The 60,948-nt window shown below is 59.0% G+C and overlaps 6 protein-coding genes across 17 annotated transcripts; 3 read left to right on the top strand and 3 right to left on the bottom strand.

The window, feature by feature from the left end:
- The first annotated feature begins 6,191 nt into the window (after positions 1-6,191).
- TPST2 (tyrosylprotein sulfotransferase 2) lies at positions 6,192-17,570 on the top strand. Of its 4 annotated transcripts, XM_088135047.1 has the most exons (8): positions 8,250-8,740; positions 13,196-13,277; positions 13,397-13,480; positions 14,143-15,049; positions 15,819-16,017; positions 16,265-16,315; positions 16,857-16,905; positions 17,101-17,570. In XM_088135047.1, the coding sequence occupies exons 4-7, from the start codon at positions 14,211-14,213 to the stop codon at positions 16,884-16,886; spliced, it is 1,119 nt and encodes a 372-aa protein (XP_087991173.1). In that variant the 5' UTR covers positions 8,250-8,740; positions 13,196-13,277; positions 13,397-13,480; positions 14,143-14,210; the 3' UTR covers positions 16,887-16,905; positions 17,101-17,570. The 4 variants fall into 4 exon arrangements, with proteins under 4 accessions (XP_087991175.1, XP_087991173.1, XP_087991171.1 ...); XM_088135049.1 differs by lacking the exons at positions 8,250-8,740; positions 13,196-13,277 and adding an exon at positions 6,192-8,208; XM_088135045.1 differs by lacking the exon at positions 13,196-13,277.
- A 1,775-nt stretch (positions 17,571-19,345) lies between these two features.
- On the top strand, positions 19,346-25,555 carry TFIP11 (tuftelin interacting protein 11). The gene is made up of 12 exons (XM_088135035.1): positions 19,346-19,823; positions 19,932-20,103; positions 20,197-20,353; positions 21,004-21,131; positions 21,513-21,665; positions 21,939-22,457; positions 22,797-22,903; positions 23,255-23,423; positions 23,554-23,797; positions 24,304-24,446; positions 24,698-24,863; positions 25,034-25,555. The coding sequence occupies exons 1-12, from the start codon at positions 19,615-19,617 to the stop codon at positions 25,387-25,389; spliced, it is 2,523 nt and encodes an 840-aa protein (XP_087991161.1). The 5' UTR covers positions 19,346-19,614; the 3' UTR covers positions 25,390-25,555.
- Positions 25,556-25,901: 346 nt separating this feature from the next.
- Positions 25,902-28,593, bottom strand: SRRD (SRR1 domain containing). 4 transcript variants are annotated; one of them, XM_088135044.1, is made up of 7 exons: positions 28,136-28,593; positions 27,969-28,009; positions 27,560-27,762; positions 27,344-27,442; positions 27,096-27,247; positions 26,682-26,727; positions 25,902-26,369 (listed from the first exon to the last, which is right to left on the bottom strand). In XM_088135044.1, the coding sequence occupies exons 1-7, from the start codon at positions 28,591-28,593 to the stop codon at positions 26,178-26,180; spliced, it is 1,191 nt and encodes a 396-aa protein (XP_087991170.1). In that variant the 3' UTR covers positions 25,902-26,177. The 4 variants fall into 4 exon arrangements, with proteins under 4 accessions (XP_087991170.1, XP_087991169.1, XP_087991168.1 ...); XM_088135043.1 differs by having other exon boundaries at positions 27,096-27,442; XM_088135042.1 differs by having other exon boundaries at positions 27,344-27,762.
- HPS4 (HPS4 biogenesis of lysosomal organelles complex 3 subunit 2) lies at positions 28,578-34,377 on the top strand. Of its 4 annotated transcripts, none has more exons than XM_088135036.1 (13): positions 28,578-28,716; positions 28,784-28,874; positions 29,096-29,239; positions 29,322-29,429; positions 30,211-30,327; positions 30,480-30,574; positions 30,811-30,940; positions 31,524-31,560; positions 31,688-31,808; positions 32,102-32,282; positions 32,635-32,767; positions 32,895-33,003; positions 33,352-34,377. In XM_088135036.1, exons 1-13 carry the CDS (start codon positions 28,700-28,702, stop codon positions 33,521-33,523), a joined length of 1,455 nt encoding a protein of 484 aa, XP_087991162.1. In that variant the 5' UTR covers positions 28,578-28,699; the 3' UTR covers positions 33,524-34,377. The 4 variants fall into 4 exon arrangements, with proteins under 4 accessions (XP_087991162.1, XP_087991163.1, XP_087991165.1 ...); XM_088135037.1 differs by having other exon boundaries at positions 31,730-31,808; XM_088135039.1 differs by having other exon boundaries at positions 30,868-30,940.
- Positions 34,378-35,303: 926 nt separating this feature from the next.
- On the bottom strand, positions 35,304-40,927 carry ASPHD2 (aspartate beta-hydroxylase domain containing 2). 3 transcript variants are annotated; one of them, XM_088135050.1, is made up of 4 exons: positions 40,556-40,927; positions 37,498-38,691; positions 36,548-36,661; positions 35,304-36,314 (listed from the first exon to the last, which is right to left on the bottom strand). In XM_088135050.1, exons 2-4 carry the CDS (start codon positions 38,309-38,311, stop codon positions 36,205-36,207), a joined length of 1,038 nt encoding a protein of 345 aa, XP_087991176.1. In that variant the 5' UTR covers positions 38,312-38,691; positions 40,556-40,927; the 3' UTR covers positions 35,304-36,204. The 3 variants fall into 3 exon arrangements, with proteins under 3 accessions (XP_087991176.1, XP_087991177.1, XP_007432195.1); XM_088135051.1 differs by lacking the exon at positions 40,556-40,927 and adding an exon at positions 39,333-40,511; XM_007432133.3 differs by lacking the exon at positions 40,556-40,927 and having other exon boundaries at positions 37,498-39,310.
- Positions 40,928-44,563: 3,636 nt separating this feature from the next.
- SEZ6L (seizure related 6 homolog like) lies at positions 44,564-60,145 on the bottom strand. Its single transcript, XM_007432137.3, has 16 exons — positions 59,280-60,145; positions 58,836-58,969; positions 57,514-57,703; positions 56,410-56,595; positions 56,158-56,323; positions 54,512-54,678; positions 52,662-52,856; positions 52,433-52,571; positions 49,861-50,057; positions 49,166-49,360; positions 48,405-48,596; positions 48,011-48,205; positions 47,719-47,751; positions 47,517-47,631; positions 47,007-47,109; positions 44,564-46,284 (listed from the first exon to the last, which is right to left on the bottom strand). Exons 1-16 carry the CDS (start codon positions 60,130-60,132, stop codon positions 46,255-46,257), a joined length of 3,090 nt encoding a protein of 1,029 aa, XP_007432199.2. The 5' UTR covers positions 60,133-60,145; the 3' UTR covers positions 44,564-46,254.
- Between the last annotated feature and the right edge of the window lie 803 nt (positions 60,146-60,948).

Genomic DNA, 60,948 nt, shown 5'->3' on the forward strand with positions numbered 1-60,948 from the left:
ACATAACCGAGGACTCGCTAGGGGATTGGGCATGATAAGAGATTGCAAAAAACCTTAGTGGCATAACGGTGGCGGGACCATTAGAGAATTATGCTGAACATTAACAAGGAAGCCTCAGAGATCCTGCTCCCCGGGAGGCCCAGGAGGGGACGAGGGAGGGCCGAGGGGCAGCAGAAAGCTGCCAGGCACTTCCCTCTGGAGACCTGGAAGGACTTTCTGCAGCTCAGTGGCGGTTTGGGGAGGGCAGGCAACGGTCCCGTGACCAGGAGGGCCCAGCAGCCCGCTCAGCTGTTTCAGGAGGTGCACGGCCCAGAGCGGCTTACACGAATCTGTGTCCTGCAGCCTTGTTAGAGCTGAAATTAAAATGTCACACAGATTCCAAAGCTGGTAATTGAAAAAAGACACAATGCGTCCAGGATGTATGAAATGTACTACTTTCCGTGCTTTATTTACCTTCTGTTATTGGGCTCCCTTGAAAGAATCCTGAAGACGGTCTTGCTGATAACAATTGTGAGCGGCACTTGTTATTCAGAAATTAAATGCGTACAGAAGTCAGAAAACAGGTCTCACTACAAAAAACATGTTTCTTGGGGGGAAAAGTGGGGGAACCCTTTGCTAGCCTTTGTGCAGAACACACATTTCGCATCTACAACCACGAGCATGGTGGAGCCCAGCCCCAGGTATCATTTTTGCTTGCACAACTGTGGGCACATGTATGCTTCGGCACTTCCAAGCCATGCTCCGCCACAACTGTGCAGTTCAACAGATTCCATCTCTGAGCATCGCAGCCAGTGACTTCCTCCCTTCCTTGCCAGGCCACATCAATGTCTGGGCAGAGCAAGCCTGCTGCCTGCTCTTCCGCCAGTGACGCTGAAACTTCTAGAAGGCAGCTTGGGAGAAGGGCAGCCTGCACGGCCTTGTGCTCCTGCAGGGCTGAGGTGTCGCTGCCCTCCCAGAGACACTGCAGCAGCAAGCCTCTCCTCCGGGGGGGGCCCTTGCTCTGGAACGCACTGAGGGGAAGCGCCCCTCCAGCTTCTGCGCTCGCAAGCAGAGAGAGCTCCTTACTCCGCTGGGCAGCCGCGGCGAGTCAGCCCAGGTCTGCCCAGCGGCCTGTTGATTCTGCAGAGGGACCCAGAGGTCTGTCCCCAAGTTCTGCTCTGCACATCCTTGCCTCAGGTGGAGCCACAGCACCTCTTCCTTGGGGAGGGGCCATAGTCAGGGGGGCATCATCATCACCAGCACCACCACCTTGCCCCTAGCAGCGCGAGAGGGCAGGTGGGTGTTCCTGCTCCACAGGTGGGCGCACATTGCCCACCTTTCTTGGCCCTGCCCGGACCTTCCTCTCTGGCTAGAGAGAGGAGCTGCGCAGGCCTGATCCGGCTGGGCCTTAAGTGATGCTTAACTACTCATTCTGTGATATATCGTCTGCAGTTCAGATCTCTCCTCCTAATTTATGACTTTTCTGTCACTCTGAGCAGCTCCCAAACAGCATTATTTAACTTTATTTGCATTTAATAATAATTCACTTTTTCTCGGCGCATTGCAAATTATCATAATCAGGCTGGAGGTGAGATTGAATTTCATCAACAGTTGAAGGGCTTCTCCCCTCCCTCCTCCCTCGGCACAGATGAGAGGATTGTCCGCATAAAAATAGCCTCTGTGCCCACACAGGATTAGATGTGGCTTCTCCCGGCAGGGGGCACTGCTGCCCCCTTGCACCGAGGCTGCCTCCTGTGGGAAGGGGCCAGGCAGCGGACTGGGGAGGGTCCTAGGCCCAAAGAAGGGCTTGGGAGGGGCTTGAGCCCAGCACCAGCCCAGCACCCCCCCTCCGGGGGCCTATGAAGAATTCCACATCTTATGAAGAGTTCCACATCTGCCACAGGCACACGTTGCCCCCTTTTGCTGAGCAAATGAGGAAGATTCCTTACCTCCCTATACCTGTAGGCTTAAACAAACCCAGAACAGGTCTCCTTTTTTGTAGGAAAAAAAATCAACCTTGTTCAACAATGCTGTAAGCTACCTGTTTGTCCCTCTAAATTTATTATCTGGGGAGAAAAAGCAAACAAACCAAAAGGAATAAAAAATAATTTTCTGCACTGCCTATTTTTGCTTGGAAAAAACATGGCTGGGAAGAATGCCAAGGGTCTCCCTTTTTCCCCCTGGAAGATCAAAATGTCATGCCGTTTACTTCTTCCCATCTCCACTGAAGAGGCTCCAGAGTCCTCTTGAGTTAAATGAAACTTTAAAAAGTCTTGTTCTTAAGAATGGCCAGAGACTTGGAGAGCAGCTGGAAAAAAGCTGCGGAAGAAATACAGCTAGCCTGGTGCAAAACCCTAATGAGAAAAAGAACAAGTTGAGATGGAAGCTTAACGAGAAACACTGGACAAGAAAAACTACACGCCGCTCTGGAGAGAGGCTGCCAGCCTCCCCGCGGCCGGCAGGGTGTATTGATCAGGGCCAAAGAAATAAGAGGAGAGGCTGGAAGAGAGATAAACGGCGCGAGATACCGCGCGCTGGGCCTGATGAAAACAAGAGGGGGGTGAGATGCTACTTAAATCAAAGAGCAAATCCAACAAAGAGATGCGATAAAAGGATTTGTGTTTGGGTGCAAAAGGAGGACAAGGAGGAGGAGGAGGGGGCTGGAGGCTGGGCTATCTCTTTTGGGCCCAGGGGCTGGGTGGACAGGGGAGGGGAGGGGGCAGCAGGAAAACAGCCAAGTCCTGGGAAAGCAAGCAGATGCTGGAGGAGCCCACCCCCCAGGCCTTGTGCTGAACATCACTTCCCAGCCTAGGACACGAAAGCAGAAATGCACCTAGTGAATACATTTAAATACATTCCCTTATGTAGAACATCAGCAATCATTGTAAAAATGGGCATTGATAGGACTGGGCTGAGCTTTAATTCAGAGATTCAATTTGAAGCCAATTCGATCAAATCTCTGAATTGAGTCAAATTGTTAAATCGAATCAAATCACATGCACAAAAGCCTCTTTTTTCCCCCCTGCATCGAGTTGGAAAATCGAATCAAAACAATTTTCTGGATCAATTTGAAGTGTCAAAATAGATCAAATCAGTGATTTGATTTGAAGCAGGTCACAGCCAATCTGCGTCCCGCTCATAAATGATAGCTGAGCTTTAGGATCACAGCGGCCCTTCCAAGAAGGCCAGAGACCATCGTGACAAGCTTCGGGGTTAGCCCAGCTCCACGGGCTCTTGAACGACGATGCCCGCAAGTTTCAAATCTCCTTTTATTCTTGAGGCTGAGGGCAGAGCCTGGCCCAGCATCATCAATAAAATTATATTTAAAGAAGAGAGGCAGGAGGGATGGGCAGCAAATGTCACACCGGTAGAGTTTTCCACCCTAAGGGCAAGCAGGAAGGGCTTTAATATAGTGCTCGGAAAAGGCTCTTTGAAATGTTTCCGTTCAATGACCACCGGTGAAACTGAGCAAGGGAAATCCCTGAAACAGAAGGGGGGGGGGCGTTACATAAAAGGGGCCCCTAACCGATGGACTCTGACCCTCCCAGAGAGTTCTTACATCATGCCCATCTGGAAGATCCAGAAAATACGAGCCCACTCTGGAGAATTTGGCCTTGCAGCACAGTCTGCCAGGGCCAAAAGCTGCTCTTCCTGCCCAGAAAAAGTTGGGCACAGAAGTTGCCAGGTGTTTTGTACTCCAGCCGGAGAGTCCTTCCGGTCACGAAGGACTCGGGACAAGAACGCCTGAGCAGCAGCGGTCCCAGAGGAAGATCTGCTGCCTCCAAGGGAGCGGGCTGGCCGGCCAGCGGTCTTCTCTGACTCAGAGCTGCCATCTCGCTGCGGCTGCTTGCAAGGAGCCCCTCCAGAGAAAAAGGCTGAGGTTTGGTTAACGGGGGCCCCCAGAGACCTCAGCAGTTTCAAGGAGGGCTGATGCCCCATGCACAAAAGGGCCTGATCCAACCTTTGTGGTGGAGTCAGTGTAATGCTGGCAATCAGGGAGGAAGCTGGGCCTGTGGTGGAGCATGGATACCTAGCAGAATGACACCTCCACCACTCGATTTGCTAATGAACAGCCATGAATATGAATGAGGGGTGATTTTTACTGCTGAGGAAAGGGCAGCCAGCAAACCATAAAGCTGGCTTTAAGCTTGCTGTTATTAAAGCTCTTTTATTGGTAATGGCTCCTGTGTGAGGAGGACCCAGCCTCTGCAAGTCTGGAGACCCCACGTCTTCTTCCTCCTGCCAGAGGTAGACAAAGCACCCACCCGTCCTTTGGTTCCGGGGCACCAGCAGGCTGCCAAGAGTGCCTGGAGCAAGGGCTGAGGGGGCTGTGCTTGCTTGTCATATGGGAAGTCTGAGTTACCCGTAACGGAGGCATAACTTTCAAAACATTATGTGGCCATCATTCTGGATGGCCACACATAAATACATTTCTACTGATGTGGGAGGGGGCATTAGAATCCAGTAAGCCTCATCTTTTCTTTTCCTTAAGAAAACCAGTGGCACCAGACAACTGTCACATGTAGGGGAACTTCCTTGCTGGCGTGTAGACATTCTGGAGCTGCTGAGCACCCAGCTGTTTAAAACAGTGGTCTGAATGACCCCGCTTCTGGGACGTGTCCTTCTTGCTCAGATGGCCTGTGCTGGCTATCTGGGACACTCCGTGGCTTTAGGCAGGCACTTTTGGGGCCCCTTCTGAAAGTGCTGAACCTAGGACCTCCTCTCCACAAAGCACGCCCTCTACCTGCTGACCAGGGAGCCTTTGGCAAGAGAGGAGAATCTGGGAACGTCCCAAGTTGCCCAGGATTTGCTGCTGCCTCTCAGCAACGGCAGAAAGATGCAGAGCATGTTAACAGATATTAACCTCCAAATGAAAATACTCCAGTTGGATTCCACCTTCAGAATCAGGCCCCGCTCCTTTCTCAGCCCGACTTGTCCACTCAGCAGAGTGTCCTGCAAAGCCTTTTCAAATTGAAATGGTGATTGGCTGGCCAAGGTTAATAGGAGTGTTGGAAAATAAATAGGTTATTGATTGATAATAACAATACGCTGACTGCAGCCTTACCTTCCTGGCCTTCTCTGACCCAATATTACAGAAAATCCAGTTAGCATCTCATTATGACCAGCTGGCTTGGGGGAGGGGGGATTAATGAGCAGATGATGAGGGGCAAGGAGGAGGAGGAGGAGGAGGAGGAGACGGGCGTAGGCTGGGGGTTTGGGGCTGGGCTCACCCCGGTTATGGTGGCTGAACTGCAGCTCAGGCAACCCTCTCCAATCTGGCCAAAGGATGAGCTTGGGGAGTGTGCCCCTGGGCACTGCATTGGCATGTATTCGTGGCCTCCGTTTCTTAGGCTTCCTTAAACGGGTGCTTTAGGCAGCCAGCAGTGGCAGTCCCCCTCGCCTCTCCCCAGCCAGACGTTTCGGATCCGGGTCCCCTCCCTCAGTGGCTGCAGGCCGGTTGGCATTCAGCGAGCTCTGCTCTAGGCAGACATAGGCGCCTGGCAGGGGAGAGGGGAATCCGGAGGTCCAGCAGGAGCTGCCTCCCCTTCCTCAACTCCAGCCGCAACCGGTCTAGCAGCCAGAATCCTCCGAAAATGATGCCCCAAGAAACAGAGGGAAGGTGGCATAAGCGTCCTTGGAGCAGGGGAAGATGCGCCCCCAAACTCTCCCTGCCACCCACCTGCCCGGATAGGTAGGTGAAGCCCTGCTGCGCCAGAAGAGGCTGTCTGGCAAGGGCGCTGCCTCCCAGCCTAGCCTAGCCTAGCCTACCTCCCAAGAGCGCTGTTCCCATAAGACGGGATCGTCCCTCCCTTGGGACCCCCCTGCCAAGTAGGTATGAGGCGGGCGACCCATTGGCAGGAAGGGGAAGCAGGAAAAAAATCGGGCGGGGGTTCCGTGTCCAGTTCTTGGGGGGCCTAAATGAACAAGGCAAAACGAAGCGGGCAACGCGTTCGCTGGGCAGAGACCGTCCTGCCCACGCCCTTGGGCCAAGGGCCTCCCGCAGCAGCCCAGCAGGGAGGAGGACGCGGGTCCTCAGATGGGCCGGGCGAGGGCGAGCGGTTTCCTTGCTTAAGTCGCCACCTGCTGCCCGAAGGGCCTGCGCGGCGCCTCTCTCCTTCCTGCAACCCGCCCCCTCCTTGCTCGGCGCTCTGAGAAAGGGCCCCCCCCCCGGTTGGAGCCAGGCGCCCGCCGCGAGGGAAAGGGGATCCTGCGCCGGAGCCCCGGAGCGGCGAGCGTCCGCTGGGGCTGCCCTTCATTCGACGCGCCGAGCGCTCAGCCGGGGAGACGCCTCGGCCCGGACTGGCTGGGATGGTTCGGCTTCCCCGGGGGTCCGCGAGGTGCAAAACCGGCCCGGGCGGTGCGCGGAGGGTTCGGGGCGTTACGCCAGCCCGCGAACGGGCTCATTCGGGACGCGATGAAAAGCAGCTGTCTGAACGCCGGCCGGCCGGCCGTGTTGGTTGTTCCTCGCGGAGCGGGAGGGAAGAAGCGGCGGCTAGGCTGGCCGAGGGAAGGGAGAGCCGCCCCCCGCCTTGCCTCCAGCCCCCCAAACTCTTCGCTCAGGGCGGGGGAGAGGAGAGGACCGAGACGCAGCGCGGACTGCAGCTGCTCGCGGCGGGGAGGGCGGGCGCCGGGGTCCCCCAGGGGTGGCCCCCCGAGAGGATCTTGTGTGCCGCGGGGGGGTCGCTGTCCTCACCCCCTCGTGGCTTCCAGCGAGGAAGCGCGGAGTTGGACTTCAACTCCCAGGATGCTTTGGCGGCCGTGCGCGCGGGGAGGGATGGGAAGTCCCAGTCTAACGACTCTCCAACAGACCCACCTACCCCCCGCCGCTCTTAAAATAGCGCAGCGCGGGGGCACGAGCGTGTCTTTCGGGCGTCGAAAGGGGCGTCTCGACAGCCGTGGCGGTACCGCTGATTTGCGCCGTGGCGGTGTGCGCGTCCCCCTCACGCTTTCTCGGCAGCTCAAGTGTTAAGCTCCCGGGCATTCTGGGAGATGTAGTTCCTTCGCGAGGGGCTTTCCACTTGCCTCTGGAAACTACATTCCCCAGAATCGACCAGCTGCGTTCCGCGAAGGGCGCGCGAATGGGGCGGCTCTGCGGGCGGCTTCAGCCTTGGCGTGCGGGACCGATTCTGGGAGTCCGTCTGTCTGCCAGCGGGGGCGCCTCATCGCCTGCGGGCAGGGCACGTTCTCGGGGGCGGCCACGCGATGGAGCTGCAGCCCCTTCCCTAAGCCGGCGTCTTCCCGGGCAGGGCTTGGACGTCAGCTCCCGCCATTCTCGGCCCTCCTGCAGCCCGGAAGAAGACCGGCCGGCGCGAGCGCGTGGAGGTGAACGCCCGCCCGGCTTCTCGTTCCGAATTGGGAGCGGAGCGATGCTGGGCGACGGATCGTCTCTGCCGGAGGCGAGGTCGAAGGCCCCCGCCCCGCCGCAGAAAGCGAGCCAGCTGCTCCGGGAAGGAAGCTCGGGGGTGTCCCCGAAGCCTCGACGCTTACTGGGTGGCGCCCGCTGGCTTGCCCGCCAGGCCCAGCAGAGCGCCCCGTTTCTATAAGGGGCAGGGTTCAGCCCCGCCGTGGCTGCCCTCCGCCGCCCCTGCACGAGAGGGACGCATCCACCGAGGGGCAGCCCTGAGCGGGGCAGCCCGAAGACAGGGACGGGCGGGGGCCGTGAGAGGTCTCCGAAGGATCTGAAAGCAGAGCCTGGTCCGGAGGCGGCGGCGCGGCCCCCGTGCCTTCTTCCCTTGCGGGGCTCGCTGGTTCAGTTCTGGCCCGAAGGGGCCCCAGTGCTTGGCGATCTCGAAGGGAAGACGCTTGCCAAGGTCTTCCCGCTTCACGAAGGCCGCCTTCGCAGGGAGGCCTCCAAACGCCTCCAGCTCCCCTCGTCCTGGTCCTCGGCTGGCGCCCGCAGGGTTTGCAGCGGAACCATAAAAAAACGGGGCAACTCCAGAGTTCCGCGACTCTTTCGGGTGCCGGAAGAGTCTCTCTTCTTGGGGATGGGCGCTCTGGCCACGCGCTCGTAGGTGTAGCGGCTACAGTGAAACCAGCCTCCCCTTCTGCCCGTTCTAAGGAAGAGTCAGTGAGCCAGGCACATCAGGCCGAACAGCTGGCAACGCCAGGCTGCCCTCCGCAGTCCATCCTCCAGCGCCGCTTTGATCCGAGGGAGCGCGACCCCATCTCCCTCCCGGCAGGCCGGGGCCCAGAAAGAGACGCCTCTTCCCAGCTGCTGAGCTTCGAAAAGTAGGGATGGCCCCCTCCCTCCCTCCAGAAAGGAGCTGCGGCTCCCCTCGCCCCGCTCACCCCTCTGTGCTGTAAGCGGGCTCCCCTTGTCCTTCCTTGGTTCATGTTACCATGAAGAAGTGAGCCACGCACCCAGGCCGGCGGAATCGCCGGGCCGGGCGGCCCCGAGAGCCTCCCGGCGGCCAGGCGGACTCAGCCTGCCTACGGGGGCCCGGCGAGGGAGCCTGCCGGCCGGCGCCGCTGAGAGCTGCTGCCGGGGGTAAGGCTGTCCCACCGCCCCGGCTCCATCCCCAACAGAAGTGCCAGCTCAGCGCCGCCCGCGCCTTGCCGGGAGCGGCACTCTGCTGCTCCTCAGAGGGCCCGCCGCGGGGCGGGGCGGGGCGGGGCGGTGCCTTCCTCCTCCTCCTCCTCCTCCTCCGTGCGCGTGACGTCTCTCGGCGCCGGCCGGGGAGCGGGAGGAGCGAAGCCGCCCGGGAGCTGCCTTGCGCTCTCAGTGGCCGAAGGAGACTCCGCCGCCGGCGCGGTTCGAGCGGTGAGTACCTCCGCCGCTTCGCAGCCCGCCCCGCGCCCCCCTCTCGCTCGGAGCCCCCGGGCCGGGCGCTGCCTTCCGCCGACGCGCTCCTCCTCCGCGGCAGGCGAGGGTCCCCCGCGCCTGGGGCTGCCGGCGCCCTGCCAGCCTGGCGCCCTCCGGGAGCCCCGCTCCTCCCCCCGGGCTCCGGCGAAAGCCTTTCTCCTGGCACCGCGACTGACCCGCTTTGCTCGCCAGGGTGCTCTCGGCCTGTTTGCCGTTGGGCCTTGGTGCCCGCGACACGGCTGGGTTCCCACGCCGCGCGGACCCTGCGCTCTGAGCCCCCACAATGGCCGGTTGGGCAGCGCCTGTGCGAACCGCCTGCAGCTTCTCTGCACTTTGTAGCCTCTGATGCCCCCCACGTCTTTGTTTCTTCTTCCCCTCAAGAAAAGCGAGCTGCCAGCATTCGAAGCCCTCTGTCTGGAAGGAGCCCCAGGTCCAGGGGTACAGTGCTCCTGACCCTGGAGGCTTCCTACTGGTAGTCTGTGATGGAACCTCCTTCCCCGCAGGACAAATACCGCCCCCCCCCCATCAGTTAGGATACAGTTTGCCAAAAGGAGAGGATGGGGTCCAGGAATTGCTTTTGGACATCGGAACGGAGCTGGTCCTTCCACTGAAAACTCCATTCTGGATCCCCCGCCCCAGCTGCCTTGAGGCAAGGAGGCAGCTGGGAGATCTGGCCTTGGCCGGCTGGGGCCGCTGGGGGTCAGGCATCCCTGCTCTTCTTCTCCGATGCCACCCTCTGGTCAGGATAGCAAATCCCAGGGGTTGATTTGCCTTTTGGGCCACAGGAGGGGTCCCCGGGTTCTCTCGCAGCCCCTGGGCCTCTACTGGCACCATTGCCCGCCCACCCGGTGCTGTTTTCAGTCTTTTTTTCCCATGGCTGAAAAGCGTCACTTGCATCAGCTGGGCATGCAATCTGTCCAGTCTGAGGGCCTCCTCCTTCCTCAGTGGGAAGCCGCCGCCTCTCTTTCCTCTGTGTGCGTGTGTGTGTGTGTGTTTGCGCGTGCATGTAGATGTGCGTAAGCTGCTTTTAACAACCTACATAATACCAGCATGGCAAATGGTTCATCCCTGCAACGCTCTGCTGAAGATAGAAGAAAAGATGACATGCAACCTTGAAGGAAAAATATTGTGTTTGGGGCCTAGAAGCAGTTTTGTCCTTTATAACGGGTCAGAAGGTTATCTGAATTCTTCCTATCATCAACAGACCTCATTTGTTTGTTTGCTTGTTTTTACTGAAAAACACAGTGCTCCTAGTCCTCATGGATCTTTAGTTCTGTGAGTAGCTCTGACTGGCAGATGGTTCAAAGACTGTGTTGCTGGTTGGGAGGAAGAGAGGCGATTCAATGGAGTGCTGAGAAGCTGAAAGGCGTCCTGCCCTCGGGAGCAGGCAGGCCACAGCTGCCTCCCCAGAGCCCAAGGAACATTGCCCCCCCCCCCCCGTGCTCTGTGGCAAGGTGGCATTGCTGAAAGGCTCCTGAAAGACCCCAGTCTGAAATCTTGTGCCCCAACTGGTTTGTCTGGCCGATCTTGTGGTGGGAAGGCCCCGCAAGGGTCTGGTGGGTTGTGTCTGGAAGAACAGATCCTCGGAGCCTTCAGCAGGTCCTCAGGGCCTCCCTTGACACTGTGGACAGCATTCATTGTGGGACTGCCATTTATTATTTCCATTTTATGGCGGGGGGGAGCTGAGGCAAACCAAAAGTTTGCCCAAGCCTTGCAGTTGATCCATGCTAGAGATGGGCTGGGGCCCAAGTCTCCAAGGGGGCTTGAGCCTTTAAGGAGAAGGCGCGATCCTTGTGCTCTGGTGCACCGTTAGCATGGGTGCTAAGTATCGATGCTAAGATGCGGAAGCGGCTCCCAGGTTTACAGTTCCCTTTTGGACCTCTTGAAGAACCTGTGAGCTACACTGGAAGGCCATTTGCAGGAGAGGCCTCTGTTTTAGAGAAAGCTGAGTCAAACTGAAGACCAGAGCCCACAAGTGTGATTTTGCAAGTGGCACAGGAAACTAATTTTATCTCCTTCCTCAGCTGCTCCAGGCATGCAGCTCTTGACTTCCTCTCACAAGCCTGGAGAGAGACTGAACTCGTTTTCAAGACCGCCTCTCTTCCACCTCTTCTCTTGCATCTGGAGGCATTCCAGGGCTGTGTTTGGGCCTCATTCCTATTACCTTTCCATTCCTCGGCTGCTTGTTCAAAAGGAAAAAGCCTAGTCTGGAGGCCAGTGCCCCCTTGCAGAGCAGAGTCTGTTTGTTTGCCTCTCTGAGCTGTCCCTCCCTCCCTCTGGACTGGAAACTCTCCATTTAAATAGCTGCTCTTCAGCTGAGTGGACAGCCCTTCTAGGTCTCCATTTAAGTGCGGGGGGGGGGCACTCTCACTGCTGAACGGCTGAATAAATGCTGCTGAACTTGGAACCTGCTGGGGCAGGACATTTCCAGTGCAGTCCTGTAATGGTTTTGCAAGGCTTGGAAACAGAGAGGCCTGACCCCCCAGCCTCCCTGGGACAGGAGTTGGGGGTCTCCCTCCTGGTTTGGATAGGGGGAAGGTGTGACCTGGAGCCTACATTTCAAAATATTTTCTCCCTGATCTGCACCAAGCCTTTCCCATCCAAAGGCTCCTTCCAGTGCTTAAGGTGTCCCAGGACTCCTTCCAGTTTCCTGGGCTGATGGGAAGAGGAGCTGACGTGGTCTGCCAGCACCAAACCCCCGAGACTGTTTCACCATTCTTCCCTCCCTTCTTCCACATCATCTCTCCTGCAACAGGAGTCCTGTTCTTGCCGCTGCATCATGATTTCCAGAATGTCTTGGCCCAGATGCAGATCTGGAAATGCCCTTCTCGAGAGGCACAAGAGCTCCCTGAGGCATCCAGGAACCTTCTGCCACGTCAGTCCGGTGGTCGTATTTCACCCCGCCAAAGCAGCGCCCCGCTGGGCTTTTCTCAGGCGTGGATGGCTGAGCAGCCGCAGTCAGCCCTGAATCACAGTGGGGCAGCCGGCTGTGTGGCTCACAGCCCCTTAGCAACCAGCCTGACAGTTCTAGAATCCTGATCCATTTCCGGCCGGTTGCAAATCCACGGGGCCCCTCCTTTTGCTCAAACCAGGGGCTGGGAGTATCCTGGCTGGCTTCGCTGCAGGGGGGAACTAGTCATGGAGATGAGCTCAGCCACCAGGACCCCCTCTCGTGGGAAGACATCCCTGAGCCTTCTCCCCGAGTAGCCTCAGGAAAGCAGCCCGCGAGAGGCCAAAGCTGGGGGCCTTTGCAGAGGGATCCCCCGCTCCCTCCTGGCTTCTTCTGTCAAAGGCGTTGGGGACGGGGCTCAGGGAATGGCCCCATCCTGATAGGAGGCAGTTCTGAAAGCATCCCGCCGTCTTTCCGGAGAGACTCAGAGTGTCCCCTCGAGCTTCACTCAAGAAACCACAGGGCCTCTTCCCAGAAGATCTTTCTGCTGCTGTGGTGGTGGGAGAATGCTTGGCAGATGAACAGCCCGCTGGGTTTTGTTTTCTGGGTGGAGGTCCTGCCCGGCCTCTGTAGAAGGTACTTGTTCTGCAGGGCCTTAGGGAAATTGGGGCCGCACTTCAGGGGCACCACCGAGGTGCTCAGTTGCAAGCCTGACCCCGATCCTTCCCACCTGATTCCGGTTGCCTTCCCTGGACAGCCTCTATGGAGGTGGGCACCGTATTCTGGGAGCTTCTCCACTGCAGAGCTGGGCTCAGCTTTGGCATCCGAGCACAAGCCGGTCTTTCAGCCGGTGGGACTAAGGATCAGAAGCGGCCACAAGGGACCATCCAAGGAGCCAAACAACCGTCGTGTGCAGTTGTTTGGTGTTAGAGTTAGACCAATAAACGCATTTCTGCCCACCCTTTTACTTTTTAAATATATTTCCACTTCAAAAGCTGGATTTTTTACCACTGGGGGAACATAGCCTCAGCTTGACATTCTGGTGCATTGCACTGATTCCTTAAACGTCGCAAAGGAATGTTAACATTTTGAGGGTGGCACGTAACCTAGAAGGCCCTTTTCTTCTGATTGCGGCATGTTCTTCCCACCGCTTAGCCAACCTAAGAAACCCTTTCCCACTTCAAAAAGCCCCCCATGATGGTGCAGCTGGTACCTTTGGGCTCTTCTGAAGATGCAGCTGAACAGAAGAGAGGAAGTCCCTTGGATGTTGCAGAACAGAAATTTCCTGTTTACATAATGCAGTGAATTACCGAGAAACCTCCTTCCGTAGGAACTTCTTCTCGAAGGTGCAGCCTTTTATCTGGGCCGCCCTGCGGGTGTGTGTGCATTGTGTGCGTTGCGTGCTGGCCTTGATAAGAGGGGAGGTGTCTCTGTGGGGCTCCCCGAGCTGCTGTGTGGCCTGGTGGAGCACGGCTGCCTGTCTGTTGTCGTGGCAACAGGCTCAGTCTTTGTCCCCGAAACAGGCCGCGGAGATGTTCTTCCCGCACCCTCTGGAATGCAGCTTCAAGCCGAGCTGATCGCCCGGGGGGCCACTGCCAGCGTCAGGTGGGCCTTCTGCACAGACAGGAGGCTGTCCGGGGCCGTTACGAGAGCAGGGAGCTCCGCGGCAAGATGCTCCCCGTCTGTGAAGCGTCCAGCTGACTTTGTGCTTTTCCTTCCCCCAGAGCTGGATTTTCCTGATTTCGGGGTTTGCCGTTGGGCTGAGAGGGAGCAACGAATGAGCAGGAAAATGAACTCTGCCAGTCGAGGTGAGCACTTTGTCACCGTAATAGTCTCCCAACGTTTGTCGGCAGCGGGTGGATGGACGTTGGACTTGCACTTCCACTCCCCCACCCTGCCCCGTACTCGAGGCCATTAATATTTGATCAGATTCAAAAGCTTCAAGGACCTCGTAAAAGGCGGGTGGCTTTTTGGCATGAAAGCCCCACAGACCTGAAGGGGGGGGCAGATGGAGGTTGAGGAGAATTGCGCGGGGGTCCTCCTGGGATTGGAGGCTGCCAACCCTAACCCCAGCAAAAAGGTAAATGCTGCTTTTTTGGCGTTCCCCACCGGCCTCTTCCTCATGCACCCAGAAGGTCGTTGCTGAGAAAGCCAGTCCCAAATTCCTTCAGCCCAAGGCTAGGATCTGGCCTCCCCACCCCAGCAATTTGAGTACCCCCAGATTCTGGCAAGGGAGACCCTTTTCGAGGGAGCCACTTAAGCCCTGCTAAGCAGCAGCACGGAGGCCTTGGGGCAAGAGAGAGCTGAGATGCCCCACGCTCTCCCGTCTCCCTCCCTGGAAGCGGATGGCGGTGCCTCCACCCTGGGTCGGCCCCCCTCTGCCAAGAGAAGCGAATGATGAAGGATCCCCTGCGGGCGAGGGCTAAGGGATCTTCCCGCTGGCGGTGGTGGGTCGTTGTTGTCTTCGCAGGGCCTGGCCTTTGGGTGCCCAGATGGTGAAGGTGGCGCAATCCCTGGTCCCATGCGGAGGGGGCGAGGATGCGGCTGACCGTGAGACGAGTGCTAATGGTGGCGGGCTTCGCCGTGGCCCTGATGGTTTCCGTCCACCTGGGCCAGCAGGTGCTACAGTGCCAGCAGATCCTGGGCCAGGGCCTCAGCCGGGGACTGATGCGCCCTGAAAGTGAAGAGCTGGTGATGCTCGACTCCAACCGGGTTGAATATCGCTACAGTAAGGAGATGCCGCTGATCTTCATCGGTGGCGTCCCTCGGAGCGGGACCACCCTGATGCGAGCCATGCTGGACGCGCATCCGGAGGTGCGCTGTGGGGAAGAGACACGCATCATCCCGCGGGTGCTAGCCATGCGCCAAGCCTGGTCCAAATCTGGGCGGGAAAAGATGCGCCTGGACGAAGCCGGGGTGACAGACCAGGTCTTGGACGCGGCCATGCAGGCCTTCATCCTGGAGGTGATTGCCAAGCACGGGGAGCCAGCCCGGTACCTCTGCAACAAGGACCCTTTCACGCTCAAGTCCTCCATTTACCTCTCCCACCTCTTCCCCAACTCCAAATTCCTCCTGATGGTTCGCGATGGACGGGCTTCCGTCCACTCCATGATCACCAGGAAGGTCACCATTGCCGGCTTCGACCTTCGCAGCTACCGGGATTGCTTGACTAAGTGGAACAAAGCGATTGAGGTGATGTACTCCCAGTGCCTGGCGATCGGCCGGCTGCGGTGCCTCCCCGTCTACTACGAGCAGCTGGTTCTGCACCCCCAGAAATCCATGCGGGCCATCATGGACTTCCTGGACATCGCCTGGAGCGATGCGGTCCTGCACCACGAGGAGCTGATCGGGAAGCCAGGCGGGGTCTCCCTGTCCAAGTGAGTGGCCGGTGGGGCTCACCCCGTGGCCCGTCTGAGGTGGGGTCAGCACTAGCGGGGAGGCTAGAGCTTCCTCGGAAAGCCCAGGGCAGGGTCCCCAAAGTCTCCAGGCCAGACAGTCCAATCTCCCAAGTTCTTTCACACTGAGCTTGTGAGCCATCAAGTTGGCCTTGATCCAGCACGGCGGGCAGAGTCATTTTAAATGGGAGCAAGGAGCTTTTACACATACATTAGTAGCTTCCCCCTTTTTATCTTCTCGCTCCCCATCATTTTGATAGCCTAATTACTCCGCTCCACAGGAATGGCAGCGTACGGAGCCTTTAATCCTTGGCCTCCTCGTGTCACTGTACTGATTATAACACAACAGTAGGATCCTGTTTTAAATCCCGTCTGTGCATTCCAGACAAGTTTTGCTGGCTTGGTAGCAACTACGCTTTTCAGATTGTCGGTGGTGCTGATACGAACTCTAGTGTTCCGAAGGAACAACACAGGAGAAAGTCACAACAACTACAGCAGCCATAGCCCCTACCCGGCAACTGTTCCTGTTGTCTTGGAAAACCCCCTGGGCTAAGATGGAGCCTTTGGGCCGGCAGCCCTTTGGTCTGTAAACAGGCTTTCATCCTGGTTGCTCAGGGACTCGCCACAGTGAGGAGAAAAAAGCAGGGTCTTTGGAGAAACTATGACCTTTGGGGAGGCTGCAGCTAGGAAGGAAAGCAAGTGGAAGCCCCCCCCCACATCTATTGTCCTTCTGCACCTTGTCTCTACACAGGATCGAGCGATCCACGGACCAGGTGATCAAGCCTGTGAACATGGAGGCCTTGACGAAGTGGCTGGGACACATTCCGGCAGACGTTGTGCAGGACATGGCCCACATTGCCCCCATGCTGGCCAGGCTGGGCTATGACCCCTATGCAAACCCTCCCAACTATGGCAGCCCAGACCCCATGGTGATCAACAACACCCACCGGGTGAGTGCCGCAGGAGTCTTTCTCTCAGGGCAGGTCCTCGTGTGCTGGTTGGGGTCTTCTTCCCATCTGCAAACTGGATTTTTATAAGCCCCTCCAACCCTCCTTGCTCAGAGCAAGAGAAGCAGGCTTTGTGCTTGCTAAAGGTGGCCCAGTAAGCCCACCTTTTCAACTGGGAGATGCTGACCGCATCGCCGAGCAGAGGGGTGAAGGGCACATTCCTGGCTGACTCTGTGCTCCTTTGTGCCAGGTTCTGAACGGGGACTTTAAAACACCTGCCAATTTGAAAGGACACCTTCAGGTAAGTTTCTTCGCCTCTGTCCATGCTTTTATTTATTTTATTTATTTGTCATATTTGTATTTATATTTTCTCTTCCCCTGCAGAAATGCTCCTAATTTCTGTAAGCCTACCAGCCCCCCCCCCCAAAAGTCTTTTAGTTCTGGTGCTGGATAGTTTTCAAGGGCAGGGGCAAAAAGGATCCTGAAATAAGAATGTTCCCATCTTTGAAATGCTGCCCCATTGAGAGGATCCTGTTAGGCAGTGCTGTTTTCTCTTGGTGGTGGCTTTTCCCTGCATTCTTCTCTGACAGTTGCAAGAGCACCTCCTCAGATGCATAATTGCCTATAGTTTAAATCAGTTTGGGATTTTTCTGATTGGGATATTGTTCCTGCAGTCAGGAATAGTTAATCTAGTAGTATGTGTCACTTAAATCTTAAAATAGTGTGACTAATTTTGTTCCTATCTGGACATGTTTGGGAAGTTAGAAGCCCCAGATCACCCACCAAATGAAGCTTTCCATCTCAGAAGCTGTGTGACCTTTCTCTGTGTTTGACTTTTGCAGGGGACTCTGAATACTACTGCTTTTCATTGACCAACCTAATGATTTCCAGGTACGTCTCGGGGCGCCCCAGCAGACCTAGTCTCCCGCGTGGGTGGGGTTCCTGATGCTGGGAGAGTAGACTCTCCAGAGTCATCCTCTCAGCCCTGAATTTGCACAAAACGAGGACACCGTGGCTTGCCTCACTGAAACACTATGCTGACACATTCCAGGAGTAATTCTGCTTTTTCCCGCTGGTCTCCTTTAGGTGCAAATTGCTTCCCGTTGTTCTGAAAAGAAGAAAATTTGCAAACAGTGACAGTGGAAATCCATTATCCAAGCATATTGCTTGCTATTGATGTTGCCAAATCAAGTGCTGTCTGCAAAACACTTTTCATTTTGCCATTAATTTGTCAAGTCTGGACTTTCCAATTCCTGGAAAGAAATCGCGTTCCAAGTTTGGACACTGCTCTGCAGTGATACATGTGGAAATTAAAAGGGAACCATAAAGTATATTGGAGAAGATTTTATACTTGTCTGGAGAAGAAGTTTTTAAGGCTCTGCGTAAAACCATCTTGTAATTTTTGTTCTCTAATTTGCAGACCTCAACTAGCTATGTTCCTATAACCTCCTTAGAACGCTTTTGGTCTTACCGGCACTTGTCTCCTTTAATTCTCTCTTCTCAGTAATTTACAAAATTAAAGAGATTTATTTATTAATTCTGAAATATATATGAGGTTGTCTCCTTCAGCTTCTGTTCTTGTGACTGAGTTAAAAAAGGGTTTTAAAATATCAGTCATAACTATCCGTTAGTCCCTAGATTGGGAATGTTCCTGTTGTTTTCGTGGCATATTTCTTTCTGCAGTTATAGAACAGGAAATCTGGTCGTCTCTTGGGGTGGGATTGCAGAGCCCAGAACCCCAGCCAGCAAACTGCCTTGTTCAATCATGCTTAGAACAGGTCGCTCTAATGATCAGGTGTGTAACCGATGAAGCTGTAGAGTCAGCACCAACCTTCGTGGGCCTCCAAGTGACTCCAGGTGGGCAGCACAGGGTTGGCCTGGTGGATGACCACAGGACGATGCAAGGCTGCAGCTGGCCTTCATAGATGCTCTCGTATCAGCTTGTGGTTGTCCAGTTTAGGAGAAAGGGAGCTGTGTTTCCTTGAAATGCAAGGTCAGCTGTGGTTGTTACAGCTATAACATATTTTGCTGGCTGATTTGTGTAGGAATTGTCTTCTCCAAGTACAGAAAAGCACATAGAAAACTAGTTGACCTGCGCCATCCCATGGAGGAGAAACAAATTAGGGCAGGGGGCTGGCTGCCTTCTTGGCAATTGCAAGACTCTTCCACGGATCGGCTTAAAGCTCTTGGTTCTGTCCTCCCCATCCCTAAATTTGTCTTTTCTGGTGGGTTCTTCAGAGCCACTGTGAGAGAAACGAACTCGATCAAGGTGAGGACCTCATCACCGTAACAGACTCTCCTGGCATCTGTCGGCAGCGGGTGGATGGATGGATGCTCGGCCGCCCTGCCTCGCACGCCCACTCCCCGCCCCCACCCCGTGTTTTGTGCCATTAATATTTGATCGTGTCCAAAAGTTGCAAGGGGCTCGTAAAAGCAAAAGCCGGGCGGCTTACGAAGTGAAAGCCCTGCAGAAAAGAAGGGGGGCAGGCGGAGGTTTAGGAGAAACTGGGCAGGGGGTTCTCCTGGGGCCGGAGGCAGCCGTTGGGCGAAACGGGGGCCCCTCCGCGGCTCTCTGACATTCCCCGCCGGCCTCTTTGGGTATGCCAGTCCCCGGTCCGGGAAGGCCCGGGCCGCTTTCCCACCAGAGCTGCTGCCCCCTCCCGCCGCCGCCGCCGCCGCCGCCGCCTGCGATCCCCGCTCGCTCTGCGGTCTCGCCGCGGCCAGGCTCGCCGTCCCCAGCGGCGTCGGCTGGCAGCCAACCACCAACGAAAGCGGCTCCGGCAACCCTCCGGCGGTTTCATCCCGGCGGGCTTGTCCGTTCCTCGGCCCGAAGTAGCAAGGCCGGGGGCGACCCAGTTACCCCAAGCCCAAGCCCGTGGCCGCCGCGGACTGCGCTTCCTGCCCTGCTGCTCCCGGCGCCCCCGGGCGCTTGATGCCGCCGGCCTCTCGCCGACCCAGCCTCTCTTCCGCCCGGCCACCGCGAACGCCAGATCCGCCCTCCAGCCGGCTCCGGCGGGCTTTGCGAGTAAGTGTCCCAGAGCCGCAACGCGAGCGCGGTCTGCTGCGGCGAAACCCTCCGTGGGAAGCGCAGGACCCCCGGCGGCGGCGGCGGCCGCCCCCTCCGCTCGTCCTGCCTGGAGCCTTCTGGCCTCGGCCAGGAGGGGGAGGGGGAGGGGGAGGGGGAGGGGGGCCGCCGGGCTCGGCTCAGCCCTTGGAAGGAGAGGTGGGCTCGGGGCTCCCTCCCCTCTCTGAGGGGCTGGGGGCTCCTGCTTCCGAGGGAGGGAGGGAGGGAGGGAGGGAGCTCTGCAGGCAGACGGCCGGGTGAGAGCTTTCGCAAACCCGCCGTGCCCCGCCTTGCTCGATCTGCACGCGCTCCTCCCCCGGGAACAAGAGCGCATCTGCCCCGAGCCCGCCCGGCCTCCTCGCTCCCCCTCCTCTCGCTCCGCCGCGCCACCGAGACGGCGAGAGAGAGCGGCCGCCCCCGCGCAGGCGCAGGCGCAGCGGCGGCCGGCGCGCCGGAAGCCGCCGGCGCGCGGAAGCGGAAGCGGAAGCAGCGGAGGTCTGCGGCGGCCCGGCGCGTTTCCGCTGCCCGCCGGCGTCATGTCGCTCTCGCACTTGTACGGCCGCGGCGAGGCGGGCGCGGAGGACGGTGGCGTGGAGATGGAGAGCTTCGAGGTCAGCGAGTGGGACCTGCAGAACGAGTTCAACCCCAACCGGCAGCGGCACCGGCAGACCAAGGAGGAGGCCATCTACGGCATGTGGGCCGAGCGCGACTCGGACGAGGAGCGGCCCAGCTTCGGCGGCAAGCGGTGCGCGGGGCGGGGAGCGGGGGACGGGAGCGGGGCGGGGAGCGGGGGGCGGCGGCAGGGCGGGGGCGCCTCCAGGCCCCCCGCCCTAAAAGCCGCGTGCTCGCGCAGGTCCCGGGACTACTCCGCCCCGGTGAGCTTCATCAGCGCCGGGCTGAAGAAGGGGGCGGCGGCGCCGGCGGAGGACTCGGAGGAGGGCCCCGACGAGGACTCGGAGGAGGAGGAGGGCGGGGCGCGGGCGGAGGAGCCCCCCAAGGAGCTGGTGCCGAAGAAGCTGAAGACGGTGAGTCGCGGCCCGCGGAGGGGGCGCCCGCCCCGCCCCGCCCCCTCGGAGGGGATGCTCACCCTCCTTCCCCCCGCTCTCCCCCAAACGCAGGGCGGCAACTTTAAGCCCAGCCAGAAGGGCTTCGTCGGCGGGACCAAGTCCTTCACGGATTTCGGCAGCTGGGAGAGGCACACCAAGGGCATCGGGCAGAAGCTTCTTCAGAAAATGGGCTACGTGCCCGGCAGAGGCCTGGGGAAGAACGCCCAAGGTAGGGCCGGCGCTTCCTGCGCAGAGTGTCTCTGCCTTCCTCCCGTTCCTGCACCGCAGAAACTTCCCTGAGAAGCTGTAGCAGAGCCGGCTTGGTCTTGTGGCGGAGGCCCCGGGCTGGAAAGCAGGAGACGGGGGGTTCTGGGCCCGCCTTAGACAGGAAAGCCGGCTGGGGGACTTCGGGCCACTCCCTCTCCCTCGGCCCGACTCGGCTCCCAGGTGGTGGTTGTGGGGAAAACGGGAGGAGGAAGGAGCATTAGGTACATTTACCGCCTTGAGTTACAGCAGGATAAAAAAACCTTTAAAAAAACACGTTCTTATCCATTATCATCCCAAATTAGTAATTTATAAAATTCAGGGGATGTTGGTGGCATAACCTGTGAGTTTAGTTTTGATTTATTGTTAAAATTGAAACCGTCATTGATGGCAGCTGCATCCACCTGCAAGAAGTTTAGCGCGGCGGGCCATGTCTAGAATTCTGGTTGGCTGTTTCCGTGATGAAGAGTCCCTGTGGATCTTCAGCCCAGGTGGCCACAGGGCGGGTTGCGTGTCTGGCCCAAGGGAGCAGCTGCTGGGGTGCCTGCCCAGGCTGGGCTATTCCATCGCTGTCTCTGGGGGGCGCTCTGTTCTGACCCTCAAGAACTTTCCTAGGTATCATCAACCCCATTGAGGCCAAGCAGAGAAAAGGCAAGGCGGCTATTGGGGCATATGGCTCGGAGCGAACCACGCAGTCCCTGCAAGACTTCCCCATTGTTGACTCTGATGAAGAAGAAGAGGAGGTACAACCCCATGTTCTCCTTTGCCACATTACAGCTGGCGTGGGAGAAGGCTTTCTGTCTCTGCTCTACAGTAAAACAAGGATGGCTCGCTAAAGTCTTCCTATGTTTCTGTATGGTTTTTCCCATACCCGAATGGCTCATGCCAGAAATTTTGGAACTGGGGCGGGGTTGGGAGGGCTTGCGTTACAGTCAGGCAGCAGGCCTGGGAGCTGAAATTTATCTCCTGCAAAATACCTGGCTGCTGGGAACGCCTTCTGTGGCTGCCTGCCTCTTTGGGGGAACAGCACCCCCACCCAACGCAATCCCCTAGTTGATCTCATTACAGAATGGGGGCCTTGTGGATCAAACCCTGCCTGTGACTTTCTTCTCCTCTGCCCCCAGGAATTTCAAAAGGAACTTAGCCAGTGGCGGAAAGACCCCAGCGGGGGCAAGAAAAAACCAAAGTATACATACAAGACAGTGGAGGAGCTGAAGGCCAAGGGCAGGGCGGGCAAGCAATTGTCTGCCCCACAGAAGGAGCTGGCGCAGGTCAAGGTGAGATAGATGGCTGTAGAGGGATGGGCTGGGGGAAGAGGGATGAAGGGGGCAAAGCAATCCTGCTCCAGCCAGGAAATGCAGCAGTAAGCATTTTTCCACGGTCTGAGCTTGCAGGCTTTAATCACCAGCTGCCTTCTTGGTGCTTTGGGCGTGGAATGGGCACCACCACCAACATCAGTAGCCTAACTTGGCTGTCCCCCTGCTCCGTGTGCCCTCTTGGGGCCTGTAATGCCCCCCACTCCCCACCGTGTTCTGCTTCTCTTTTGGAAGGTGATTGACATGACAGGCCGGGAGCAGAAGGTTTACTACAGCTACAGCCAGATCAGCCAGAAGCACAACGTCCCGGAGGACGGTCCCCAGCAGCAGCTGCCTCCGTCGGGCAAGGATGCCAGGATGCAGACGTTCTCCCTGCCAGAGCTGGAGCACAATCTGCAGCTGCTCATTGACCTGACGGAGCAGGAGATCATCCAGAACGACCGGCAGCTGCAGTACGAGCGGGATATGGTGGTCAACCTGACCCACGAGATTGAGAAGACGGCCAAGGTCCTCTCGCGGGAGGAAGCAGACATCCGCAACCTCAGCGAGGTGCTAGAGCTCGTGGAGGAGTGTGAGAGGCGGATGCAGCCCAACTGCGAAGACCCCCTGACTCTGCCTGAGTGCGTCAAGATATTTGAGACCCTCCAGGATAAGTACTATGAAGAATACCAGATGTCAGACCGCGTGGACCTGGCTGTGGCCATCGTCTTCCCTCTGGTCAAGGACTACTTCAAGAACTGGGATCCTCTCAAGGTGGGGCTTCTGTGGTAATTTGTATGCAGCTCCAAAGGGGCTTCTGAGGGCTTGGAGGGAAAACGTCTCGCCAGTTTGCTGATGCGAGCAAGATCGCAAAACATGCCTCCTCCCTGGCCTGTCCCAAGCTGGGGGGCGCAGGGAGCAAAGGTGGCCCTCCGTGCTGAAAACGTTTTGCAAGCTTCACATTCGGATGGATGTCTCTGTGCTCTTACCTGGCTCTTTCAAATGGCTGTATCACCAAATCTCCCAAATGCACGAAACGTTAGAAGAACCTCGTCTCCTTAAGCTTGTGGTTTAGTGCATATCTCACCCAAACTTTCTTTCCTTCCTCTGCAGGACTGCACATCCGGCACAGAGATCCTGGCTAAATGGAAAACCTTGCTGGAGAATGATCAGCTGCTGTCCCACAGTGCACAGGACCTCAGCTCAGATGCTTTTCACAGGTGAGCCTCCAGCAGGAAAGGAGAGAGGGGTTCTTCCCAAGAAGAAACAGTCCCAAATCTTCATTTACACCCCTTCCTTGGGTGGGATTACTGCTTGGGGTCTTTGTGGCAAGGCAGATTAGAAATCCCAGCACAGGTGGCCCCAGAGAAAACAGGATGCTTATCCCACAGCTTGGAGCATCTTGCTCTACTCAGCTTTCTCTCAAGGCCTGAGCAAGGAAGATGCAGGCTTCTTCTAAGTCCATGAGATAAAGCTGGGAAAAGAAGTTGCTGGGAGTGTGGTCTCTTAAAATTCTCCCAGGAGCAAACTGGGTAGATTTAGGCCCTGAACCGCTCACTTGGGATCCTCAGATTGATGTGGGAAACTTGGATGCCGTATGTGCGAAACATCGTGGCACAGTGGCAGCCCCGGAACTGCATCCCGATCGTGGACTTCCTTGACAGCTGGAGGCACATCATTCCTGTGTGGATCCTGGATAACATTCTGGACCAGCTGATCTTCCCCAAGCTGCAGAAGGAGGTGTGGTGGGGGTACTTCAGGCTGCTGTGAGAAACCCAGAGGGAGAACCTGGGAAGAGGAGGGAGCTCTCCTTTCAGCAGCACCAGCCTCCCAACTCCTCCCCTGCGCTTCTTCCCACTCTTGCTTCAAGGTGGAGAACTGGAACCCCCTAACCGACACCGTCCCCATCCACTCGTGGATACACCCCTGGCTTCCCCTGATGCGGGCCCGGCTCGAGCCCCTCTACTCTCCCATTCGCAACAAGCTGTCCAACGCCCTCCAAAAATGGCACCCCAGCGACTCCTCAGCCAAGTTGATTCTGCAGCCCTGGAAGGAGGTTTTCACCCCGGGCTCCTGGGAGGCCTTCATGGTCAAGAACATTGTGCCCAAACTGGGTGAGTCCTGTCCTCTGAGACTCCAGCAGTGCCCAGGCGGCGCCTTCTTTCAGTAACATGCATGGGCCGGACGGGCGGGGGTGGACTGTCCGCCTCTGGAGTGCTGAGATTCTGGCTGGCGAGCACCCCAGAGCTCCCCTTCCTGCCAGTCTGTCTGGCCTTGGCAAAAAAAGGCTGTTGCTTGGCAGCTGCCACCCCAGGAAGCTCCCCCTGCTCACTTTCCTCATCAGCCAGGACGGGGAGGGGGCCAGTCTGACTAGAAGGATCTGGGCTCCAGACCAAGGCCAGCTTTGCTGTGATCCCCACGTGGAGATTCAGAGGCGAGGCAGGGATCATCCTCATGGGAGGGAGAAGGGAACTGCGAGCTCTTGCTCTTGCTTTCCTCCCCAGCCCAGTTTTGGAGACCCCCCCCATTGCAGCTCCCCAAAAGAGTGATGGGGGGCAGCAAGTTGCTGCCCAAGTTAACGGGTGGCTGCCTTTCTTGCTGACTCTTCTCCCTCCCGCAGGTCTGTGTCTCAACGAGCTGATCATCAACCCCCACCAGCAGCACATGGATGCCTTTTTCTGGGTGATGGACTGGGAAGGGGTGGTCTCTGTCTCCAGCTTGGTGGGGCTCCTGGAGAAGCACTTCTTCCCCAAGTGGCTGCAGGTGGGTTGCCCTCAGGAGCCGGCTGGGCTTAAGAGCCACCACACCCAACCCTGCCAGAGCCCTAAGAGCAACCGAGCATCTTGGCTCCCTTCCCTTCTCTTGCTCACAAGCACATCCTCGATCTGCGGCTCCCAAACAGGCTTGGCTTTGAGCCCTTAGGGTGCCAGTGATGCCAGCGGGAGGGGCACCAAGAGCCAGCACAGCTTGTGATGGGCTGTTGTGGCAGCGCCCTCTCTCTTCTCCCCCCACAGGTGCTGTGCTCTTGGCTCAGCAACAACCCCAACTATGAAGAGATCACCAAGTGGTACCTGGGCTGGAAGTCTATGTTTTCTGACCAGGTGCTGGCCCACCCCTCCATCAAGGAGAAGTTCAATGAAGCCCTGGACATCATGAACAGAGCAGTCTCCTCCAGTGTCGGTGTGTGTGCAGTGCGGGCGGGGGCTGTTCTCCCAGTCATCTGAAATGCTTCAAGGGCTGGATACCTGGCCAGGCTTTGGCTGATTATAGAAAGGGGGGCGGTGCAAATGAGAGGCTACAGCTTCAGCCCCTAGGCTCTTTCCTTACCCTTTCCCATGTTCTCTTGCCAGGGGGCTACATGCAGCCCGGTGCACGGGAGAACATTGCCTACCTCACGCACACGGAACGCCGGAAGGACTTCCAGTATGAAGCCATGCAGGAGCGCCGAGAAGCTGAGAATATGGCGCAGCGTGGGATCGGCATGGCTGCCAGTTCTGTGCCCATGAACTTTAAGGACCTCATCCAGACCAAAGCAGAGGAGCACAACATTGTCTTCATGCCCGTCATCGGGAAGCGGCACGAAGGAAAACAGCTGTACACTTTTGGGCGCATTGTCATCTATATTGACCGGGGGGTAGTCTTTGTGCAGGGCGAGAAGACCTGGGTCCCTACCTCCCTGCAGAGCCTCATCGACATGGCCAAGTGAGCACAAGGGGCTGGGCCAGAAAGGCTGCCCCACCTTGCCTCCACCCCACAGAATGCATGGACGCGCTCAGGGTTTCCTGGCACCATCAGCTCCCTTGTGAAAAGGGCTGGAAAAGATGCAGCCCAGAGAGAGAACTCGACATGTAAATAAAGTACATCTAGCTTATTCTGCGGCTTTCACCTGCTACAATTTATGGGTTGCCAGCAGGGAGAAGGCTGCAGACTAGTGAAATGCTCAAGCCACTGAGCCTTTGCGGGGGCGGGGGGGGGAGGGAAAGAGAAGCAAACCACCTTTGATTTGGCAAGCCACCAAAGGAGCTTGAGAAAGGCAGGAGAGGAGAATAACTGCCGTGTAATAGAAATCACAGAAAGAGTTCTGGAGGACTTTTTTAATTGAAACGTTATAAAAGCATTTGGGTGGCTGGTAGATCCCTGGAGTCTCTGTCACGCAACAGCAGCTGAGCTTGGTCTGCTGAGTGGGTGAGCTTTGTAGGTCAGCCACCAAGTTCTTAGGAAAAAAAAAAGCATTTTGGGGAGAAGATCCTGGTCTGGTCTCCTGGAAGGAGCAACACCTGCCAGCACTGTTTTGCTCCCACCCACCCACCCACCTCTGCTCTGCGTGAGGAGTGGGACCTGGTTAAAGCCCAGTGGCCAGAGACTCCTCCACAACCAAGAGTTATTTAGTGCACAATGTCCTCGACTTGTGGTGTGGGACTCACTGCGCCGCATGCCCACAAACTGCTGCTGCAGCCCCTCCCCCCCTTCTGTGCATCTTCTAGGGTGGAAATGTTATCGGGATTTGTTTCTGATGATCTCCAGTTGCGCCTCTTCTGGGTAAACGGGCTCCTGCTGGCAGGCCCAGCAATCCTGTGGGAGGTCCCTCAGTTTCTCCAGAGGAAAGCGGTGGACAGACGTGTCGTTGAAGACATCCAGGTGCCGCGGGTGGGGCGGAAGGGCTTCCTCCTGGGTTGCCTCCAGCACCTGGGTGCAAGTGAGTGCAAGAAGGAGTCTCAGACTTGTGGTCCATTGGCAGCTGCAAGCTAGAAGAGCTGCCAGATACTGAAGGCCACCAGAGAGGACTTCAGCTCCCCCATTGCATAATCCGTGCAAGGCTACCAGTCACCGAAGGCTTGAGGGCAGATGTGCTGCCAGGAGCTGGCCTTGAGCTGCCCAGCTGTGGTTTCTGTCCTCTGAGGGCGGGCTTGCAAGTTTGGCTCTGGTCAAAGGAGCTTTAAGGGGCTCTGCAAAAATGGGGGCAGACCACCATTACCCAGGTAAGTGAGGAAGACCCACCTTGGCAATGTAACTGTAATTCTCATGGAAGACTTTGGCCAGCAGCCTAAAGGGGGAATTGGGGGAAGAGAGACAAAAGACATTAGAAAAGGTGGAGGGCGGGAAAATAAAACTCAGGCAGGCCCTTGCACAGCTTTCATCAGAGCTCTCAAAATGCAGAGGTGGGCAAGGAAAGGGACCAGCCAAACCGGCAAGCGGTTGATGTGCCACGTGGACGGCTTGGGATGCTGTGGCCCAGCCTCTGCAACCGGCAAGCTATGATTCGCGCCTTTGCAGCGCAGGAATCCAGACTCAACAGGCCAGGTTTAGGCAAACCTGACCAGGGCCCGGAAAGGACAAAGAGACTGCAGAAGGGTGCGGGGGACAGACTGCCGCAGATGCCCTCCCTGCCCAGGTGGCGGGGGGAGCCCGTACCTTTCTTCGAAGCCCCTGAAGCTGTTCCCTACGACCACCATCTGGGAGAGCGCTTCCACGGACCAGTTGCTCCACAGCAGGTTGTTGTACAGCGCCTTCCCGCAGTGGATCATGTAGAAGAGGGTGGGGCCCTCGATGCTCCGCTTTCCCTCCTGGGCAAGCAAAGGACGTGCCAAGGACCGCTCGGCCCTTCCCCCCACCCCAGGCGGCGGCCCCGGCCGTGGCGGCGGAGACTGCGCCACGCTCACCTCGTTCCGCCGCAACACGGTCAGCCCGAGGCCGCTCAGCACCTCCATCTCCAGGGCAGAGAAGACGGGATCGAACACGCAGCACGCCTGCGGGGGGACCTGCGGCGCGAGAGCGGGGAGGGGAGGGGAGGGGAGGGGCGGTCCGTGACTCGCGCCGGGGGCCCCCGCCCCGCCGCGCCGCGCCGCGCCGCGCCGCCGACCGACCGACCGACCGACCTTGAGCTCGTCCAGCAGCAGCAGCAGGAAGGCCAGCTGCACGCGCGCCTTGGCGCAGGAGCAGAAGCTCCCGAGGCCGTAACACACGCACCGCAGGCCCGCCGCGCCGCCGTCTTCCGGGAGGGCGTCCCGCAGCTTTCCCACGGCCGCGAACGCGTCCTGCTCGGCTGCCGGCGGGGGGCCGAGAGACTTCAGGATGGTCCCTGGGTCGGGGGGAGAGGTCAGAGCGGGGGCGCCGGAGCAGGCCGCGCACGCGCCCGGTGCCTGCCTGCCTCCCCCGCGGCCTGCAAGCGCGGAGGGCCCGGCCGCCCGCCCCGCCCCGCCCCGGCGGAACCTCTCCTCCCGGCCCCGCGGAAGCGGCCCCCCGCCGTCCTCAGCCGGGCGGAAAAACGCGCCGAAGAGGCCTTACTTCGGCTCGCGTCCCAGAAGCCTGAGTCCTCCAGCTCGGAGCTGCCGGAGAGAGGGGGAAGCGGGCGCTGCGTGAGACCGGCTGCCCCGCGCGGAGGCGCCCGCCCGACCGCCCAGGCGCCCGGCTTCGGGGCTGCCTCGCCTCCTCCCGTCCTGCGGGGGCCTCACCGCGCCTCCTGTAGCCGCCGCCGCTGCCGCTCCGCCGCCGCTGGGCCCTCGTCTTCGATCCCCTCCTCCCGCCGCCGCCGCCGCCGCCGCCGCCGCCTCCCCCCTCCGGGGCGGCCCCCGTCCTCGGCCATGCCGGAGCAGCAGCAACAGTGCCGGCAGCCGCGGCGCGAAACGCGAGGATTGTCCCTCCGCGGCCCCCGTCGCGCGGCCCAGCGAGGAGAGGCGCGCGGATGCAGCCGCCGGGAGCCGCCATTCGCGGGGCGAGGGGGAACGGCAGCTGGCCCGAGCCGCGGCTCCTCCGCGGGAAGCCTCGCTCGGGGGGGCTCCGCGGCGCCCCCCGCGCAGGCCGCTTTCCCCCACTTCCGGAAGGGGTCGCCGGGACCGGAACCGCTCTTGCGCACGTGACTTCCGGGCGGAAGTGACCGCTTCGCACCCGGACCGAGAGAGCTCCTGAGCATGGGCAGAGGGCCCCGTGGGGGCCGTGGGCGCCGCGCCCGCCCCTCTTCCCGCGCGTAGGCCGGCGGGTTCCGCCGCGGGGGGGCCCGGAACCGCCGCGCCCGCGGGATGGCCGCCTCCGCCTGGTACGCGCCCCCGGGCCCCGGGGCCCCCGCGCGCCCCGGGCCCCGCTGACCCCGCCCTCTCCCGCAGGTGGCGCTGCTTCTTCCTCTACGACGCCTCCAGGGTGCGGGGCGAGGGCGACCCCACGCGCGCCGGGATCCGCTGCTTCCTCCCGCGCCAGGTAGGGCGGGGGTCTCAACGCGGGCTGGGCGGAGGGCGAGGGCCCGCAGCTCCCTTCTGCCTCGCCTCGCCTCGCCTCGCCTCGCGGGGATCGATCGCTGCCGCGCAGCCAAGCGCTGGCCGCGACCCGGAGCCCGGGTCCTTCTGGGCGGACTGGCCGATGAGGGAAGGGGGCGCGGGGGCTTCCGGCCCGACCGCCCCCTCCGACCGCCTCTCTTGCAGACGCCCCGGGACGAGCAGGAGCTGCTCTGCGGGCAGGTCGCGGGCACGGTCCGCTGCGCGCTGGACATCTCCGGCTCCCCGCCGGGCCTCATCCGGCTGCGGAAGCGCAAGTTCGCCGTGCGGGCCGAGGGGAGCGTCCTGTGGGTGAGTCCGAGGCGCGGGCGGGCGGGCGCCGGCCCCGGCCCGGCGGCTGCTGCTGCTCCGTCACGCCCTTCTCTCGCCGCAGGTCCTGGGCTGCGCCGCCGACCTCTCGGACCTCAGCTGCAGGCGGCTCCTGGAGCGGATGCTCGGGCTCTTCCGCTTCTACAGCGGGCCGGCTTCCCGGGCGTACGCGGTGGGTGCGCACCGCGCGTCCCCTTCCTCGCGCGGCGCTGGGCTGGGCTGGGCTGGGCTGGGCTGATGGCGATGGCCTTGGCGATGACCTGGGGCCGCTTGCTCTGGAAGCCTGGAGCCGTGCAGCTGCGCGGGGCCCCTACCCGCCGGTTGCGTTTTTCTCATCCCTGCGGTGAACGTCTGCCATCGTAATTTACTGCTGCAGCCGCCCACCCCGTCTGTTGAACGGCCGTTCCCCTCCTCCTGAGCTGGGGTGGCCGACTGCCGGGGGCCACGGCTAAGGGCAAGTGATGTACGGCTACCGGGCGGTTCTACAAAGCCATTGTACGAAACCGCCGCATGTCGTGAGGCCATGAAATGGCACGCTGTTGGAGCTCCGCTGTTGCAGGAGCCGATGCCTAACAGTAAGCAACTCGCAAGAGCAGCGTATAACGCCGGGGAAACAACTGGGTATGCTTTGAGACCTCAGAGATCGCAGTCTCTGCACCGGTTGGCCCTCCAGCTTCCTAGGCAGTTTGGAAAAGTCCCGGCAGTTTGGTACTGCGGTTGTGGTTAGCATCATATCAGTCTGCGGTTTATTCTAGCACTGGCTCAAACTTCCCTCTGCTCCAGGTATAGCGAGGCTGGTAGTGGCTGTGCCCCACCCACCCCCAGAGAAATGCTGAGGGGCATTGCTACATCACCAGCGGCTTTTGTTAGGCGCTTGTCGCTTGTCTCTCTTGAATCCTGGGTGGTTCTGCCCCCGCCCCCAATTTGACGGTGGTGCTCTGTGCTCTTCCTAGGAGCGCTCACAGGAGGATCTGGACCAGGAGTGGGAGCAGTATGTGGACCATCTGCAGCAAAACTCCAGCGACCTCCATCAGATTTTTAATTCCCTCTGGGCCTTAGACAAAACCAAGGTACCTCCCAGAAGAGCTGGGTCCTATTTTATTGAGAATTACTTCCCGAGCTTTGTTATGGCTCAGTCAAAAGGAGGAAGGGCTGGGGTGAGGCAACGACCCCAGAGGGACCCAGAAGGCGTCATTCACTGTGGCCTCCTCCTCCCTGGCAGGTGGACCCTTTGCTGTTGTTGAAAGCAGCCCTCATCCTGCAGAGCTGCCAGCGCTGTCGCCACGTGCTGGCCGGGTGCATCCTCTACAAGGGCCTGTGAGTATCTGGGCAGCTGGGCTCAGAGTTGAGACTTAGGGTCTACCGCGCTGGCAGTTGCTGAGCGGGTAAGGACTGCCTCAATTCAGTCAGCTAGCCCCCACAATGGCTGTGTGCCAATTCAGGCCTAGATCCCTCTACCCCGTATGCACACGCCAACGCGAGCGCCTCTGCGTGGCAGAGCGGTTGAGAGCCTTGTCATACACTTGGTCGGACCAAAGAGCTTTATTCTTCAGGGACTGGCAGCTGCGCAAGGCCTGTGCGGGTGATCTCTCCGCCTTTTCCCTGTGCAGGGTGGTCAGTACGCAGCTTCCACCGGAGCTCACCGCCAGGGTTTTGCTGCAGAAGAGAGCAGAGGATGAAAATGTAAGTTGTCGTTCTGTCCTCGGTGGGTTTAGAACACGCGCAAATATCTCTTGGATGATTCTGGGTATACAGTGGTACCTCGGGTTACGAACGCCTCTGCTTACGAACTTTTTGGGTTACGACCAGCTCTGGCCGCAAAAATTTACCTCAGTTTGCAAACTCCGCCTCGGGGTACGAACTGGATCCACGGCCATTTTTCGCCGTGACACGTGGTCCGCAGCCATTTTCCACCCGTGCCACGTGGTCCGCGGCCATTTTTCCGCCCGTGCCACGTGGTCCGCGGCCATTTTCCGCCCGTGCCACGTGGTCCGCAGCCATTTTTCCGCCCTTGACGCGTGGTCCGCGGATGCCAGAATGGATTAACTGTAATTACATTGAACCTTATGGGAAAATTTGCTTCAGGTTGCGAACAAATCGGGTTGCGACCAGAGTCACGGAACAGATTAAATTCGTAACCCGAGGTACCACTGTAATAATCTTTGCGGGAGAGGGGAGGAATGGTCATGAAGTAACTCTGGTTGGGGGAAAAAATGCCTTTTTTGTAGTTTTGCGTCCTCTGGCTAATTCTCTGCTTCCATTCTAGAGTGGGCCAGAAAAGGCGGCAGCACAACTCAAGGAGGGTAAGTGTGCGAGGGCTGGGGCGTGACTCTGACCTCTTGAGCTGGCAGTTTGCCCCTTGGCCCCTGCTGTCCACTTGCCAGACTCCTCCCTGAGCCCGTGCAGATACTTGATTACTCTTTTCTCTAGGCAGTTCTCTGACCCCTTTTGCACCAATGACTTTACCGCCAGGGGTCTGCGTCATGCCTGTTTACCTCTTGGAGGATGAAGCGGCTGCTCTCCGGGAATTGTCTGTGGAGTGGACGACTGGGTAAGACTGGAGTTGTGAAGGTCCCTCGGGGCCCAGGTGTGGCTTCAGTGACTCCCATCAGACTCCCTGAGTAGGTTCCCAGCCTCACGTTCTCGCTGCTGCTGCCAACAGAGGCCCTCTGGCCTCCCTGCACCCTCCCAGGGGGTCTGGCCAACTTCCATGGGGATGGGCAGCACCGATGTCCTCCCATCTAGACGGCCGACCATTCCTCAAGGGAGGCAGCGAGCCCCGCCCCTTGGGGGAGAGACCGCGCAGGAGGTGCCCGGCTCAGCAGTCCCGCCCTGCCTCCACAGGGGCTCCCAGGGAGACCTGGCCAGCAGCAAAGACAGCGAGACTACCCCCAGAGGGACGGATGGGCCCAGCGGGACCCTGTTGATGAGGATGGTCTTGTACGTTCACCACATCCGGGGCTTGGTGTTGACCCTCCTGGCCGAAGAGCCCTTGGTGAGCTCTGCAGACTTCGTTGAGGACGTGGTAAGGAGAGTGTATCCTCCCCAACCTGGCTCAGGGCTTTGGAAGGCTGACGAAGGCCAGTTTCCCTGCCCTCTGGGAGGAAGCCCCCCATCCAGGAGTATTTGGGGGACTCAGGCAGCGTGCTGGAACCCCAGCCTTTGCTGGAAATGGGGAGAGGCCACCCAAGTCCCCCCTTCCCTGCCCGGCAGGCTCCTCCAAGGCAACTCCTGTAGGATTGTGCAGCAAGAGAAGGGGAGGTCCAGGGCACCGAGGAGGGGCTGCCTGCTGAGCAAAGAAGCTGGTGGGGGCGAGCCTTGAGGGAGGAGGGAGCTCCCGCAAACCCCTCCAGCTGCCCTTCTCTCTCTCTCCACAGTACCACAGCAGCCTGGCTTCCCTGAACGGCCTGGAGGTCCACCTGGCAGAGACCCTTCCGAAGAGCACCCTCTCCTCGTCCAGGAGCACCTACAGCTTTGCTCACTATGACGCCGTCCAGAACATCCTTACCAGTGAGTGGGGCTGGGAGGTGGCCTCTGGCCAGGATGGAGCGCCGCTGCTAGAGGGAGGAAGCCCGGTGCCCCTTCCTGCTCCTGCCCCGGGCGTCGTCTTTGTTGACAGCGTGACTTGCCCCTACAGCCAACTTCCTGCAGACCACAAGCCCTGAGGACCAGCTCTTCCTGCAAGCCACTGGCCTAATCCATGCCACCTTTGAGCAACTCCCCACAGCATCTGAATTGACGCTCAGGTAGAGCTGGGCTGGGGGGAGAGGGGCATGGCCTGTGCAGCTGGGGAGAGTCCCCCTGGCTGGACCACACCATGCTGCCTGCCACTGTTTCAGCTCTTCCGCTGTCTGTGGGTTCCTGACCCTTAGAAGCGGGTGCACAGAAGCAGCAGCAAGGGCCAAGGGCCTTCCCTTCCTGTGTGTCACAACTCTCTGTTTTGATGTTATGTTTTAACCAGGCTCTTTGGGCAGGCGGTTGCTGCCCATTTGCCCTCTCGTACGGTGGGCACAGTTGCCGTAAGCTGTGCAACGTGTTTTCTGCACAGCTCCCCTGGCAGAAAACACCCTGACCAGCTTGTTGATCTGTTCCAGGAACGCCACCACGGCTGTCTACGGCTGCCGGAACACCATCCAGGAGACCTACTTTCAGCAGAGGGGCTCGCCTCTCCTCAACTCGGGGGTGCCCAACCCCCAGGACAGCATCGTCTATCTGCCCGGCAAGGCCCGGCAGAAGCTGCTGAAGCATGGGGTGAACCTGCTCTGAGGCAGGAGGGGCGCTCCCGGCAGCGGGTCTCTGTGGAAGCCAGGCCTGTCCAGGACTCTCTCAATTCTGGCGCTGGTGCGTTTAACCCTGTCCAATGCTCTTGACCCACTCACTCTGTAGGGAGAGATCCCGGTGCCCAGCTGGGGCCTCTGCCCTGAAAAAGCAGGTGCCCGCTAGCCAAAGAGAGCAGCAATCCAGCTGCTGCTGCGTCTCACATCCTGCCCATCCTAGGTTGATTCAGCTTCAGGCAGGGAGGAGCTCTCTGGTGGGGCACCGACTCTGCCCCCCACCCTCCCTAAAGAGTGCAAGTGCAGCCCCATTCAGGGCCCATTCAGGCTTGGGAAAGCAGATGGGCTCTCTTGCGCTGGCAGACCCCCAGAGCCTCTGCTGCAGGGCAGGGCCCTTCCACAGCTTCCACTGATCAGAAAAAGGGGGATGCTGCAGCCATCAGTGGCCTTCCTCCGTTCGCTCTGGAAGGTGTTTTCTGAATCGCAGATGGTGGCACTGAGAGAGGACTTGCTCTGTCCTGGCAGTCCTCCAGGCTCTCCTGTTTGGGGGGGGTGTCTGCTTCCCTGAGGGGCTCCAGCCCCTTCCCCCGCTTCTGAGATGGGCTGATGGCTTTCCACTCCCTCTGGCAAGCAGACAGGGCTCCCTGCTGTTCTGAATTCTCTGGGCAGCCTTTGTTCGGTAGGAAAGCAGCATATTTGGTGAGCGGGGGGTGGGGGGGTTGTCTGGGTTTGGCTGCAGCCTTCTGCCCAGGAGAATAAAGCTGCCAACTTCAGCTCTGTGGCTTTCCCAGCCTGTGTTCACGACACGCAGGATTAAAGGCACGTCAGCGTGCGCTTTGTTCCCAACTGTGGTGTCCGCTCAGCTGCGTGTCCCGGTGACAGCCCAGCCTCTGCCAGCCAGAGACCAGGGCCTGGGGAGCCCGCCATTGTGGGCGAGCCGTGGGCAGCTGTGTTTTCAGCCAGGCAGGAGTGTTTGCGTAGCAACAGAGGCACCAAATGAAAATACCCTCTGCGCTCGCAGTTGCCGCAGAGAAGCCTTGGCCGCCGTCTGTGCCAGCCGTCTGTCAGCACCAGCCAGCGACACAACGTGTGCTGGAGCTGTCCCCAGCGCGGAAGGGAACTAGTCCCGGACACGTGTTTTGCACCGCTTCCGTTCTGCTGGCCCTCGACACCCTGATTTCTGGGGTTGATTCACCGACTTGCCTGTTTTTGTCCCAGAAGTTGGTAAAAATAGGTGAGCCCCGCTGGGTCAAGTCCTACAGCAAAAAAGTGGTGTGTTTCCAAGAGGGCATGGAAGTTCTCAGAAGGGGAAGAATCATTAGGCTACCGGATCCCAACTGCAAATTCCAGCAAAGCGATGTGCTGTTTACTGGTCTCTAGTGCATCTCCTGGTCTGGGGGTCCTAGAGTTATGCAAAGGGGGTACCCCTGGATGCTCTCTTCCCATTTTGAATCCAGCACCTGTCAGCTGCAGCCTGGCAAGGGATCTCAGGGACCTGTGGTCTAAAACACCCCCAGGGCATTTGCTTCTATGAGCCCTTGCCTAGAGAATCAACTGGATTCCTTTGTCCTGGATCCCAGCACAGAGGAGACTTTTGCCAGCCAGGGCTTCCCCAACCTCTTTCTGGCCCTGTGCAGTTGAACCTGACCCTCTGCCTGCGAGGAAAAGAAGGTTGCCTGTTTTAGGACCAAGACCTTCCAAGCCTTCCCCTCTGACCACTAAGTCTTGCCATGACCACCATAAGCCAAAAAAAACACCCAAAACCTTGAACTGAGCACAGGTGTTTTATTGAAAAGTCTGCTTGGCATCAGCCTGACCAAGCCACAGGGCTGCCAGTCCCCCATGCCTGTAGGTGGGGCGCAAAGAGTCCCACAGGGCTGACTTTGCCCCTCAAATGCCCACATATGAAGAGCAGCATAGCTGCTCAGTTGGGGCTGGCTCGCCTTCAGGTTCTGCCCCCAGGAGGGTGGCCACAAAAAGCCCCTTCCTCCCGTCTCCCGCTTGTCCCTCTGCAGGGGTTGCTCAGGGCAGCCCCTTCCCACCAGTGCCCGAAGGATGCCTGCCCTGGTCCATGCAGGGGCAAAGGAAACAAGGCACAGAGCAGGCCAACGCAAAGCTAGGGAAAAGGGGGACCATCTCAGCCACCAGCACCCCAAGCGCTCTTTGGCTGCCTCGTTTTGCTTTCGCTCGCCTCTGCCATGGGGAAGGGTGGGGGTCCTGTCCCAGGCAGCAATGAGAAAATGGGTCAGGCCTGTGCGGGCCCTCCGGGGCTTCTGAAACTGCAGCAAGGATGATGCCTCCCCTTCCACGGGTGGTTTGCCCTTTAAGGATGATCACAAGAGAGGTTGGCACAACTACGTTCATCAACACCTCCAGGGACTGGCAGATTCAAAGTTCTGGACACAGCAACACACAAATAGCAAGGTGGACATACACTACGGCAGCATTTTGCCTAACCACAGGGTAAAAAGGGGGGAGCTCCACCCCAAGCAAAATGACAGAGGGAGGAGGGTGCAAGATGAAAAGGCCTGGGTACAAAAGTCTGGTGCAAGGGGAGAACCCCACCTCAGCTATGCGTGTGCCTGTGTTACACAGGCACGCACACCAGGGGAGGCCACCTCTGCTGAGACGGGACCCGCTCCAGATGTGCCTCCTGCATCCAGCAGCACCATGTCATCGTCCAGGAGCAAAGATAAAGTCAAGAGCCTGGCGCTCGGCTGCAGCAACGTTGGGGTGCCAGAGGTCTACCATGAACACCGCACGGGGACCTTCCTCAGGGGAGCCTGGAGGGACAAAGAAAAAGGAGGTTAATCCAGAACACCTCCGCCCCAGGGCGGGGGGCACCGGTACAGGTGCCAGCTTTGGTGGGCCAGGGACGCCTCTACCGCAGGAGTCCTCTGGTGATAGCCCACAGGGAGGGAAAAGCACCAGCGAGTAGCCCCTGCACAACGCCGCCTCCAGCCCAGGAAGACAGGCGCCCGCTTGGCATAGGGAGCCGGAGGGGGCTCAGACTTGCCTCCGTGGTGGGCTGTGTGCAGGAAGGAGTCGTCAAAAAGCAGGCAGCGCCCTTCGGCCCAGCACTGGGGCTCGCCCCCCACCACTAGCTCACAACTGCTGGGGGTCTTCAAACCTGCAAGGGAGGAAGGGAAGAAGGGTGGGCCAGGCACAGCATCAGCCAAGCCCCCTGGCCCAAGGAGCTGCTCCTCCGCTAACTTGGCCCCCCCAGACCCGCCTCGTCCAGCACATTTATGCTCCTAACAGGCCACAAAGGAGGAGGGCGCGCGTACGCGTTCACACACGCCTAGCTGCATCTTCAGCACCTGCCCCCAAACAGGGAGGAGCAGGTGGGTGTCCCAGACAGCCCAGAGTCAGTCAAAGGCCTCTTTCTCCCATGCCAAACAGGCGGACCACTGCCTGGCAGAATACAGATCAGGCCACTGCTGCAGTTGCCATGGCAGCTGCCCAGACTGGCATGCAAGCCAGCCTGTGCCAGCCATGCAAATGAGCCTTTACTGTGGGTTATAATGAAGCAGGGAGCTTCATGCACCCTGAACAATTGCCAAAATGGGGTGCCCAACTTTACATCAGCTGATTCTGGGACAATTTGGAAAAGCTCGGAAATCCTATTATCCAGAGAACTTGTTTTCTACCATCCGCGCTACCCACAAGCCACCTTTTCAGACCACTGAACCAGAGGCTTGAAACGTCCTGGCTGCTGGGAACACAACGTCAAAGAGACAGAAAAGGCTTTTTCCTGATATGACCCCAATTCTGCAAGGCAAAATTCTAGAGGAAAAGCTTTGCAGTGAACTCAGACCTATGCGTGATCCCGCAAAATCCTTTGCCTCGATCCTTGGGGGCCGGCTCAAGGGCCCCCTTAGGCTTGTCCTGACAAACGTCCACCCCCTTGCCTGAACCCTACCCGGGAAGCTGGGAGGTGGGGCCAGTCTCACCCGCAGAACCTACCCAGGTGGCAGCGCACGCGGATGTTGGTCGGCCCGTAGTGCTCGGCGATTACGGTGCCAGGGGTCAGCACAGAGATGCAGGCGTTGCCGAAGACGTTGTTGCCCACGCAGGTGCGGAGGCTTCCCAGCAAGCGGTACGTCCGCGGGCACTTCCGACAGTTCCGGGGCACGCAGGTGCCCTGGTTGACCAGGTAGAAGGTCAGCCATTCGCCGCTGGGGGTGCTGTTGACCTTCCACCCCTGCGGCAAGCTGCAGTTGGAAAAGGCTTTGTAGAGAGTGTCGAACTCACACAGGATGGTCTGGAAGTTGCGCTCCAGCAGCTCCACATCGTGCTTCTGCGCCTCCCGGGAGAAGTACGGGGCGGTGGGCAAGTCGGGCAGGAAGAAGACTTCAGGCTTCTGGATGGACGGGCGGCTGCCCAGGTAGCGGCCCTGCTCGCGGATGCCCTTGTGGATCCGGCCCATGCCCGACCAGGAGTACCGCTTGGCGTACTCCTGGAGGTTGTGGTAGAGCTTCTGGTTCAGCCCATCGCTGTGGGCGCAGCGGACGCACTCGGAAGCGTAGCAGCGGGTGTAGCCGTTCTGTAGGCCGGCAGCCTCCACGCCCCCCTGGATAAGCGAGTTCACCGTGACATAGGGCCGGGGCTGCTGCTCCCGCCCCACGTGGTAGCAGTACCAGATGAACAGGGCCAGCAGGACGGCCACCGTGCTGAGGGCAGGGGTATCGCAGTCCCGCACGGACTGGATGGCGGAGCCGATCAGCTCCCTCAGCCGGTCAAGCGACCCGCTCCAGCACATCAGCCCCTCCAGAGACATCTTGGCAGCAGGCAGCGCAAAGCCCCACAATCAGGGCGCCTGCTTCCCACGGGGGCCCAGGAAGAAAGTCAGCAGGGAAGACTGAGCAGGACCCAGGCAGCTTCACCCATCGGAGAAAGGCAGGTCACGCGGGCAGACAGGTCCCAGGGATCCGAGTGCCAAGTGCCCAGCTCAAGGCAGCCAGTGGGGCTGGCCACTGTCGAGGACCCGGCCTCATGCCCTGCCAAAGGGGCTTCCTGCTGCAGCATTGTGCCTCTCGAGGGGGGAGCCGCCACTCTGAGAACCTTTGTCCTCCCCCCAAAGCGCATCCTCCTCCTGCCCTGGGTCTCCAAGCAAAGTGAGCTGCAGGAATCCACCCTTCCTTGATCTCCTTGAAGAGCCTGGAACCAGAACACAGAGGGTCGCTGGGCAGGGGGCATCCTGCCTGTTGCACTTCCATCAGTCCACCCTCACCCCATCACCTGGGGCCCCAGGGGAATGTTGGGGGGGCATCTCCCGCAATCCCCAAAGCTTAAGGAGCCATGCCACCCTTTCTCTTTGGTCTCCCCGGGTTTGGGATGCAAAGCAAGACCCCTCGTGCCAGAGTGGGAACAAAGGAAGCCCCTTTCCAGTCCCAGCCCTGGGCCTCCAGCTTTGGTTACTGGGGGCCGCCTCCCTCCCTCCCTCGGGAAGGCTCTCCAGCACCGAACAGCCTTCATGGCCTGAAGGGCCCTGGGCGAAGCAGCCGGCTCCAGTGTGGTGCCCCTTTTCTGGGGGCTGCATTTCCACAGTGCAGGCAGAAGCCCTGGTCTCAGAGCTTCCAGCTGCCTGCCTGCCTGCCTCCCTCCCTCAGCGGCCTCCGTCCACGTTGTTCCACCCACCAAGGCAGCAATTTGTTAGAGACCAAGAAGCGGTGACTCACTGGCTCTGCCACTCTGAAGGCTACCCACCCCCAAAGATGGCCCAGATGTGACCCACCAGGTCAGGGAGCAGCTGGGATGCTATGTCTCCCCGTTCGCACACTGGCTGGCAAAGCCTTTACCTGAGCCAGAGGCAAGGCCGTGCCACCCATCTCTGCGGGGATGCAAAGAGCAAGCTCCGAGCCACACTCTGCTCGGTGTCCGGGCCGATGGGAGCTGCAGTCCAGCCACAGCTGGGGAGGGGAAGTCCCTTCCTAACATACGAGGCAGGGCCAGGCGGCGCTCAGGCCCTCTCCGGCTCAAATCCCGGCCGGGATCCCCTCCTCACCAGGGATCAAGACCCGCCTCTGCACGCCTCCGCCCTAGCCCGGGGACGGAACGTCCTCCGCGAGAGGGGCCCTTCCTCACAGACCCAAGCGCCAAAGCAGCCCGGCACCGGGGGCCCCAAAACGCGCCGAGGCACCCGCGGCGAGCAGCACGGTCCCGGCGGCACAAGCGCGCGCCGAGCCGACAGGGGGGCGGAAAGCTGCGCCGGGGAAGCGCCCTAGGCCTTCCTGGGGCCCAGGTGCGGCTGCCAAACTCTGCCCGGGCGAAATGGGCCGGACGGGGTCCATTTTAGGGAAGACAGCAAGGCAGCCCCCCAACCCGGGCCCCGGAAGCCCGGCGCCCATGGGCAGACGGTCCAACGCAGACAACCCAAGCTCAGCCTTTGGCTTTCCTGCCCGCAGTTGCTGGGGGTCCCTTTTCCGGGAGGGGGCTCAGCGTTCTGGGTGCCGGGCCGGCGGGGGCTTCCCGCCTTGCAGGGAAATCGGGCAGGCCAGGAGGGCGCCTCCACCGCGGCGCGCAAAGGGGGCCTGGACCCGCCTGGCCGGGACCCTCAGCGGAGCCAGTGGCCGGAGCCCGGCCTGCACCTCCCAGCCCCGGCGATGGGCCTGCGGTAAAGCCCCTTCCTTCCCCGGAAACCTGCCGCCCACGCCGCTACCCCGCAGCCAAGACGGGCGTGCCCCTGCGCATGTGGCGAACGCTTCCTGCCGGCGGGAGCCCGCTCCGTTTCGCCCGCCCGGCGGAGAACTGGGCCAAGAGAGCCGGAAGCCGGCCGGATCTGGGCCGGGCACGGGCACCGCCGCCGGGCAGCCCCTCGGGCTAGTGCCCAACATGTGCCGGGCACCCTCGCCACGCGCCGCCTCCTGGGCTCGCGGGAAGTGCTCCTTGCCGAAGACCCGCTCCGCGGGCGCCTCCCCGGGCCGGCTCTCCGCGGGGCGGCGGCAGCCCCGCGTCTAGCCCGCCGCCTTCCTTCTCTCTCTCCCTCTGGCCCGCCCGCGCGCGCGCCCCCCCCCCCGCCAACCTGCAGCTGGATTCCGCTCGCCCGTCCTGACCGACGGCCTGCTCCGTCGCCGGCGGCTCGGCGGCGCGGACCACAACTCCCAGCAGCCCGCCCGGCCCCGGCGGGGAGGGGCCGCCGCCGCCGCCGCCGCCGCGCGTCCTAGCCAGCCCTGGGAGCTTGCGAGGGTTCTCTCCGGGCGCGGCGCGCGTCTGCCGGGGAGGGTGGCCGGCGGGTCGGCGGCGCCCCCGCTTCGGAGCGGCGCCTCCGTGGCGCAGCAGCCGCGGCCGCCACGTGGGCGGCCCTGGCCGTCAGGAGCCGAGAGGGGCTCCGCTCGCTGGCCAGAGGGACGAGAGGCGCGGGCGCCGCGGCCGGTGCCCGGGAGCCGCGGAGCCTCCTCGCCTCTTGCCGCCTCGGGCGCCGGGGTCGGCAGAGCGGAGCTGGGATCGGCGCCCCAGAGGGAGTTGGGCTCCCCTTTGGAGAGCAACGCGGCGGTGCGGGGAGAAAGCGGGTGGCGTCAAAGGAACGAGGAGGGAACGGGGCGCCCTGCGAGGAACGGGAGCCCCGAACGGGTAGCGTGGCCCTGCCCGTCTGCCTCCCTGCCTGCCTCCTAAAATGTGGAAGGCCCCGTTATAAAACCACGTTTGCTGAAACGTAGAATTCTTTAAAAACAGCCATTAGTCCCCCGAAAGGAGTTCCGGAGGCGGCCTCTCTGGGGAGCTCCCTTAACGGTCGGGCAGTTATTCAGCATCAGAGCCTGGAAAGATTTCGTTTAAAATATCACCGTCGGAACCAGAGCTGCAGCTGAGAAACGGGCATTACTGTGCCCTTTGTGGATTAAAAACAAGCAGACTGGCTGGCAGTCCCGGTGGCCCCTCTACTGGCGCTTGCCAAGACCTTACCATGACTAACGCAAGCCAAACTTGAGCCCAGAATCTATTTTAAGAGGCCACGTTGATGCCCAGAACATGCGAAGCACCAGTCAAGAATCCCATGGAGCACGCGCAGAGTGCCTTTTGCACCAATCTGTATGGAAGAAATGAAGAGGCCTCCTCTCTGTGCCCATCACCCGCTGCTTTTCTTGCAGTCCATTCCAGAGGCGGGTGGAGCAGCTGGTAAACCCTTTCAGGGGTTAGCCAACGCATTTTTCATCCAGACTGGGGGGCGGGGGGGACACAGAATTTAGTTTGGAGGAGCATTCAGAGCAACCCAGCCAGAGAGCAATCCTTCCCTTGTCCTGCCCTGAGGCTGCATCAAGGCCCTTGCCGGCCAGCTGAGGGTGTCTTCTCCCATCAAGAGTGCCTGGCAGCTGGTCCCTGTGGCCAAGTGGGGGCCCCCCTGCTGCAGGCCCAGCTCGCCGGAGGCTGGCTTCACCAGGCTGCCTGTTCCTCGGGGGCCAGGTGGACCATTCGCCCAACTTGTGCTGTGGTTTCCCAAGTCTCAGCTGGAGGCTGGGCAAGAACGTGATGAGAAGCATAGTCCATCACAGAGAAGGGCGCCCCGCAAGGCTCAGTTTGAAGTAGTTTGTGGAGCTGGAAAGATCCAGGAGATGCTCAGTAGCAGCAAAGTGCTGTGCGGGATGCTGTAACGCCCCCCGCCCCCGCCATCTGGTGGTTGCCTGGATTTCTGTCACCCCAGGATGATTGCTGAAAGGAGGGAAGCTGGAGGGAGCCGGGCCTTGGGGGCCCCACTCAACAGATTTGCTCAAAGCAAGCAGATTTTCCAAGGGGGCACGTGGCCAGCCAGAGCAGTGGCTAATGGAGGGCCCCCTGTCGCCCTCCAAAGCCTTCAGGCTGACATGTGGGGCATTGCTCACCCTTGCAGAGAGACCACCTCAGGCATGGCATCGCCTTCCCTCCCACCCCACCCTCCCCCACAGCCAGAGCAACCTGAGTGCTGCTCTCCACGGCACAGGCGGGGGGGGGGGGGGCTGCAGGGCTGGATAGCCCTTGACTGAGAGCAGGCAGGCAGAGGAGAGCTGGCAGCCTGGAGCCACCGGGCTCGCTCCTTAGGAACTGGCGCCGCCCCTCCTCCCGCCTATCGTCCACCTGCCCTCTTCTGCTGCAGCCCTCCGGCCAAGAAGGCTCCCATCTGCATCTGGGCTGCTCCTGGGCTGGAAAGCGGATGGTGGTGAGGAAGGTGTCTGTAGCAGAGGCGCTCCGGAAGGGGCAGATGGGGAGCACAGCCCCACGCTTCCTAGTGGCTTCTCACTGCAGCTGCGTGGAGCCCCCTCCCCCTCCATGCACTCCAGGGATCAGTGGCTGTCCTGCGGCGGCCACAGGAATGGCAGGAGCGTGTGAGAGCACCCAGGCAGAACGGCTGGGAGCCGCCAGCCAGGCACATCTGCCTATCTGACCCGGCACCTTCCTGGCAGCCTTTCATGTGGGATTTGGGAAGCGGGCACAGACGTCTTGGGCTTCTACGGCTGTATTATGGCACACCAGTGGGTGGACGGGTCCGCTTGGAATCCCACCCTGAGCGAGGGCCGGATGGGGGTCTCCTTGAGCCACAAATCTGGGTGGGGGCTTCAAAAACTCACTGGATCCTCCAGGAACTAACCCCCCCCCTCATTGCCCGCCCACCCCCACCCCTCGTTACAACTGCCTGGTGGTAATGCTGGATAGGGCCAGTTTCGACGTGGCCAAACCCAGGGACTCCTGCAAGAGCTGGAAGAGCAGCACAAAAGGGGGGGTCTTCCTCACCCTCCCCCACCTGAAAACCCTTGGGTGGCTATGGGGTGGCACGTGACATTTAATAGGGCTTTTTGCTCAAAATGGAGGACAGGAAGCGCCTCTACCCCCCAGGCCAGGAAAAAGAGGTGAAGCAGCTAGTCCGGAGCAACGGGAAGCCGTCGAGCGAGTGGAATTCAAGCAAATGTAAGCTGAAGCTTCTCAGGATCCTTTGCAAAAAGCTCTCGCCTGTAGGTCCATACCAGGGAAGGAAGTCCTACCCCCTGGAGCCCCTCTCCCCCAGCCCCAGCTCCGGGCAGACCAGCCGGGCCAAAGCCTGGGCAGAAACTGTGGCTTCAGTGACCCAAGGCCTCTCCCCCCAACCTAAGGCTGCAAACACTCCCCACAGCATGGGCGAGCAAAGTGGAGCAGATGCCCGCCCTGTGTTCATCCCAACACCTCTCTTGAGGCAGGTGCCCTTCACAAGCCTGGCATGAAGGGGCAGCCAAGTTGCCAGATGCCCCTCCCAGCTCAGCCTCATTCGGCTCAGCAGCCTTCCCCCAAGCCTAGCTGTTTCAAGCTTCTCGGCTGGGACCCAAACCTTTATGCAGGAAAATGCCGTGTCAGGCACTGTACCGGTGTGATGGTAGAGCAAACTGACCATGCTGGAGCTGAGGGGTTTCCTGTGAGTTGCAGGCCATTAGGAAATGGACATGTCAGGTAGGAAGTTTTTCCCTGCCCTCTCAAAGCTCATCAATTTTCCTGTGGAGGGAAAATTGGGAGTGAGGCCTTGAGAGGGAGCAGGCTGGGTGTCGGAAGACCCCTCACCCTCCCAGTTGGGAAAAAGCAGGCATGTTCCTCAAGGGTCATTGACCTCTTTCCTGCCTGGAAGCCTCCCTTGGCCCCATGGACCCCTGGATTGGGGGGCCCTGCTTGTTTGCCAGTGTTCCCAGCCAGGCTGTGATCTAAGCCAGCACAAAGAGAGGGATGTGCTCCAGCGCCTGAGTTATGTGCCTTGCATGAGCACGTGAGCAACCCGCCGTGACGCTGCATAAATTTATGCATTGTTAAGCCAAGCAAGCACTTTCTCTTAAATGCTCGCAGGCACAAAGCTCCTGCGTAGACAGCAGCTGAAGCAGGATTTGCTGTTAAAGAGGAAAGATCACATCTGGGAAGCCCTGTGGCGGCTGGGTCAATCCCGCTGTTAGGCTCGATCTGGATGCAGCTGAGAATCACTGGCAGCGCGTTCCTGGTCATTTAGAAATACAGCGCAGTTGATGGTAAGCTTATTCAATTCTGGCACTGCCCAAAGAGCCTTTGTCATGTTCAAAAAATATTTAATCCCATCAATCTTATAAAAAGAGACCTGCAGGGAGGAGAAGAAGAGAAGTGTACATTTGTCGTTTGGCACACCCTGTTCTCAGACCTTTGCAAATTACGATACACATTCACAGGGAGGGGTGAGTCTGTACATTGGAAGAGGAGGAAGAAAACACACACACACTCCCAAATGCCTTGACAACTGCAGAAACGCACTAGCCGGGGTTTCTAATCTAAAACAGACATGTTTAAAAAATTGTCATGGTTACATTTTCACTGTTTTTACAAAGATGGGAATGGATGCAGCCAAATATCTGCCCTCTTCCAGTTTATCCACACAGAGCAGGCTTGATGAGGAGAGGTGGGGGGGGGAGGGACATCTTTTCACAAAGCAAACAGCCGTCCTCTCCTGTCCTCACATTTCTATGGAAGGAACGGCCGCAGGGAGGAGACTGGGCCCTGGGTCTCTTCCTCCCCCCCGAAAGCCCATCCCGTTCCAGGAGCAGAGGCATTCCAGCAGGAAAACGGGCAGACAGTCACTTGGGGCGGGGGATGTTTTTGTCCTGGGCACAACTCCAAGTGGGGGGGGGCTAGGTCAGCCTGTCCCAGGTGCTCCCATAGCTCATCCAGGTGACCTCTCCCCCCGCATTTTATGTCAGCTTTAGGACTGCAAGGCAGGAAGGCCCCCCGATCCAACCTGGCGGGGGGAGGCCTCTGGGAACACACTTGCTCTCTCTCTACTCTGCTCGGAGAATCAAAGGGAACTGTGCAGGATGGAACCCACTGCCCTTCCAGATGTGCAAGGCAGAAAGGGGTGATCCGCATCCCTCCACCCTGGGACGACACAAATGTCTCTCCATCCTTTCCTGGAGCTGAAGTTCCACAGGTTTCCTTTGCTGCCAGCGCCCAAACCCCGCAAGGAAGTCTCCAGCGTGAAAGGAAACTTGTTGAGACCCACCATTTTATCTGGGGCAAGAGAAACAGGACCAGCCTTGCAGGCAGTGGCCAAGAATGTCTTTGTTTGAAAGGACCGTGTCTGAGACCCCCCCAAAAAGGACACTTGGCCTCCATCTTCCAGAGCCGCATCATCTTTCTCGATTGTCCAGGCCAAGTGGCTGGCTAGCAGATCCAGACCCCGCACTTAAAATAAAAACGGGGTGAGGCGTTGGCACGCGTCTTCCCTCGGCCGGCTCCTGAGTCTCCCCCAGCAGCCGGATGGCCCAGGATTCCCAGAGCCGGCTTTCCAGAGTTCCCTCCGTGTTGGCCCCGCTTCCTCCCCCAGCTCAAACAGAAGCAGACGTTGCAGGACGCCGTGCGCAGAAGGGGCTGTAGCTCCGAGAGAAGTTTCCCCTGCAAGAAGTTGGCGCTTGGCAGCATCAGGCAAGTCAAGGCTCACCCCTTCGGCAGAGGCAGCCTCAGTTTTCAGTCGCTGTTTTTCAAAACATGAACCTCCACAAACCCAGAACATGAACCAGCCGAGGATGTTCCTTTGTCGGTGGTATTGCCAAGGAGGGCTCAGCTCCAGGCCAGCAAAGCTCAGCCCCTGCCCTTGGAAAACTGCTGAGGGAGAGTCCATGAGAATGAGGAAGAGGCGGGGACACGTGGATCAGAAGCAGAAGTGGGGAGGCAGGTTCAGGCTCTCGGGCAGATTCCACCACGTCTCCAAATGGGTCACTTGAGGAGATCCTGGGAATGGGAATCGAGGCGGTGTGTGTGTCGGGGCGGGGGGCTGTTTCAGATGGACACCTCGTATTCTCGGGTTTCCTGTGGAAAGAGAGACGACTCAGTCACTGCAAAATGCTTGGTGAATCTTTGCAGACAACCTGTTTAAAGAGATCCTCCCAAGTTAAAATTAAATGCTTTATGCAGAAAAGGCACCAGGAGGGGGCATTAGTACCACATCAGAATGTGAGACTGGAAGTGGTCCTGAAGAAGCGTGCAGGCTGAGTAGATCCCCTGCTGGGTTACATTTTGAACACCAGCCCAGTACAATCTTAGTACAATGTCCTGTACTTCTGAGTTTTCTCTCACTGTACAAAATTATTGAATGTTTTTAAAAAATGGGAAAAATGGAATGGATTTTTGATTTGATTTGGATCCTGGAACACCAAAGGGTCCAGTCGTGCAGTGTCGTGGCTTTGCCATGCAGAGAAAGGGCGATGGTCAGTCTGCAGCCCAGGGGAGACGAGACCTTGAACAGAACCCTGCTGGCACAGATGACCACGTCCCTTTCCTGCTCTGGCCGCCGGATCAGATGCCTGGCCTGGCCGCAGAGGCAGGTCCGCCCAGGGGAAATCAAGCCACCCTTGAGCTGGACCCGGCTGCTGCTGACTCAGCAATGTGCCCGGTGGCTTTCTTGCCGAGGATGGAAGCAGCCTGCCTTTTGCCAGGAGGGTTTCTCGAGCTCCGGCCCTGGGATGTTCTGGTGCTCTCCATTTAACTCCTAGCCAGCTCTGGCTCTGGGCTGAGGAAATGTGGCAACTCACCCCCGTCTCATAAATCGGATTATCAAATTCCGTCTCCACAGTGATTTGGCTGTAGGGATGCGAATACATGAGGGGTAGCCGCAGGCTGGAGTAGTACCGACATCTGAAGGAAAGAGGAAAGCAAAACCTCGGCGGGGTCAGCCCGACCGGCCTCCCATCCCATCGCTGGGCGCGCTCTGGAGCATTCAGCAGGAAAGCTTCCAGAAGCTGGGTGTGTGTGTGTGTGTGTGTGTGTGTGTGTGTGTGTAGGGGGGAGCGTGGAAGCCAAAGGGCTCCAGGTGGCCGCTGTGCACTGAAGCCCAGCTGCCCTGCTTGCCCCACATCAGGGTCCACATCTGCAGCCCCACGGTGCTCACCCAGAGTGAGAGCGTCCTGCCTGAAGAAAATTCCCTGGGGGCTCCGGCCACAGCCTCGTCTCCCCCTCAGCACTGTCAGCCGTGGCTCCTGGAGGTCTGAGCCACGGAGGGTGCCCTACAGGGAAGGGGCAGCGAGGGGGGGACCCCTTCCTACCTCGTGACGTAGACGTAGGCCCCGCCCAGCAGCAAGGAAACGACAAGGACAGGGACGAAGATCGCCAGTGCCATGTTGCCTCCTTCCAAGGACGTTTCTGCAGCAGCTTCTGCTACTAAAGAGAGAAAAGGCTGCAGGTCTCTGTGCACAGCCTGCCCCCCGCTCTCCCCCAGGCAGAGAGGGGCGGCTGGCTGAAACTTACCTTCTAAGGCGTGTTCAAAGCTGTCTTGATTGACTGGAAGGGAAGAACCGGGAGTCAGGCAGGAGAGCGCCACGGGCAGCTTGCGAGGGGCGCTCGGCTTCATCGGGGCTTTGGCAGAGGTGACCCTTTGGCGTCCTGCCCCTAATTGCCCCAGCAGAGGCCCCCCTCCCCATCTTTTAGTCACGGGGGCTCCCGTTGTCCAAAGGGGGCAGCGGGGAGAGCCAGAGCAAAGCAGAGCAGCCAGCTGCCCCGGGCCCCCCAAGGAGCCTCCCCCTCCGGCCCGAGGGGCTACCTTTGCAGGTGGGGAGTGGCCCACTCCACCGGGAGGGCTGCCCCAGGATGCACTTGATGGTGAGCTCCCCGAGGAGCTCAAAGCCTTCGTAGCACATGAACGTCAGCGACTCGCCCGGCAAGTAAAGGCGCTTGTACAGGATCTGGTACCCGTTTTCAGGCAGACCAGGGTTGTCACAGGCCAGGGACTCTTCCGCTGCAAGGGGGGGAACCAGCGAACAGATCAGCAAGGGGGCTGATCTGGAAGGAACCTCTGCTGTGCGGTCCCCGGTGACCCTCCTCTATCTCCCGGCTCAGATCCCTCGTTCTTGCACGGCTACAGATGAACAAACGTGCCCAGAGCGGCAGACGCGGGAAAAGCAGGTCCCACCCACCGAGGCGAGCTCCAAACTTACACACGCAGTGGGGCAACCTGGAGGTCCAGATGGGCGTCCCTGTTTCCCGGCTGTAACAGGTCAGAAGGGAGCTCCCTTCCAGCACGAAGCCCAGATTGCAGGTGTACTGGATGGTGGTCCCCACCAAGAGCACCGGGTCCGAAATCAAGCGGGTTGAGTGCTCCACTTCTCCAGGGTCCGTGCAGTACATGACTAGGGCCCAAAAGGAGGGGGCTTCGCTCAGGAGGGGGCCCTGGAGCCAAACCACTGTGCCACATTCCCTCCCTGTCTTCATCCAGACTTGATGTACAGCCTTGACTCTCCCCCATACACAGAGTTACAGCACCAGCCTCTCTGCACGTGAACCAAAGGGCTGTTTCTTGTTTGCAAGCCCAGCCTAGTGCACTGGTTCTGATTCGGGGAGGGGGGGGATCAGAGTGGTTGACTCCTGATTTATTGGCTGTTGCAGGGATTAGAGAAAGGCTGCCTTTCTTCTCCCTCCAGTTATCCTGTATGACCTGGGAGTGCCAACCATTTTTCTGGTCGGGCTCCGATGTCTGCAACAGCCGACAGGGACAGAGGAAGGAGGTGGTGCTGCAGCTCCTGCCGTGGACAGGAATGACTTCATAGGTGCGTTTCTCTGCGTGAAACTTCGGTTAAAGTCACAGGAGCAGGGCAGGGAAAAGACAGTGGCATCTCCAGTGGAACTCAAGCCAAAGGGGGATAAAATCTGGGGCAGAGCGAGGATGTGAGGCAGGCCCTCCTCTCCCCCAGGGCCGTACTTTTCTCACAGAAAGGCGGGTCGCTGCTCCAGGTGAGGTCCCACTGGCAGGTGAGGGTGTCGCTGCCAATGATATCATAGCCCGGGTCGCACTGGTAGGTGATTCTGGCCTCCCGGACCAGCTCCGTGTGAGAAGTGGTCTTCCAGCCATTCTGGATTTCTGGCAGGTCCGAGCAGGACTCATTCCGTGAGACTTCTGCAGCCGAAAAGGGCCCCCGTGAGAACGGGCAAGGCTTGGGGGCGGCCAGGCGCTCCTCGGCCACAGACGCAGAGGGCCCGAGAAAGCTCTTCGCTGGGGCCCACTCAGATGTCTGTGGCCCAGGGAAAGCCAGGGGCGGAGAATGGGATTTGCCCCCCCCCCCCAGCTGGTTGTGCTGGCCAGGCATTGCCCTCGGCTTTGCTGGGAGGGCTCTTTCCATTCCGAATGGAGAGGCCGAGGTAGAGCCCAGGAAACTCTACCTGAGACACAGGTAGTCCATCCGCGGGCCCTGCCCTTGCCCCTTTGGGCACCCCAGACCTCACCCCCTTCTCCATCTCCAACCACATGGAGTGGGGAAAGCAGCTGCTCAGCCCCCAACCTGTCCAGCCCTCCAGGCCGCTTCTGCTCGACCCCAAGAAGGCCCTTCGGTGCGTCTCCTTGATGCTCTGTTTCCTGGCTGGAAGGTGGGCACCCCAAGGTACCCCAAGCTCACCCACCGATGTAGCTCATGATAAAGCCCTGCCCTTTCCCGAAGATGAGGCCAGCCGGGTCTGAGTGGAACTGGACGGCCAAGTCTGGCGTGGAGGAGTAGAGCTTCTGGGGCCCACTGCTGCCCAGGAACTGTGCCAGTGGGTGGGCACTGAGATCGTCTCCATCGTAGACCGTGAGGATGTCACTCTGGCTCAGATTTAAGCTGCAAGGAGGGAGGGGGTAGTGAGGAGGGGCCCCGCAGGTCACAAGGGCCTCTGCAGGCACCTCAGGAGGCAAGCCGCGCAGATCTGCGGGCAGCTGTCGCGATCAGCAGTTGCTGGCCACTTCTCTCAGCTGAAACACGCTTGACCTCGCTGCCCTCCAGAGGCCCCCTCGTTGGCAGGAGGTGATGGCCATCCAAAAGGAGTCAGACGATGGCTCCACTGCTGCGGCGCCCCAGAGACCCTGAGAGGCCAGGCCGATATGCAAGAGGACGGACCCTTTCCTGGGCTTGCCCTCTTCCCCCGCTTTGCCACGGATGCTCTCGGGCGCTGCAAGCACCAGCAGCTGTTGACTGCACCCCTCTCCTCTGGGTCCACAGAGTCCAGCCAGTCTTGTTGCAGGAGGTGAGCCGCGCTCTGCTGTGCCAAGTAGCAAGCCTGGATCTCTCTCTCTCTCTCTCTCTCTCTCTCTCTCTGTCTCACACACACACACACACAGGTATCCTGGCCCCGGGAGGTGAGCGAGAGAAAAGCAGCATCACACTCGCTGAAGGAGGGGGGCTGAGATCTCAGCCGGAAGCAAAGGCAAACGGCCCTGCTAACTCCAGCGCCCCACGTGTGGCTTGCGAAGCTGTGGAACCCAGGCCCTTGCCACGCCCTGGCCAGAAAACGAGAGTGCAAGACGGCCGACACAGGGGCTGCAAGGGCAGCACTTGGAGCGCCAAGTGAGCAGAAACCTTTGATTGGCTCGTCTCTCTCCTTTCTCCCTTCTATTCCGTGATGCTTCTGCTGGCCAGCAGAGGGCACTGCTAGGCCAGCAGTGCCAATCTTTAGCCCGGGTTTGAGAGAGAGAGAGAGAGAGAGAGAGAGAGAGAGAGAAGGGGAGAGATCAGGGGGAAACCTTGAGTTGCCAACTGACTAAAGAAATGTTTACACACGTTACTCTGCTCCTTTGGGCCTCCCTGGTGCTTTCCAGGCACAGAACCTGATGGGTCCCCTAAAAAGGGCACTTGAAGTCACGGGCAAGCAGGGAAAGAAGGGACTGTGATGCCAACCACAGCCACTGGTCCCAAATAGGCCTTGCTGGCAAAGCTACAAAACACGACACCCCACCCTCCTGCTAATCCACTGTCTGTGCCCGCTAGGAATAGATGGGGCAGCTCCTGGGGAGCAGGAGGGGGTGGGGGTGGGGGTGGGGGTGGGGGTGGATTCTTAGCAGAACTGGCCAATCTGCTTGTCAGAGATGATCCTACTTCAAAATTCCCATTCAGGGAGAGACAGAGAGGTGGTTTCCAGCTAAAATTGGTTTGTGTTCAGGTAAAAACTGATTTGGCCTTATTTGCCCCTTGAGCTCACTGGGAGCTCTGTGGGAATCAGCTCCCCCCCCCCCCCATCTGCCTAACTGCGATGGCCCCTTCTGTGCCAGGAAATCCAGCAGCCTCTAGTCCCGGGGCTCAGCCAAGCGGGCCTCTCTGCCTGCAGGGTGGGAGCACAGAGCCTGCCGGACTGCTGTGGGTGCTCCTGGCCGGCTCCCTCCTGGAGACGCCACGTCCAGGGGCGGCCGAGGCCGATGTCTTCTGAGCAGAGGGGAGGGGTGGGCAGGGAGCAGGTGGGCAGCTCTGCCCAAGACTCTTGGCAAACACCTCCTTTTCAAGCACAAAGAGTTGGGAAATCACGTCCTCTTTTAAAGAGCCAACATCTTCCCCTTGGGACCATGGCGGGAAGGGCCATTGCTTTTCCTCACTCGGATCCATGTTAAGCCAGAGCAGGAGGAAAAAGGAACATCTGGGGGATACGACGCTGCAATGCCACATTGCTAGAGGGCTGACTGTGAAGGAAGCCGGTTTCAGCAGACCTTCCCCAGCACCCTGTGCTGCCAACGGTGGGAAAAAAACATGATCCAAGTATCTGTCAGAAGCAGAATTACCAAGAACCGCACGGAGGCTTCTGCACGTAGGAATCACAAGTCTCACGCCAGGCTTTAACTGGCCATGGTTGAGGGGTGGGGGCTGGGGGTGGAGCAAGAAACAGGAAAAGCAGTTCTTGTGCCCCAAGGGCTACGGGTCCAGAGCCTGTCTTTGCATGCAGACGGACTGGGTGCGTTTGTGGGCAAGCCAAAAACCTGTGATGCAGAGATCCACTGCTGTGGCTCACAGGCGACTCCAGTAAAGGGAGACCACATGGCAGGTCTGCCTGCCGCCCCCCCCCCCCCACAGCAAGAGTTTGTCCTCCTGATGCAGCACCACTTTCACTCTGCAGGCAGCCAGCCAAGCCCCCCTTCCCGCAACAGCCTTTTGGAAGTGCAAGCTCTCCCTCCCCAATGTACAGATGCTCTCAACTGAAGAAGACCCTCCAGCCGGGGGGGGGGAATACTCACAGCTGGATGTCCAAAAAAATCCGCTTCTCCTCTCCCACGTGGACCTTCCAGACACAGTCCTCGCCCTCTGCATAAGGCTCCGGCCAGTTGGGGGACAGGATCACTCCAGATGCCATGGAGAGCTCTCCTCCACAAGTAGCTGCAACGCCGAGAGTCAGACGTTCCCCCTGCAAACAGGAGCCTCCCTCTGAGGCCGGCCCACAGCCCCTCTCCCCCGACCCCCACTCACCTCGGCACAATGGCTCCGTGTCGTTCCAGTAGGGGTCTCTGAGGTTGATGCACTCAATGACTGCTGGCCCCTGCTCCAGGGTGTGGCCGGGATCACAGGTGAACTCCACGGTTGTCCCAAGGTTGTAGGTGGCGTCGGAGGTGGTGAAGTTCCCATTCTGCAGGTACGGCTCATAGCAGTGGCCCTTCTCAAAAGCTTGAAAGGAAGCAGAAGGGCAAAGACTGGCACAGGCAGACCCCAAACACCCCCCTTCTCCCAAGAGGCCTTGCAGTTCACCCCCCAAACGTGTCCTTTTGGTGCAGGAACGCAGCAGACTGACCCCTCCTAGGTCTTCAAGGAGGGGGCAAACAAAGCCTTGAAGCCGACTGCGGGAAGGGGGGAATTGCTTTGCAGAGGGATGTGAACTGAATCCAATTTGAGCTGGAAAATTAGGAGGATTCAATTCAGTGCTCTGATTCTGTAAGTTGAATCAAACTGTCAAAGAGGATCAATTTGATTCAATTTTCCAGTTCAGCTTTTAAAAAAAAAGGTCTTTTGCACATGTGCAGTAGACCTTTTTATCATTCGACTCTAATCTGATCTGGGAAATTGAGCTGATCTGTCAATTCAGTTCAAAGCTTTGAATCGTTCAGGCGCTGTGCTTGGCCGATTCAGGCCCGCCAGCTCCAGGAACTCTCCAAGGTCCTGCTTCCTGCCAAGCAGTCCTGTGAGGCAGCATCTCGGTCTCCACTGGGCCCTTGGCACACCCCGGCAGCAGAGCTTTCCTGGTGCCGTCCAGGGAGCAGAGACAGCACTCACGTGGGCGAACTCAGGGAAAACCCTGCGTGAGACGGGAGCAGGTGCAGTGACTTGAAAGAGCAGGGAACCTGGGGAAGAAGAGGGTGTGCCAGGCTGGGTAGGGGAGGAGGCACAGCCTGGAGGAGGCGGAAAATCAAGCTATGTTCATCATGGCAGAACGTATGCAGAGAGAAAGATGAAAAAGGAGGACTTTGGCAGCAATCCTAATCAGAAGCAGTGAGGTCCAGCAAGCCCTTGTAGGAAACAAGTGTTCTACAGCTAGCAGAATGCCGTGGCCAAGGGTTCCTGCTTCATCCCAAAGAAGGAATGGCTTCATTAGGGCTGAGCGGCTCTTCCCATGCCGGGGGAAGAGAGAGCCCCAGGACACGCAGAAGGGGTAAGGGTGTCAAGGGCTTCCCTTTCAACCATCCCCCGAGGGGTTGATCCATCTTATTCCACCAGCAAGGAAATGCCCTCTTCTGCTCTCTCATGTCCTTCTTTAATTAGCCCAGCACAGGAAGTCTGGCCCTAGATGGGGATGTCAATAAGGTTGCCCCTCATTTTTTTCAGCTGTGGGCTAGATCACCTCTGCAGGACCCCTCAAGCCGCCCTTGGGCAGCGGCTACTGGATCAAAGGTTAATTCCTGGGATCTCTCTCGTATAAGGAGAGAAGAATGAAGAAGGGACGACTTAACTCTTAATCCTCCAACAGGAGTGGACAGCAAGTAATAAAAGCAGCATTCCCACAGAGACATTGTGTGTATTTAAGATGAATTATCCCTGCTGCAATTGGTGGCTTACATATCCCCATTGCTTTCAGTTCTACTTCCATCTTTTCCGTTTATTTTAATTTTTTTTTTAAAGGTGCAATGCTAGCAAATCCGGACCTGCGGATCTCCAGCACCCGCATGGCAGGAGTGTTCCTCACTGTAAGCAGCCCTCAGACACCTCGACCTACCCCTGTTTTGACAGGGGGGTTACATCCCTGCCCGTTGCTTAATTTGAGCCCCCCGGCTCACCACTGCTGCACCAGCATTCCCATCAAGTTGGAGTGACAGGAGAAAGAGGATCACCTTCAAATCGAATGTTGAATGTCGGTTCTGCATTTGGATCCTCTGAGGCGAAGTCGACACGCAAGGTGTTTCCTTCGCTGATCACTCCTTCGAAGGGCACGTTGCTGTTCTGGCGAGAAGCGTAGAGCACTGCCGAGTGGTTCGACTCTCCACTGTAGACAACCATGCTGGAAAGCAAGACCAAGGCCAAGGCCAAGGTCAGGAGGCGGCGGCGGCCTTGGCAGAGCGCAAGAGGATGGTCCTCAGAGCCGCCTAGACCCTCCTTGCTCCCAGTTCAGCTGGTGATGAGATCCCCCTTTTTTTCTACTTCTGGAGCTGCTCCTTGGCTCTACAATTCCTGGGGTCGTATTACACTCACATCAAATGCAAGACAGAAAATATCTGCTGCAAAAACCCAGCCAAGGCGTGCCATAAAAACTGAAATATCTGCACCCCAGCTAAGAACAAGGAAAAACTCTGGAAGCGTCACCAGGCTGGACCAAGGAGTCTTCCCTGGGAAGGTAACTCCCTCTGGGGGCACCCCCAGCGAAGAGAGCCCAGAGAGGCCCAGGGGCACGGATGCGTCCCCCGCGAAGCCACGTGCTTGTCACGGCCCTGGCCGGCTTCCCTTCTGCCCTTGTCGTCTTGGTCCACGTGGGCAGGGACGGCAGAGTCCAGCCCCAGGCCAAGTGGGAGGCCAGCCTGTAGCGGCAGGCCCTCGGCAGCAGAACCTGCCATCCCTTTCCAGGCCAGGCTGCCGCTGCTGGATCCAGGGGCCACATCTGCCCTCCACTAAAGGCTTCCCTGGGGAAAACATCCGGCTGCAATCTTGACGGGTCCCTGAGTGGGCACGGCGCCTCTTCAGCCCTCCTCGGAACATGCCTCCCCTCTCTTCCCTCCCCACCTCTCTGCCCTGCACAAAGCCACCCTTTTGGGAGGGCTGTACAAGTGGAAACTGCCATGTTTTCTGTGGCCATAACAGGTGTTTTACTCTGGAATTGCAGCACAGCTCATAAAGTTGTTTTATTGTCTGTTTACCAGTTCCTTTTCTTTTTTTAAGAAATGCTGCTCCTTTAAACACAAGCACCTGTCGCTTCAAATGCTGTGAGTCTCATGGTATTGCCAAAGTGTGCTGGGGCTCCAGATGCTCCAGATGTATCTTGGAGGAGGACTCAGATTTCTGGACACCTGATGTGCAAGCTGGCAGAAAATGGCACCAGATTTCTTTTGAAGTATACAAGTACAGCTTAATGTTACAAACCGCAGCTCTTACGGAAGACATTTTTGGTTGCCACTGTTGTTGCTTCTCAGAGAAGGAAATGCAGCCATTTTTTGCTTCACTGGGGATGAAATTTATATCTTGCCTCCAGGAAGCCCCTGCCTACCATGCAGAAGGTCCCAAGGAAAAAAAATCAGGGGCAGGAAGGTACGGGGGGGGTGCGATGAGCCAGATCCAGTTTGGATCTACAATTTGGTCTGAATTTCTGAACTGGATGTTCAGTTGATTGGTCAAGTTGATTTGATTTGACAAATTGCAGGCAGCAAAATTCAGCTACGTCTTCAGATCAGTCCGACTGGATGATCCCAACTGGCCCTTCTGAACTGAACGCAATCTTTGCCCGGCCCAAGGTCCAAGCATCTTGCTCCTTGTCACCCTGAAACCTCACCTCTGCTTGTCCCCCAGCACCAGCCTCTCAAAGTGCAGATGAAGCTTCTGCCCCTCAGGGGCGCTGACTGTCCACACACAAGCCACGCTGCCCGTGTGGTTCCTCAGGTGGGTTGGGGCCAGGATGCGGCCGATGGTGGCATTGTGCACCGTGCCTCCACAGGGGGCTGAAAGCAGAGACCCGAGGAGGGCACAGGTGGTCAAGCAACAGCCCGCCCAGATCCCGGCTCAAATGCCTCCCAGTACCCTGTACCTGAGCAAACAGGCTCCGGGGCACTCCAGTGTGGCTTGGAAGCATTGATGCAGGTCAGGCTCTGGGGACCCTCCAGCTCATACCCCAGGTGGCAGTGAAAATGAGCCATGCCGCCGGAATGCAGGCCCATGACAGTCACCTCCCCGAAGTTGGGCCTCCGTGGGAAGCTGCAGCCCAGCATAAACACTGTCAGGAAAAGTGCACAGAGGATGTGAAAAGCGAAGCACGGGGGGCCTTTCGCCAAGCAGCATCAGAGAGAGGGAGGCTGCCACACTGACTCTCTGGATTCGGAAGACTTTGAAGTCTGCTGGGTGAAAGGGGGTCTCCTGCAGCTTGGTCCACCCAGTAGGAGCAAGACCAGGAGAGGCTGCGTTCAGTCCACCAACAGGGAGGAACGGTGGAAGGCGGTGCGCTGGCGCCCCTCCCTCCGCCACGGAGATCTCACTAGGACTCTGCCAAATGGGTCGGTTCTCCTCTGGATGCCCTCCCGGGAGGGACTTCCTTGGAAATACAGCCCGGGGGCTCCTCTCCTGCAGCCCCTTTCCCCGGCTCCACCTGCCATCTTGGAGCCCGGCCCTTCACGCTGGGCACGAAGGCCACTGGGGCGTCACCTGCTCTGATCGGCTTATAAGCCCCTCGGTGTCTGCCTTCGCCCTTTCCGCTTCTCTCCAGTCTAGAAACGCAAAGAGCGTTCCCCTTCAGCTTCATCCCTGAGCACACCTACGCCTTTTGTGCCAGAAGGAAATGACAGGCAAGCGGCTAGAGGTGAAATTGCCTGTCTGGGAAATACGCCAGCAAGACCGGGGGTGGGGGTGGTTGAAGCCCTTTCAAATAAACAAGAACTCATTTTCATTTTGCTGCGGACTGAGCCAACGCGCCGCATCTGGCCAGAGGGCACTGCTCTTCCGACTCCATCTTGGAACAGCCCCGTTTCTTCCAGAGAAGGGGACGGCACATTCGATGGGGCAACTGACCCGCTTTGGACCCTCCCAGACTCTGCTGGTGCAGCAAACAAGCCCCTGCTTTTGGGAAGGAAGAACTGCAAGGAAGCCAAGGGGCAGCTTTACCATCTTGGGTGAGGAAGGGCTGCCCCGGCCAGCTCACCTTGATAATGGAGCTGGAAAGTCCCAAGGTCATCCTGGAAGGTCCGGAAGAAGACCGAGATTGTGTTGGTGGGGCTGCGGATGACCTGGCCTTCTACCAGGAGCGTCTGGTTGGCCAGCGTGACCAAGTGGCCACTGTCCTCCCCACGAATGGCTAGCACTTCCCCCTCGGACAGGTTCACGCTCTTCACCTTCACATCAGGGAGAGACCCGTTAGGAATGAGCAGAATCCAAAATCCCGCCCGCTGCTCAACTTGGGAAAAAATGATTTCCGCTGTGTGGGTATAATTATCCCCCAGATCAAGGAGCTTGGCCTATGCAAAATTTTCTGCTGTGGGGCAGCCAAACAAACAGTCTTGGAATGAATAGACCAACAGATGGGAGTTGCTGGTCCATTTTCCACTGAATGAGCCAAGTGGTTCTTTCCTTAACCCGAGTGGGTTTTGTGCTCTGAATGACATCCCCCGAAAGTTTTGCTCCTGTTCAGTAGGGCATTTGTGCCCCCTGAAATGTCCTGGTCTAATAGCCCCAGAAATTATCCAGAGCATCCTCGTATGCAACCTGTTCACCATCATGGCCATTCTGCAGTGGCAACAGCTATTTGGCCCGTCGGCACTCCAAAGGAAAATAAAATAGGAGCAAACACGGAGACCATTTATCAGAAATATATTCTGGATTATTAATAGCAAGGGGGATGGAGCAAAGTACCCGGGGCCACAGCTGGCACCAGCTAGTCTGCCCAGCTAGACTTTCAGTGCCTTAGGGAAAAGTAACTTGCAAAGCAGAGCCACACAGGCAAACGCAGCTGCTTCGGCTGGTCCTGGAGGTCAGAAAGGGCCGGGGGCAGCACCCGATGGACTATGGCATAGGTCCATAGGTCCAGGATGGAAAGGCGGGTCAGCCCGCAGCTCAGCGGGCCCTTTTCAAAGGAAGGGCCGCCGCCTTTCCCGACCAATCACCGCAAGAGCAGAACTGCTTGCTTAGCAGCCGTGCAACGTTGCAGAAACACAATTGTTTACGCTGCGCATCTTATTTAAGCCTCCCAGCCAACGCTGGTCATGCAAAGGACAGGGGAGATGGAGAACGGAGCAAAAAGAGGCGAAGGAGATTCTGTTCCTGTGGGGTGGAATGAGGGCTCCGCAACCTTTATTTCCATCCCACAGAGCAGGTTTGGAAGTCAGGGGCCCAGAGGAGACAGCACTTTGCACACGGCCAGGGGCGCTCTGCTTAGCTGTAATAGCTAGCCGTGTTCAAGAGCGAAGGCTGGCAGAGCCCACCCAGTTCAGCAGCCCTCCGCAGCCAGCCCTCCAGCAGGCCCCCTACCTGCAGCTCCACGCCGTACCCGGTGTAGACAGTCACCCGGAAGATGCACTCCAGGACGTCACTCTGCGGCACCAGCGGAGCCTCCGTCGAGTCGATGTAGCCCTCCGGCCCGGAGAAATTTGCACTGCAGAGACCTGGAAGCAAGGCCAGCTTAAAGCTCCCTGATCTGGTCTCTTCCAGAATGCCCTAGAACAGCCAAGCCGCAGCCAGGGTTAACCCCCTCAGAGGGCTGGGGCGTTCTCACGGCTGGAAGCGTCCTCTGCTGGGCAGGGGCTGGGAGGGAGGGAGGCCAGGCAAGGAAAAGGGCTACGCTCGGTTCGCTGAAAGGAGCCCCCTTCCCCATGAGCAGAGAGGGAACAGGAACAGAAGACAGCCACCGAGGCAGGAGGGAAGCGGTGGGGAGATGGGGGGCTCACGCCCTCATACAGGGCAGAGATCACTTACTCGGCACCCGCTCCGGGGGGCTCACGGTGGCGGAAGTAGTTTCTCGGCTCTCCCTGGAGGAGGACCCCCCCTTCCCCTCATCCTCAGCACCCTGGGAGGTGCCGCTGGGCAGGATCCCGGCCTCCTCCTCAAGGGTATCCGTCACCCCTTGGGGGGAAGCCTGAGGGCCCCGAGTCACCGGCGGAACCGTGAAAGGGGAGATCTGGAGCAAGGAGTGGCTGGTTACACCGTGGCTCCTTTTCCTGTCGTCCCCCACAGACGTGGCGGGCTGCTCATCCAAAGCCCTGGGGGGCATGTCCCCCACATCCTTCAGGGGCTGCCAGCTGTCCACAAAGGGCCTGAGGCTCGTGGCAGGTTTCGGCCACTGGTGGTTCCTGCCCAGGGTCTCCTGCTTCTTCCTGGCAAGTGGGGCTGGTCGCACGTTGGGAGGAGAGAAGGCTGTGGGCCCGGGGAAGGCACCCCTTGGGGGCAAGGCCAGCTTGGGTGTCAGGGCATCCAGGGGCTCTTCTGCCACCTGCTCAGGACTCCCCGCGGTGGGGTATCTGGAAGGCCCCATCTTCTTTCTGAGAAAGGTGCTATTTGTAAGTTCCTCCCAGCGGGAAGAAGAGCTGGCTTTCCCCACAAAGCTCATGCCTGCAACAGAAAAACGGGAGAAAAGTAGGGTCACCTCAGGATACATCAGCAGCAGAAGATGGAGAAGGGGGACAGCATGGCCTTCTCTGGGGGGCGGTTTTGGGGGGGCACGTTCTGTGCCTGGAAAGCTGGCAGAGATGTTTTTGCCTTGTCTCCTGACATCCAACGCCTGGGGAACATCAAGATCAAGCCGAGGTTGACTGGGAATTCTGTGGGACATGGAGCAGGATCCGCCCCTGTATTCCTGAGTGAGCGAGCGAGCGGCAGGTTGAGGGAGTAGAGCAAGGCAGGGGTCCGAGCCTCTGGCCTTCTTGCACTTGTCCGGCAGTGCAAGTGCTTGAACAGCAAAGCCCTGGCGCCCCCCCCAGAGGAGCCGGGGCAAAAGCTGCCCCCCCCAGTTTGGCACTGCACAGCTCAGGAATTTGGGTGAAGGCAAGAGGGGTTCAGGCAGTGAGAGCGACTCAGGGCCTGGCCTCTTGTTGTCCCTGTCCACACAGGCCGCAAGCCCAGGTGTGCGCCAGTTCTCTGATCTGCCCAGTGGCAAAAAGGGGGCTCCAGACAGATCAAGGGGGTGAGAGAGTTGCCCCTTTCCCAGAGACTCAGCTAAAGGCATTTCATTAACCCTGGAACCCCCGGGCAACTCTCCCCCCTGCTGGGCCCTTGCAGACCTCGGATGCCCCCTTTAAGTGGAAGCGGAAGAGGAGACCTTCGCTCGAGGTCCGGCCTCCATCTCCCCCAGCCCCAGATAGACAAAAGGGGACCATAATGTGAGATGCGAATATCCCCAGCTGCCCCCCACCAGTCTGGTGTGAGCGGTTCAACATCTCCCGCTTAATGGCTCTCAACTTTACAGTGCCCAAGGCCTCCTTCGCCGGTCGCTGGGGGCGAGATTGGCTCCGGTGGGCATCTAAGCGGCTCCCGGCTGGGCTCCAGAGCTCAGCGAGGAGGGAGAGAACGGCTCCGCCCCCCCCCCCGCCGGCCCACCTCCCCCCGCGCTCCTCCGCAGCGACGTTTTCCTGGCGAGAGAGGTGCGGCT

Source organism: Python bivittatus, unplaced genomic scaffold, assembly GCF_059951505.1.
Source record: "Python bivittatus isolate LINGU-HERP-01145 unplaced genomic scaffold, Pbiv_v1 ctg000100_np1212, whole genome shotgun sequence".
In the NCBI taxonomy this organism is placed as follows: Eukaryota; Metazoa; Chordata; class Lepidosauria; order Squamata; family Pythonidae; genus Python; species Python bivittatus.

What these genes read in the sequence shown, in the direction of transcription:
- TPST2 (XM_088135049.1), top strand. Translation starts at nt 14,211, where the DNA reads ATGCGGCTGACCGTGAGACGAGTGCTAATGGTGGCGGGCTTCGCCGTG. An exon ending in TGATCAACAACACCCACCGG is followed by an intron (nt 16,018 to 16,264) that starts GTGAGTGCCGCA and finishes CCTTTGTGCCAG; the next exon opens with GTTCTGAACGGGGACTTTAA. An exon ending in ATTTGAAAGGACACCTTCAG is followed by an intron (nt 16,316 to 16,856) that starts GTAAGTTTCTTC and finishes TGACTTTTGCAG; the next exon opens with GGGACTCTGAATACTACTGC.
- TFIP11 (XM_088135035.1), top strand. Translation starts at nt 19,615, where the DNA reads ATGTCGCTCTCGCACTTGTACGGCCGCGGCGAGGCGGGCGCGGAGGAC. An exon ending in CCCAGCTTCGGCGGCAAGCG is followed by an intron (nt 19,824 to 19,931) that starts GTGCGCGGGGCG and finishes GTGCTCGCGCAG; the next exon opens with GTCCCGGGACTACTCCGCCC. An exon ending in AGCAGTCTCCTCCAGTGTCG is followed by an intron (nt 24,864 to 25,033) that starts GTGTGTGTGCAG and finishes TTCTCTTGCCAG; the next exon opens with GGGGCTACATGCAGCCCGGT.
- SRRD (XM_088135041.1), bottom strand. Translation starts at nt 28,593, where the DNA reads ATGCTCAGGAGCTCTCTCGGTCCGGGTGCGAAGCGGTCACTTCCGCCC. An exon ending in CTTCTGGGACGCGAGCCGAA is followed by an intron (nt 27,763 to 27,968) that starts GTAAGGCCTCTT and finishes CCCCCGACCCAG; the next exon opens with GGACCATCCTGAAGTCTCTC. An exon ending in ATTACAGTTACATTGCCAAG is followed by an intron (nt 26,370 to 26,681) that starts GTGGGTCTTCCT and finishes ACTTGCACCCAG; the next exon opens with GTGCTGGAGGCAACCCAGGA.
- HPS4 (XM_088135036.1), top strand. An exon ending in GGGCCTTAGACAAAACCAAG is followed by an intron (nt 30,328 to 30,479) that starts GTACCTCCCAGA and finishes CCTCCCTGGCAG; the next exon opens with GTGGACCCTTTGCTGTTGTT. An exon ending in AGAGAGCAGAGGATGAAAAT is followed by an intron (nt 30,941 to 31,523) that starts GTAAGTTGTCGT and finishes CTTCCATTCTAG; the next exon opens with AGTGGGCCAGAAAAGGCGGC.
- ASPHD2 (XM_088135050.1), bottom strand. Translation starts at nt 38,311, where the DNA reads ATGTCTCTGGAGGGGCTGATGTGCTGGAGCGGGTCGCTTGACCGGCTG. An exon ending in CCGCGTGCGCTGCCACCTGG is followed by an intron (nt 36,662 to 37,497) that starts GTAGGTTCTGCG and finishes CCTCCCTTGCAG; the next exon opens with GTTTGAAGACCCCCAGCAGT. An exon ending in GCACACAGCCCACCACGGAG is followed by an intron (nt 36,315 to 36,547) that starts GCAAGTCTGAGC and finishes TTGTCCCTCCAG; the next exon opens with GCTCCCCTGAGGAAGGTCCC.
- SEZ6L (XM_007432137.3), bottom strand. Translation starts at nt 60,132, where the DNA reads ATGTCCCACAGAATTCCCAGTCAACCTCGGCTTGATCTTGATGTTCCC. An exon ending in CCCGGAGCCTGTTTGCTCAG is followed by an intron (nt 56,324 to 56,409) that starts GTACAGGGTACT and finishes CTCTGCTTTCAG; the next exon opens with CCCCCTGTGGAGGCACGGTG. An exon ending in CTTTATCATGAGCTACATCG is followed by an intron (nt 49,361 to 49,860) that starts GTGGGTGAGCTT and finishes TTTCGGCTGCAG; the next exon opens with AAGTCTCACGGAATGAGTCC.